The sequence below is a fragment of the Quercus robur genome, chromosome 2 (genome assembly GCF_932294415.1).
Source record: "Quercus robur chromosome 2, dhQueRobu3.1, whole genome shotgun sequence".
NCBI classification, from domain to species: domain Eukaryota; kingdom Viridiplantae; phylum Streptophyta; class Magnoliopsida; order Fagales; family Fagaceae; genus Quercus; species Quercus robur.
The window spans coordinates 32,070,676-32,142,764 of NC_065535.1; the positions used below are offsets into that span (position 1 = coordinate 32,070,676).

Consider the following 72,089-nt stretch of genomic DNA (forward strand, 5'->3'; position numbering starts at 1 on the left):
TACCTCCTCCATTTCTCTTTATGACACTTGTCCCTTTAAACATCTGAAGAAGGTGATAGATGGAGTTTGCTTAGCTATGAATTACACTGTTCAAGTTACTTCCTCATCAATGCAGCTGATAAAACTGTTGCCCACCATTTAATGCGGAGGCAACATGCTACTTCTCTTTGGAAACTTCCCCTATTACTCATGATTATCTTACCTTAGCCAATCCTTCCCACCTGGAACTCTTGAAAGCCTTTTGCCTCTTCATCTCTCCTTCTTGGGTGAACTCCCTCCTCGGGCGTATGATGCCCCATTGCCAACACTACAGCCTAACAATCCCTTTTTCGATCCTCGGGTCCCCACACCTACTGTTAAGGCCACTGAGATAATTGCTAGGTTGACTCAAGTCTACCATTAACGCGGATAAATTAGTGGTAGGGCTGCCTCGATCAACAAATTTTGAGTCTAAGACAAAAATTTAAAGAAGTAGAAAGTAAAGAATTACTAGTTTTTTTCCAATATTCCAACAATGAGCACATTATTACCTGCCTTTGAAGCAAAATATGGGCACGTTATGAAGATTTTTCATATGCCTAGAATATGTTAAATATAAAATAAAAATTTTAAAAATTTGTAAATTTTAAATAGTGTCATTTCTATTAAATACCTCAATTCAGTTTCAAACATATTCATTTCAAACATTACTCAAATTTTCAGACTATGATAATAAGGCCCAATCTAAGGCTACCTCAATACATTTTTGGGATAATGTGACAATTTATAGTGGGCATTCTCTTATTTTTAAATATTAATTTTGATTTTTTTTATTTAAATTTTTTTTCTTGGCTTTTGAGATTTAAGATTACTACTAATTATGTTTTTATATTCAAGTTCCACTAAAATTTTCTTTTCAAGTGGTAATATTGTTAATATGCTTAATCTTTCTTGTGACATAGTCGATCTTAAATAGGATTTGAGCAATTTTAATTTTAATAATTTCTTTTTGCAGACGCAAATGTAGAAAATATTATTAGTTAATATTTTATAAGTAATACATGAATAATCTAGCATTTATATACACACACATAATTTACATTAATTGAACTATTTTCAACTATTTATATAAAATGAATTTTATAACTTTTATTCTAAAAATAAATCTAAACAATCAATATGAAAATAAATATTGTGTTTGAGATGGTTATTATTTCTTTTGACAATGTTGGACTCTAGGTATTGAACAATAGTTTTCAATAATAAATTTGTTTGGAAAACTATTAATTTTAATTTTGATAGAAAGAGAAATGAGTACAAAGTTTAGTTACAAAATTGGTTGTAACCTAAGAATACAATCTTACTCAATAGATTTTTATTGGAGGTGAATTTTGATGAATCCACCATTGGATTACATTTTCTTCTTATATCCTCAATGCTTGCAAAATTTCTAAAAAATTAAAAATCAATAACTATGTCATCAATAAATTCTTTAAATTGCAAGTTTTTGTAGTTTAACATTATGCGTAAAATATAAATTTATTGATCATGTGGTAGATAATTAATATCTGATTGACACAAAATTGACATGTGTGTTAAGGGTTTAAAAAACATGTAATCAAATAATTAGATTTTCAAAATATGTATTTATGTTAATTTTTTTAAAGGAAGTTGTAGTTTTAGAGTACAATCATTTTTGTAACTAAACTTTGTTTAAGAAAAGATCAGTAAAATTTTTGGGCATTGATTAAATTTTTTATACTCTAACACAAATAGACAAGACATTCTATAAGCTACAAGAAGAGGTCTTTTTTTTTTTTTTTTTTTTTTGGCTAAGTGAGAAGCCTTACTTTTTTTGTTATTATTATTATTTGCAATACTTTTCAATTTTTTTTTTCAATACTATAAAACAAAAAAAATATAATATATTCTATTTTAGAGGGTCCTCTTGCAATTAGAGGCCATAGGCCATCATCACCTAATGGTCTAAAGGTTGAGTCGACACTAGGTACTTCCGTACTTGCATTTTAAAACACTAGCCAAAGCTTCAGAGCCACTCTTAATAGTTTTCCAAAATAATTTAGCCATTGAAGCCGAATTCCTAGCTCTCGTGGTATGTAAGCCTAGGTCTCAAAGAGATTTAGGCTTAATCAAATTTTATCATTTAACTCACAGGGTGTATTTTTCTTTTCTCCGGCATAGAACCCCAAAGAAAGTCTCTATCCATTGCATCTAGCTAGTCAATCACAAATTGTCGCAGGAAGGGCCACACATTGCATTACATAAGCTGGGAATGCCTTTGTAACTGATTACTGATTTTTATTTTTTATTTTTTATTTTTGGATAAGAACCTTCGTAACTGATTAAGCACCATACGGACATGCAAGGTTAGCCTTCCAAACAAACAGGCCAACTTGGAGGACACCCTTTAAACCAGAAAATTTATCTTTTGGCAAGTGAGAACAGTAATGCCAATAATTAGTGTTTCAGCATGGGGGAAAATGGGTCTGGAAATCTTGGGCTTCCCCTAGGATTAAATTCTTCATTCGGTTTTGTTTAAATAATAGGGCAAAAATGGCCCATTACCATCAATTTTCAAAATAATTTGCCCAGAAACACTGTTTCCAAACTATATAGCAATATACCACTTTTTTAGGTACTCGAGCTTATCAAGCTCGAGTACCATGTTTTTTTAATCCACTATCGCCCCATATTCAAGGAGACCTATAGTGGCGTTTTTAAGCCCTATAGTGACGTTTTCGGGCCAAAAAACGCCACTATAGGACCCCTTGAACCTGTTATGGGGACTTATAAAAAATTTTGCAGTAAAACGCCGCTATAGGGCCCAAAAACGTCACTATAGGGCTTAAAAACGCCACTATAGGGCCCCTTGAACCTGTTATAGGGACTTATAAAAATTTTTTTGCAAGAAAACGCCGCTATAGGGACCGAAAACGTCACTATAGGGCTTAAAAACGCCACTATAGGGCTCCTTGAATATGGGGCGACAGTGGATTAAAAAAACATGGTACTCGAGCTCACCAAGCTCGAGTACCCAAAAAAGTGGTACATTGCTATATAGTTTGGAAACAGTGTTTCTGGGCAAATTATTTTGAAAATTGATGGTAATGGGCCATTTTTGCCTAAATAATAGCATTGTTTGAGCCCAAAAACCTTTGGAATCCAAGGTTTTTGTAATGCATCTTTTGGTCTTACTTTAGCTGATTGATTGCATAGTATCCGTATTGAGAACATCTTATTTAACTTTTGCTGATTTTTTTTTTTTTTTATTAAAAATGTATTAAAGTATACTTGCACTTTAAAAATATGAAAAAAGTAAGAAAAAAAATTAGATTTTAAAAAACTGTACATAAAAACTAAAAACTAAAACTGTAATTTTATCTATTGTGACATTCCGAAAGCTTTTTTTTTACCTTTTAAACTCTTGTTTTTGTTTGGTATTAGGTCACTTTGGCTCCATAGGAATATGTTGATTTTCAATCCAAACAAGGTTCAAGCAATGGATTCTATGATTCTATCACCAAACTTGTAGATACTTGTTTAAATAGTGCTTGTGAGTTCTATTCTGTTTTGGGATTGTCTTTGTCTTCATGTAATTTAATTCTAACTGTTGTTTAGTGGCATGCCCTGGCTTTAGAGGTGGATGGGTCAAGTTAAACACGGATTTTTTCAGTATTATTGGCACAATAGTTGAAAAACAAAACAAATTTTTACCCAACAATAATATAAGTAAAAAATTAGCAAATATTAAACACTAATATAAATTATTAATTTGTAATTACATCCCAATCTCAAACAAAAAACAAAAGAAAAAAAAAACAATTGTTTCAAACACCATATGCATTAATCTTGCAAAATGATCTTAGTTTTGACTGATACTTAGCAAATACATACAAGTATTGCAGTTTTTTATTTTATTTTTTTGGTTAAGTGCAATTATTTAAGGGTTAACTATAACATGTTATTAGGCATTTCTCCTTATTATAATTTCTTTCTGATAAACTTTATCGTCCATTTATTTATCTCTCTCCCAATCTTGTAGTATAATCTGAACGTTCTTTTGGATTATTAATATTATTAGATGATTTAAATATTACTAATGTTAATAGTAATTGGTAGATATAATCACGGAATATTCACCAACAATTTATAGATTAATATTACTCAATATATGTCAAGCCTTAGAATTAAATATAGTGGCTCCAAGGTTTGAATTTATACTAATAGTGTTTTAGAACATAAGTAATGTTAAATTGTCTCTTTTTAAGCAAAATAAAATAAATAAGTAGATGGGTTTGAATTCATTACATATGTGTGGAATAAATTTGAGATTAAATTACTAAAATTTTAATAAAATTTGGATTTAAAATAGGTACTCTTAGTGCAAACTTGTCTTTTTCTATTTTTAAGTAAGTGCACTGAAATTGACTAAAGTAAATCAAAAGGACCAAAGTGGATTGAAATGGATTGAAGTGGATCAAATAGACCGTAGTGGATTGAAATGGATCAAAGCGACCTAGGTTTAACCATAGTGGACCACAATGGACCGAATAAACTTGCAGTGGATCAAAATGGACTAAAGTGACCCAAAATGGTTCAAAGTGGGTGCCGCATAATAGTTTTGTTAACCCTAGAGTATAATAATATACTTAATGTACTTTAGTGATTATATTGATTATTATTATATGATAAAGACAATAGTTTTTATTTTTTTTTTCCTTTTATGTCTGAAGATGATAAAATATTGGGCATGATGGGCTTACCTTAATGGGCCTGACGGATTGGGTCTCTTGGGCCTGCGTAAGTATGGTCCCAGCTTTGAAGGCCCATCACTACTGACGCAGCAAGGGCCCATGGTCCGGTAATGAGAATCCTTGCTCACCACGTTTGGAAGAATTGGGAATAGAGTCCCACATTGAAAAGATGTGGGAACCAAAAAGGGAAAGTCAACCCCTTATCACTATAAAAGGCGTAATACCCACAGAAATCGAGGTATGCTTTTATGAACCCTCTCTAACGCACTAAGTAAAACAAAGGAATTCTAACTTGACCGTCGGAGAGCCTTCGGCCGGCACCACACCGGTGCTTCTCTGAAGGATTCTTTGGTTTGTTTCGTCGTGCAGGTTCGATTCGAGTCGCGAGTACGGTGTGACCCATTGGTGACGGTTTTCGACGTCATCAGTTGGCGCCGTCTGTGGGAACGACGACCGGGTACGGTAACATTTCCTAGATAAAGGAGTTACATGGTACTCACGCGCTCGATGGCAACCACAAATGACGTCCAAGAAGAAGCTCCTACGACTGCCCTTGAGAGACAGGTCAAGACGCTCGCCGCAGCTGTGGAGCGCCTCACCAAACAAAACCACGACCTGACGGAACAGCTGAATCAAAAGAGTGCAGCCGTGAATAGCCAAGGAGAAGATCAAGAAGGGAACAGTGAGGAAAGGAGAAATAATGACGGACCACAGGAGAGTAACGCCCCGAGCAAACAAGTGCGACGGGACGCTAGCATCCCCTCAGTGACGGACACAGCTCCACAACCCATCATCGCAGAGATGCAGGCGATGAAGGAACAGATGGAAGTCCTGATGAACGCTCTCAAGGGGCGAGTGTCCAGCGATCTTGACGACCTTGTCAACCGGACTGACTCGCCATTTACGGCGTCCGTCAACTCCTTCCCCCTGCCGAGTAAGTTCCGCATGCCGAGCATGGACAGTTATGACGGAGTCAAGGACCCCCTCGATCACCTAGAGACCTTCAAGACCCTGATGCACCTCCAGGGAGTGGCGGACGCAATTATGTGTAGGGCATTCCCTACAACCCTGAAGGGCGCGGCAAGGATTTGGTTCAGCCGGCTGACACCAAACTCCATCGGCACCTTCAGGGAGCTGAGCGCTCAGTTCACTACACACTTCATTGGAGGACATCGGTACAAGAAATCCACGGCTTGTCTGATGAACATCAAGCAGAGAGAGGAGGAGACGTTACGGGCCTACATATCACGCTTCAATAAAGAAGCGCTCACGATCGACGAAGCCGACGACAAGATATTGGTGGCAGCATTCACGAACGGGCTGAAGGGGGGTAAGTTTTTGTTCTCCCTATACAAAAACGACCCAAAGACCATGTCAGAGGTGCTTTACAGGGCCACCAAGTACATGAACGCTGAAGACGCATTGTTAGCCCGAGAAGACAGACCCAAGAAAAGGGACAGACAAGAGGACCCCCGACAGGACCAGGGGCGAAAGAGAGGACGGATGGGAGATCGAAGGGATGAGAGACGCCCAAAACCAATGGGCGGAAGGTTCACAAGTTTCACTCCGTTGACCGCCTCGATAGACCAAGTCCTAATGCAGATTAAGGACGAAGGATCCTTGACGTTTCCGGGAAAGCTGAAGAGTGATCCCAACAAAAGGTCCAGAGACAAATACTGCCGCTTCCACCGTGACCATGGTCACGACACGGCCGACTGCTATGATTTGAAGCAACAAATCGAAACCCTTATCCGACAAGGGAAATTGAAGAAGTTCGTCAGTAAGGAGAGAACGGATCAACCCCCACAAGAACAACACCCCCGCCGAGAGAACGAGCGACCAAGGCCCCCATTGGGGGACATAAGGATGATAATTGGAGGAACAGGTGCGGCCGGATCGTCAAAAAAGGCTCGCAAAACATATCTTCGGATGGTACAGAATGTCCAATTAGCAGGCACAGTGCCAAAGATGGCAAGAAGGGGAGGCCCTATTATCGGGTTCTCGGAAGAGGATGCAAGGCGCCTACACCATCCACACGACGATGCCCTCGTCGTCACCTTGCGGGCAGGCGATTACAACATCCACCGGGTGTTGGTCGACAACGGTAGTTCGGCCGACATCTTGTATTATCCGGCATTCCAACAAATGAGGATTGATAGGGAGATGCTGATACCAACAAACGCCCCGCTCGTTGGTTTCGGAGGGAGTAGAATCTTCCTTTTGGGCGCAGTCACGTTATCGGTGACGGTAGGAGATTACCCACAACAAATCACCAAGAACGTAACATTCTTGGTGGTCGATTGCTCGTCAGCCTACAATGCTATTATCGGGCGACCCACGCTCAACTCGTGGAAGGCAGCAACATCAACATACCACCTGATGATCAAGTTCCCAACAGAGTATGGGGTAGGAGAGCTACGTGGAAGTCAAATTGCCGCACGAGAATGCTACGTAGCTATGATGGAGGTGGAAGACCAGATCCAGGCTTTGAACATAGAAGAGCACCGAACGACGACAGAACCTACAGAGAAGCTAGAGGAGATAACTCTCGACGGTTCCAATCCAGACCGAACCACCAGGATCGGAACGCTTGCAAAACCCGCAATCCGCCAAGAGCTCGTAGCTTTCTTGAGAAGCAATAAGGATGTGTTCGCCTGGAGCCATGACGATATGCCAGGAATCGATCCCTCGGTCATGGTACATAAGTTGAACGTGTTGCCCTCGTTTCCACCCGTCCGACAAAAGAAGAGAGTATTCGCCCCGGAACGAAACCAAGCAATAGCGGAAGAGGTCTGCAAACTCCAAGATGCAAGCTTCATCAGGGAAGTCTACTACCCCGATTGGCTGGCGAATGTGGTAATGGTGAAGAAAACGAGTGGCAAATGGCGGATGTGCGTGGACTTCACCGATCTTAACAAAGCATGCCCCAAAGATAGCTATCCCCTTCCAAGGGTCGACATCCTAGTGGACTCAACGGCTCAACACCAATTGCTAAGCTTCATGGATGCTTTCTCGGGTTATAACCAGATCCGCATGCACGAGGACGACCAGGAGAAGACTTCGTTTGTAACCAGTCAAGGTCTCTTCTGTTACAAAGTAATGCCATTCGGTCTGAAGAATGCAGGGGCAACATACCAGAGACTAATGAACAAGATGTTCGCACAGCAAATCGGGAGGAACGTCCAAGTTTATGTCGACGACATGCTGGTGAAGAGCCGGAAGGAGGAAGACCATTTGGAAGATCTCAAGGAAACATTCGGCACACTCCGATCCTACAACATGAAGCTCAATCCAGGAAAGTGCGCGTTTGGTGTAACGGCAGGAAAATTCCTAGGATTCAGGGTATCTCAAAGGGGGATTGAAGCTAACCCGGACAAAATCCGAGCCATAATGGAGATGGCCCCCCCGAGAAACGTGAAGGAAGTGCAGAGCCTTAACGGCAAGGTAGCGGCATTGAATAGATTCGTGTCGAGAGCGACGGACAAATGTTTACCTTTCTTCCGAACATTGAAAAAGTCATTCGAGTGGACGGACGAGTGTCAACGAGCATTCGAGGAGTTAAAAACCTATCTATCTTCACCACCTCTACTGAGCCCCTCGCAACCAGGTGAAGAGCTCTTCCTCTATTTGGCCGTCTCCACTGTGGCCGTCAGCGCGGCCTTAATCAGAGAGGAGGACAGGGCACAGAAGCCCGTGTACTACGCCAGCCGGGCGCTCCGCGGTGCCGAGGAAAGATACCAACCTATGGAGAAACTCGCTTTTGCGTTGGTCACGGCGGCTCGCAAGCTCAAGCCCTACTTTCAAGCCCATACCGTGAACGTAATGACCGACAAGCCCTTGCGAAGGGCACTAAGTAATCCTGAGGCCGCAGGTCGACTGACGCTGTGGGCAATAGAATTGAGTGAGTTTGACATCAAATACCGTCCACGTGTGGCCATTAAAGGACAAGCTGTAGCCGACTTCATAGCAGAGTTTACGCATGACGCGGACAAGGGGGCAGAAGAACCCCCCCAGTGGAACATCTACACCGACGGATCATCCAATAAGCGAGTTGGAGGAGCCGGCATAATATTGCTGTCACCTGAAGGAGACGAGATTGAATCTATGGTCCGTCTCGACTTCCCCATTACCAACAACGAAGCAGAATACGAAGCGGTAGCAGCAGGACTCGACCTAGTCAAAGCCGCCGGAGCTGAAAGTGTGGTCGTACATTGCGACTCTCAAGTCGTGACCAATCAAGTAAACGGAGATTATGAATGCAAAGGGGAAAGGTTGAAGAGATATCTTGATCAAGTGAGGGCTAGAGTCGACGGGCTGAAAGCAATATTCGTCCAGATCCCCAGGGGAGACAATGAGCCCGCCGATCGGCTAGCCAAAGCCGCTTCAGCAGAACATATGATAACACCGGGTAATGTGCTTTCCTTTGTTCAAATCTTTCCGCTAATAGACCCCGACAACATGCAGGAGATACGCTCCGAAAGAAACTGGACTACGCAGATAACTTCATACCTAAAGGACGGGATATTGCCTGAAGAGAAGGAGGCAGCGAGAAAGTTAAAAGTCCGAGCGGCAAGGTTCGTCTTGATAAAAGACATTCTTTACAAGAGAGGTTTCTCCCGTCCTTACCTAAGATGTCTCGGGGTTGAAGAGGCAGACTACGTGATGAGGGAAGTACACGAAGGAATATGCGGGAATCATTCTGGATCGCGGTCGTTGGTGCACAAACTGCTACGAGCTGGGTATTACTGGCCGACCATGCAAAAGGATGTTGAGTCCTACGTTAAAAGATGCGACAAATGCCAGAGGTTCAGCCATTTTATCGGACAGCCAGCTGTAGAGCTAACCCCCATAACGGCTCCATGGCCGTTCGCTCAGTGGGGACTGGACATCATGGGACCTTTCCCAACGGCGATAAGGCAGTTAAAGTTCTTGGTAGTGGGTATTGACTACTTCACGAAATGGGTAGAAGCAGAAGCCTTGGCCACCATTACAGAAAAGAACATTAGAAGTTTTGTCTGGCGGAACATAGTATGTAGGTTTGGTATTCCTAGAGTCCTTGTCTCAGATAACGGGAGGCAGTTCGATAACGGCCCCTTCCGTGATTTCTGCACACAGCTAGGAATAAAAAACCACTACTCATCACCTGCCCATCCTCAGGCTAACGGTCAGGTTGAGGTCACAAACCGATCCCTGCTAAAGATTATCAAGACTCGGCTCGAGGGGGCAAAGGGCATATGGCCAGAAGAATTGCCAAGCATACTGTGGGCGTATAGGACAACGGCGAGGACTCCGACAGGAGAGACACCGTTTCGACTGACCTACGGGAGCGAGGCAGTCATCCCAGCGGAAGTTGGGCTCACAAGCTACAGGGTTCACAACCACGACGAGGGAAGGAATGACGAATCCATGAGGCTACAACTGGACCTTATAGATGAGGTCAGGTCGGCAGTAGAACAGAGGATCGCTAGATACCAGGATCGCATGTCCAGACATTTCAACTCCCGGGTCCGACAAAGAAGCTTCCAAGTTGGAGACCTCGTACTCAGGAGGGTCATGGGTACAACTAGAGACCCTACACAGAGAAAACTCGGCCCCAACTGGGAAGGACCCTACAGAATTACGTCGTGGAAAAGGAAAGGGACATACCACCTGGAGACAATAGACGGAGAAAAGCTACCACATCCGTGGAATGCCGAGCACTTGAGGAAATACTACCAGTGATAGCGACACGACAACCAGTTTCTCTTTTAAGACTTTTTGGCATTATTAACTTTTATTGGCACTGTTTAACTATTTTTGCTACAATATTGTCGTGCCTTTTTTAAGCCCAAGGGGGCAGGCACTTTTCCTTTACGCATTTTATAATCAGATGCAATTTTGATCTTCTACTCGAATGTCTGTCATTGCAATTGTCTACAAAGATAACGGAAACAATAGAAGTCCACAAGATGGACGGATTATCCTACAGGGACGATCACCCTAAGTCCATAAGGTGGACGGATCATCCTACCGGGATGATAACCTTAAGTCCACAAGATGGATGGATGCAATATGAAATCCACAATGTGGACGGATCATCCCACCAGGATGATAATCTTAAGTCCACAAGATGGACGGATACAATATGAAGTCCACAAAGTGGACGGATCATCCTACAGGGATGATAACCTTAAGTCCACAAGATGGACGGATACAATATGAAGTCCACAAAGTGGACGGATCATCCTACAGGGATGATCACCTTAAGTCCACAAGAGGGACGGATACAATATGAAGTCCACAAAGTGGACGGATCATCCCACCGGGATGATAACCTTAAGTCCACAAGAGGGACGGATACAATATGAAGTCCACAAGATGGACGGATCATCCCACCAGGATGATAATCTTAAGTCCACAAGAGGGACGGATACAATATGAAGTCCACAAAGTGGACGGATCATCCCACCGGGATGATCACCTTAAGTCCACAAGAGGGACGGATACAATATGAAGTCCACAAAGTGGACGGATCATCCCACCGGGATGATAACCTTAAGTCCACAAGAGGGACGGATACAATATGAAGTCCACAAGATGGACGGATCATCCCACCAGGATGATAATCTTAAGTCCACAAGAGGGACGGATACAATATGAAGTCCACAAAGTGGACGGATCATCCCACCGGGATGATAACCTTAAGTCCACAAGAGGGACGGATACAATATGAAGTCCACAAGATGGACGGATCATCCCACCAGGATGATAATCTTAAGTCCACAAGATGGACGGATACAATATGAAGTCCACAAAGTGGACGGATCATCCTACAGGGATGATAATCTTAAGTCCACAAGATGGACGGATACAATATGAAGTCCACAAAGTGGACGGATCATCCTACAGGGATGATAACCTTAAGTCCACAAGATGGACGGATACAATATGAGGTCCACAAGATGGACGGATCATCCCACAGAGGCGATCACCCTAAGTCCACAAGGTGGACGGATCACCCTACACGGATGAATACCTTAAGTCCACAGGATGGACGGACGCAAAATCTGAGCCCACATAGTGGACGGATCACTAAGGTGATTGAAATTGAGTCCACAAGGTGGACGGATCACTAAGGTGATGAAATTAGTGCACAAAGTGGACAGATCACTAAGATGTTGAAAAAATAGACGAGCGTGCTCGCAAAGTGGACGGAAGTTAACTACGTTAAAATTTTTTACAAGTCCATCAAATACGCGATATATTTAAAATTGATGTACAACGCCACAAAGTGGACGGTTCTACTAATAAACCTCTCAAAACAGACGGAGAAGGAAAATTCTAAACGATGTAAATGCTCAATCAACACAAGATAAATAAGTCTACAATGCGGACGGATTGTCACAGAAATATTCTCACAAAAAATCCTTCCTCAAGAAGGGAGACGGAGCTTTAGACAAAATACCAAACAATTGTAAAAAGCATATCTGAACATTAAGCAAAAAGCCCCCAAAGGCAAATGTTTAATACAATTAAAAAGGACGGATTGTCTTAAAAAATGAATAAAAAAGAAGGACGGATTGTTCACAAAATAAAGTACATATGCATCAATCTTTCTTTTCTTCAGTAACCGGGACATCCTTCGACGGGGCGGAATCTCCGTCTCCTTGAGTAGCACCGTCGCCAAAAAGGTCCTCCGTATTTTCTGAGGCGACGGGGAGGGCAGAAGTCTGGGCTTGATCTTCAAGTTTGACCATCGTCAAATCCAGCTCTGGATAAGCCTTCTTGACTTGACGGAGAGAGTCATCAAAGCCTTGAAGGAAGGAGTCCGACAGCTCGCCCAAACAGGTTTCCGAGCATCGATACTCCTCGACGGCTGCCTCTTTCGCCTGACGGATCTCAACTTTGAGTTGTTTGATCTCCGCCTCTTTATTCTCTATGGCCGTCAGCGCAGTGGCCGTCTTCTCCTCCAGCTCCTTCCTCACCTTCTCAGAAAGCTCCAGCTTCCTTTCCATCTTGGACCTCCATTGATGGAGTTGTCCGAGCTCCTCCTCCGTCTGCTCTGCCTTTGCGCGAACCCGGTCCAAGGCACTCTCACGGTTGAGACACCGGTCCAGTAGACCCTTCATCATGACCAAGGACTGCGAGTAGAAAAGAGACCGTCACATAATGTAAATAAAAAAAAAGAGAAAAAAGAAAAGTGTAAAAACTTATTTGACATAGCCAACCTGAGCGACGGCAAAGAGGCCCGTTTCCCCCATGGCCTCCGTCGAATGGTTTCCCAGATCTTCGTAGTCTTCTGCCGTGATGATGGACGACAGCTTCTCCAATGCATACTTGGAGTCGTCGCGGAGAAGGGAAGGAGGTCTCTCTTGCTTACCCTCTGGGGCCGTCATCAGTCCTTTACCCGTCCCCTTCTTAGCTGGAGTGACGGTCTTGATACCCTCAGCCATTAAACCAACCACAGGTTCAAGTGAGACCTTTGGTTGCTTGAATGGACGGTCAGATTTTGATGTTGGTTTCCTCTTAGGTGCTGAAGCCGACACCTTAGGAACCACCTCGCCGGATTCCCTCTTCTTGACGGCTTGGGATTTGATCAGAGCTCTCCTTTTTGAGTCCTCCATCTCTGCAAATAATGACGGATGAAATTAAAACAAAATAAAGCTAAGTAAATGGCAAAGTAAAGTTGACGGGCTTACGTTTATGAACGCGCTCGTCGTATCTTATTGCTTCTTGGGTGGGCTCAGGACCGTCGCAGTACCAGTGTATGGTCCTCGGATTCACCAACTTAGCCCAAGTCCTTTCCTCCGGCGTAGTCTTCTTGCAAACCTTTTCAAGAAAGCTAAACTCCTCGAGGCTGACTTGAGGGCGCCGTCTACCTGCAAAGAAAAAATGATCAAGATATACACATATAACTGGACGGATGTGAAAGGCAGTACAAAATTTAGACGGAGGCATACGTGTCTGATTTATAACTGCCCAAGTTGTGTCGACGGGCATGTAATCCGTCTCCCCTGGATGGTTCATCCATCTGTCACCCTCCAGGAAAAAGTACCGACTCTTCCAGTCTCTATTTGAGTCTGGGGTCTCAAAGATCACCTTCAACAAGGGGCTCCGACTGGCAAAACTGTACATCCCCCTTGATCCCGAGATCTCGTCTGGACGGTAACAGTGAAGAAATTCACGGACCGTCAACTTCCTTTCCCCGTTTGACATTGCACCGTAAAGGATCTCCATGGCTATGAAGACCCTCCAGGCGTTAGGGGATATCTGGGTGACGGACAACCCCAGATACTGCAAGAGTTCCCTATGAAGTGTAGAAAGCGGGAATCGAAGTCCAGCCTTCAATGCCTGCTCGTACACTCCTACACCGTCTACCCCTTCGTAATAACACTTCTCCGACCCATATGGTAGACGGATGGAGACATAGTCTGGGATTTGGAAGTTGGTCCTGAAGGTGCTGAAATGTTTCTCCCTGATGACGGATGTAAACCTATGCACAGTCCACTCTGGCAACATGATGAACTGCCTTAGTCCATCAGCGCCTACGACGGACTCCAGTGGTCGATCCCCGTCATCATCGGAACCCTCTACTTCGACTATCTCCACATCCTCATTTGTTGAGGACGAAGAGGAGGCAGACGGACTCCTATCTTCGCCGGGGCTCTCTTGGTCTTTATGACCGGACGGGTATACATCCTCGTATTCCGTCCCATCACGAACCACCGACTGGTTACTTGACGCACTAGACATTTCCTACAGTTGACAATAAAACCTAAGACCGACGGGTTTGAAAGTGTTGACGGGTATGGAAAGCCTAACAACAATGCATGGACGAAAATGTAACTTGACTATAGTAAAATAGAAGCACTTACCGAACTTGGCAGAGGATAGGTGACGGTTGGTGTAATCAGCAAGTATTCGTCCTCGACGGATTGCACTGATAAGGTTGACGGCTTTGCTCTGACAGGGTTGACGACTTCGCTCTGACAAGTGTTTTCTGAGTGAAAATTGAAAAATGAAAGAGTAAGGCGCCTTATATATATAGGAAGTGCACGGAAGACGAAGCGACGCTTCGATCCTATACAACGACCATTCAGAGAGTGACACGTGGCATGCTTAATAAATGCTGACAACCTGTCAGTACGTACCAACAGATTTGTACCCGCCATGTATCCGTCAACTTGATGATTCTTCCTTTGACGGGTTGATCCAGCTGGGACCGTCGTTCTATTTTGCATGAATCCGTCATAGCCATATGTAAGGACCGTCACCCCACTGATCCTTTGACCTTAAAGGTGACGGATCATTGGGGTGAAGGGGGCAACTGAAGATGATAAAATATTGGGCATGATGGGCTTACCTTAATGGGCCTGACGGATTGGGTCTCTTGGGCCTGCGTAAGTATGGTCCCAGCTTTGAAGGCCCATCACTACTGACGCAGCAAGGGCCCATGGTCCGGTAATGAGAATCCTTGCTCACCACGTTTGGAAGAATTGGGAATAGAGTCCCACATTGAAAAGATGTGGGAACCAAAAAGGGAAAGTCAACCCCTTATCACTATAAAAGGCGTAATACCCACAGAAATCGAGGTATGCTTTTATGAACCCTCTCTAACGCACTAAGTAAAACAAAGGAATTCTAACTTGACCGTCGGAGAGCCTTCGGCCGGCACCACACCGGTGCTTCTCTGAAGGATTCTTTGGTTTGTTTCGTCGTGCAGGTTCGATTCGAGTCGCGAGTACGGTGTGACCCATTGGTGACGGTTTTCGACGTCATCAATGTCTATTTTAAAAAAAAATCTCTTTCCTAATTGCAATTTCTTTCTTAATTAATTTGAATGAAAGTTTTGGAATAATTAGACAGTAATTCAAAAGAATTTTGGCGACAGTAGTTTTGGTCCAATTGTATCTTTTTCTCTCTCCCTCTCAACTGGTTCATATTGTGAAAATATGTTATTTTCAAAGTTAAGGTGAGATGCATATCGATATTCTATTAGTGTTTTAACGAAGACCAAAAAAAGTATTGATTTAGCAATTATGTGAAGTTCAAGAAGTAAATTAACCAAAATAAATATTTAATAACATTTTTTTTCCAATTAAAAATGTCGGAAAATCTAGTCCAAGAAAAAAAAAAAACCCTAAAATACCAATTAAACTAAAGAAAGAAAGAAAAGAGGAGAAAAAGAAACCACGCAATTTCTATATTTAGAAAACAAAAAAGAAACAGTAAAAAATCAGAGCCCAAGTCCTAACTGAAAGTCTGAACTCACAAGCTAACTGGGCAAATTTCAAAAAACCCAGATTACAACTGCGTCACATGCGATCACCGCTCCTCCGTAGAAGACGATGCAGTGGTACTTCGTAGCCGCGCTCCTCACCATTCTCACCAGCTCTCAGGTCCCCCAATTTTTAACCCTAAAACTTAAAAATTCTATTAGATCTCTTTCAATTTCAATAATTATTTCTAATTCAAATTTCCTAGCTATTTTTATTGCTAATTTATTTATTTATTTATTTATTTTTTTTGTAATTAAATGTGACAGGGAATTTTGACAACTCTATCTCAAAGTAATGGACACTATACCTATGACTACGGAACCGTTCCATTTCTAGCAGAATTGTTTAAGGTTTATTTATTTATGTTATTAATAAAACTATATTCATTTTACTTAATTATTTGATTAGCTCTGCTAATACTGCAATTACAATTGTTTAAAATTTGAACTACAGCTAGTGGTTTCTAGTTTACTTCTATGGCGGGAGCGCCGGGTATTACCATCTACAAGGATGACTACAGAATGGAAAAGCGTGCGCTTGTTTGTGATCCCTTCGGTTATATATCTATTTCATAACAATGTTCAATTCGCAACATTGACTTATGTGGACACATCCACATATCAAATCATGGGTAATTTGAAGATTGTCACCACTGGCATATTGTTCAGGTGCCTACATTGTACTTTTTCGATGTCACATTAAACAAAAAAAAAAAAAAAAAGAAGTAGTTCGGAAATTTTTTTATTATGTTGTTGATGTGGCGCCAAATAAATTCAGTGTCATGTTAGTTTGTAAGTCTTTTGTAGTAAGATTCGTAGTAGTTTTAGCATTTTCTGTAATCTAATGTATGGCTTTTATTCCTTCGCCATAAGTTAGTGTGTTGTTAATTGACTGAATTAGTTGGTTTTGGTTTCGTGCTTAGGATATTCCTGAGAAGGAAGCTGTCGAATCTACGGTGGATGGCTATTGTTTTGTTAGCCATTGGAACAACCACAAGCCAGGTGATGAGTTGAAATTATTGTTATGATGTAAATTGGAGCTGGTTACGTACTTGAAAATATGGTGTTTTGTGTGTGTATGAACTATAGGTCTAAATGTTTGATATTTTAGTGGTGTAGTGCTAGTAATTCTGTTGGAGATCAATTCTTTTAGCATGATTATTTTTGTTCTAGTTAAGTTAGCGTACTTGAATTAATGTGAGGCACTTCTTGCCTAGTATTTATATGGCGTACATTATAGGGACTGGAAAACCGATATTTGCTGAATCCATTTATAGGAATGTATTATTTGTATATTTTATAATCAGAAGTATAGCCTTTATTCAAGTTTTGCTACCTTGTCGTTTGAATTGATCTGAAATGGCTACTTGAAGGACAAACATGGGAGATCAGGAATTGGGCTAATTCGAGATAACATGAAAAGATGGTTTCTTTTTTTTGTCCATTTTCTTTTCATCTGTAAGTGGGTCACTACCCTAACATTGATGTGCGTTAGCTGTGGTTTTCCTCGATCTTGGAAACAGGGTCTCCACAATTTGACTGTTGAGTGAGTAATATTGTAGGACCTCTTACCCACAGCTCTCTGGTGATTGAAATGCATCCACTGTGGGCTGAGGACAGTGAAACCTTATAATCAAACAATGAAGCAAACTACCGGTTCACAATGTGATGTGATAGACAGTTAACAAGCTTCTCTTTTGTGTTTCCTCTACCAAATGCAAAAATCATGTGAAGTGCTTATGGAAAATGTTGTAACCATTTTTTTTATAAGGTTGCAACAGCCCATTTCGTTCTTTGTATATCATCTTCTTTATTAAAGACAACAAAAAATGTTGGTGTAAAGCATTATATACGATGGTTCCATTGTTGCAGTAATTTTGTTGTTTATTTTTATTTGAAGTCATTTCTATATGCATTAAGATGGATCAAACTCTATGAAGTCATTTCCATTTTCTTTTTTGGTTGAGAGAAGTCTTCTATTATTGCCTCGCTCAATGGTCTGTGATATGAACATCTATATGAAAAACTCTCTCTTACGTTTGAATTTTTTTTCTTTCTCTCTGAGGTGATGAAAACTTGACTGGATAATTTCTCGAGTAATGGCCTAAATCTGAGCTAAGTATTGATGTAACATGTGTAGTTTAACTATTCCATTTTCAATTATTGTAGATTAAAGGTTGTGGAGAAGCTTCATGTGACTCTCTGTTCTCAGCACCAATCCAAGGATACATGTTAGGAATCCTATCAGCCTGTCTATCAGCATTGGCAGGTGTATACACAGAGTTTCTGATGAAGAAGAACAATGATAGCTTGTATTGGCAGAATGTACAATTATATACGTAGGTATCTTTTCTCCACACAATAACTTGCTTTTTGAAGGGTAACATCAGCTATTTATTATCCTTTTGCATTTTGAGCAGCTGCATTGGAAACCCTCACCCATAAATCTTTCATTGTTGGAATTCTCAAAAGATGTTAGACATTAATCTCCCTCCCAAAAATGGCAATGAGATTTCAAGTGTTCCTCTGTTTTCAGTCCTTTTAAAATCAAATGAAGGAAATATTGAATTTGCTGTGACATAGAATTTCCTTTCCTGTTAGATATGTACTTGAATTATATTTTGATTGTACTTTAGTGTGTCAACTCTCTTGTTTGTTCAGTATATCTACTACACCAGTTCATTTTCAGATATTTTTTCCTGCTCAGGTTTGGTGTGATTTTCAATATGGCACGGCTTCTTGTGGATGATTTCAGAAGTGGATTTGAGAGAGGTCCTTGGTGGAGCCGAATTTTCAATGGATATAGTCTTACAACTTGGATGGTGATATTAAACCTTGGATCCACGGGCTTGCTAGTGTCATGGTTGATGAAGTATGCTGACAACATTGTGAAGGTGATTGCTTTTACCTTTGAACTAACACCCATGGTTTTGTTATCATATTTCTTTTGAAGCTTTCATTCGCAAATATGCACTACATGAAAATGCTTATCAATGAAATATTCTATTGGTTCACTTTTTCCCTCAAATGTTATATGGCCTTTCAGTTGCATTTTGTGACTGATTTACTTGTTTTTTTTTTTGAGAGAGTTTCAACCTATGGCTTCATGGAACACATTAGTGTCATAAGTGTACAAAAATGGCACTTTAAACTAAGTTGTATCATCGAAGGTATGTTTTGCACTGGGCTCCAAGCTTAGCAGGCTGGATCATCAAAGAGAACGCTTTCTCTAATTCAATAAAGGACTATGTTTCCTCACTTATATATGCAAATTAGGCTACTTCATCCTTTTCGTATGAAGTAGTAGTTTATTTTAATAAAACTTTATATATATTATGAAAAAAATGCTTGAAGGGTCCTTGCCTGTCTTTGACTATTCTTAAAGTCAGGGATTTTTGAATTTGACCCCTAGTACTTGTGATTATTGTGTATTCAAACAATTGGTCGAAAGGAAATTTTCATGTTACAATCTCTGTGTGCATGTGTGTTTTGTATAACTTGTATTCATCAAGGTAGATATGCCAATCTCACGTAGCTTACACTTCACTAGAATTATTTTCACTTCAGAACAGGACCTGATCATTTGCAGTGTATGCTTATTTCCTTTTTACTGGGATGTGACAGTCTTGAGGGGAAATGGGTGATGCAATTTGCGGCCTTTCAGAGCAAGAACAGGAGACTTGACTCTTAGGTCATCGGTTAGTTAGCTGTCCTCAGTGGCTGTAAGCCTGTGCTATCCTAGTCATAAATTACTTTGAAACCTGCCACCATAGGCAGCAGTCCTGAGAGCATTTGGGCCTTAAAATTCTCTTCTATTGTGGCATCCATTGGATTAGGTCCACTCTTATATGGTAGATTTTTGCGTTTTAGCTGCCTAGTTTTTGCATACAACCTTATTGCTGGAGCATCATATCATATTTTCTTTATCTATTATTTGTTTTGGTTATGTAACATAAGATGTTTGTGAATCCAATAATAGTACATTTTTTTTTTCTAATATAGTTTGTAAAAATTGTCCAATAAACTGTGAAAACTAAAATGCCATGTCAAGTGCAGAAACTGTACAGACAAGTGGTGAATTCATTTAGGACAAGGTTTCACTTATTTGTACCTAAAAATTGATGCACTTTTTTCCCCCTGTTGAGCGAAAGGTGAGCCCCTTCTCCTAACAAGCATCCTGTTATCTTATCATCTGTGAAATAAAAAATAGTGCCTATTTTCTACCTTTTCCCGGGTAATAATACCTGGGATCCAGAGGAGATCCAAAATTCCAGTTTTGGCTAATGAAAGACCCATGTTATGGGCCTTTTCTCCATGGAGAGTGGAGACACCCTTTTTAGAGCAAGGAATCTTTTTTCATTGAAGTTACACTCAATTTAACCTCTATCCCGATCAGAGTGGTTGTGTGGAAAGATGAGGCTCTCAGAAACTAACAAAAGCGAAATTGTTTACACATTTTATTTAGATACCTCTTTATGGAGTTTCCTAGTCGAATACGTAGAATTGTCAAGTCCAACTTGAGCCCAATATGGGTTCTTCAATTAATGTGTTTTCTTCTTTTTACCTACTGCTAACTTGTGCTTAAATCAGGTGTATTCCACATCAATGGCCATGCTGCTTACAACGGTTATCTCTGTATACCTTTTCAGTTTCAAGCCTACACTGCAGGTAAGCTGCCGTGCACTTTAAAGTCAAAAAGTTCTCAGCTTTCTCTCTCTATATCTTATGCCCATGTATTTTTTACTTGATCAATGATCATGTTTATTACTTTTCTTATCTTGCTGCAGCTGTTCTTGGGTATCATTGTCTGTATGATGTCACTACACATGTATTTTGCCCCTCCAAACATGCTGGTGGATATGCCATCACCCACTAAAGCAGCTCCTGAAAATCTAAAAGAAATTTCTGTTGAACGAAAAACAGATACTTCATGATTGTCTCGTTCAGGGAAACTAATGATTTTATCAGGTGCCTAGTGGAAGTTGCACCTAACTTGATGCAATGCTGCAACTAGAATATAATAGAGAGGGGGATGTCACAATATCCGTGGAGAATCATCTGTAGCTGGAATCAGAACCATCATGTAGTCTCCCTCATCCGGGTTCTTCATTGCTGTCAAAGACAACTATTCCCTCACTAACAGTTACTCTCCCAAAGTTGTGAGAGAACAAATTAAATCCATTGTTTGTATGAATATACTGACATGTAGATTGTTCTCTTAAATTCTTTTAGGAATATGTACTGGATATACTTCATCAAAAACGTGTTCCACCTGTGTTGTTTTTTTAATATTTGACAGAGAATGGCAACAAGAAAGTTTTGAGAATCAGAATCTCTGAATCAAAATATTCTTTGGTTCTGCTTTGTGTTTTGTTTATCCTGGAATTTGCTTAACACTCAAATTTGTATGAGAGGCTGATGATACCTAGTTTGAACCTTATTGTTACGAGCTTGTAACCTTGCTGCACTTGTAGATTTCTCCAGAGGCAGATGTGCCAATCTGTTTAAGGTTAGCAAAAACACATATTTAATTCCTAGATCTGAACAAGTAAGAAACAAGAATAGTCTTACAACAGAGAAGGTGCCTTACTAAGTTCCAGTTGCTTGGATGAGATGGTTACTAACTGAGAGCACTTGCAAAGTTTTTATTTATTTTTACTTTTAAATTCAAATAGCAGGATTTGATTTGTTGGGGTAACACTTGGGTTTATTTAGTAAGAAAAAATCCTCTAAATACGTTATTTCTATTACGCGCTGGAAACCCAGGCATTCTAATGAAAAGTTTTCTTTAGTTGAAATTCAGGCTTGTAGAGGTGCTTTAGTTTCACCTAAACACATCTTGAAATAATATTGACAACATTTTTTCACAACTATTGAGGTGGTGTGTGGTGATTGGTGTTAATAAAGTGGTATGAATGGTAAGACCATATAAAAAATGATGTTTTTAATCACAACTTGCCGCATTAACGTGGTGAAAAGGATTGTAATTTTTTTTTTTTTGGCTCTAGCAAGTAATTAGTATCATCATCTCCTAAACATCTCTCAGTTGGTTAAATAGAAGTTTCAGTTGAACGAAGAACAAATTCCTGATGTTTGTCCAATGCGTGGAAACTATTGCTTTTAACAAGTGCTCATTTGGAATCAGTTCCATCCTTTAGACATTAATTCTTCATAGCCTACAATTGCTGTCAAAAGATAACAATTCGACCTTACATGAAAATTTTGCAGTTAGTTTGGTAACTTAAAAATTCTTTTAGGAATATGTGTTGAATATACTTACTCAAATTCAAATTCTACTTGTGACTTCTTTTAGAAATAAGCGTAAAAGATTGGCTAAAGAAATTGTTGGGGAATGGGATGCTCTTACTTGAAAATCTGGTATGATTGGCAAATGTATCTAAAATTTGTCTGCCTTTTTTAAGAATATTAAGATTTTGATCCTCACAGTTATGAGATTGTAACCTTTTAGGTGGTAATGCTTCAGAGACGGATTAGTCAGTATTTAGGGATGAAGTTGATTTAGACATGAGTAATACTAATACACCAGGATCTGTTTGGCTCTGTGTTAGGCAGAGCCTAAATAAAGTGCTTTTAGTTCTAATAAGTACTTTAAGCAACAAATAGCCGTGTATGGTAAGTTAATGAAAAGAGCTTCTAGCAAAAGCTCAAAATTGAAGTAAATTAAAGAAGGTTTCTGACTCTTCGAAAGAGAGAGTTCTGGTGGTTTGTTTACCGGGTTTTATTGCTTTTGCTTCAATTGTTTCTAGCAGTACTAGTGTTAAAACTTGGACATTAAACCAAGTAAATTCCCCTTGCATGCAAGTATGTTAAGTAATGCATACAAAACAGTTTGTATTGTCGGGAAATTAGCAGAACGTTTCAGGCACAAAGTAAAGTGCGCTGGCCTAAAAATAAAATGTAGGAATAAAGTTTACTGTCCAATTCTTGCATTCGATATTAAATTTTTGAAAATGAATTTTTTATTACAATTACAAATTACCCATTGTCCTGGTTGTCCAAATCTTTCTAGGTTCTACTGTTCTAGCCTCTTGATTTTAGATTGAGTTCATGATTGACTGATCTCTGCCTTTCCCTAATGTAATAAAAAACAAAATTAAATATGGATATGTACATATGTAACATTAAATCCGCAACTGGGATCATTATTTTCTAACTTAAATAGAAAGCTCTAGAAAATGGATGGTCTAACACTGCATCTAGAACTGAATCAAATAATGTATCTTAAACCATTCAATTTGGACTCTGATTTATAGTTTTCAATGTTGTTCAGGTGCATGAAATTGTGACTCTCAACCCTCTGCTTGCTTACAATAATTCTACTAAAAATCTATCATAATGTTCAAAAATCAAAATGCTTCACTTTCGAACATTAAATGCACTCATTCTTGATTTCTCTCTTCTAGCACATACCCTAATATTCTGCTTTCTAGGATGTCTATAAGAGGACTACTTGGCATTGAGTAAATGCTCAACTCAGAGACATAGAAGAAAAGGGTAGGATGAGTGGAATTAGTTTTGCCAATACTGCTATTGCCATGCCTGGGCTAAGGCCAAATGGGCACCAAATGAACAAGAGCAACAACTGCCACCACTTCCAGATGCCTCTGCACTACCCAAGGTACATAAAGAGTGACTATGAGACCATGCCTGAGTGGAAACTGGACTGCCTGTTGAATGAGTATGGATTGCCTGTCACTGGAGATGTCACCCAGAAGAGGAACTTTGCCATGGGATCCTTTCTTTGGCCTTCCCAAGAATGATTTGAAGTCTATAGCAATATATTACACTATGTTCAGAGAACTTAATTATTAGTTTTCACAAAGTACTACCATAGATGATAAGTTTGGATTAGCTACGGGATTGATTTAGATTGTGTAATCTTTAATACTGCAATGTTCATCTTTTGTCTATGTAATGTTTTTATGCAAATATAATGAAGATAGATATTCAACTTAAAAAGTATGTGTATATATCTAATCACAGGTACAGAACTGCAGGCATGGTTGGGGTGGCCATGGCCCTTCAAAACTTATTAAGATTTGAAGTTGCATTCTTAAATTTGAGCATAATTGTACACAAAGTATATATCACCCTCCTAAAAATTTTCATTTTTAAAATATAAATCCGTTTGTTTTGTTTACTTTGACCCCCTTGATCTTAAAATTCTGGCCTCACCTATGTCTATATGTTTTTACTGCATTACATGGCCAGATTAAGCAACTTCAATAGTCAGGTTTTTCACTGGCACTCATGAATCATCATGTTGGGGGTAAGGTGCCTACCAATCATCTTTCCCAAACCTGTAGAGGTAGGAATTGTGTGCACTGGATACGATGACTCCTGTGTGGTCATGTTGTGTCTAAAGACTCTAAAACTAAATAGGCTTAATTGAAAGGCCAGGTTTTCTACAGCCAGTGTGATGCTGTTGATGCAAGAAACAACTGTGTAACCATGAATAGGTTATTTTCTTAGTATTAATGGTGTCATGATTTGATTCCAATAAACTTTACTGTTTGAATCCTATACTATTTTTTCATGATCATAATAAGTTTCACTGTGGTATCTTGGCAAGCAATTTGAAATTCCAACAAAATTATTTTACATGCAATATTTTTGGATTATTGGCACAATTTCAGCACCTAATTGAATATTTAAGTTTGAACAAAAACATTGTTGTTCCTTTTTCTGCTTTCAGAAGCTCTTTGGTTATGTTTAAAAACTTGAGAACCTGTTGCCTTTCCTTCTTAATTCTGCCATTAACTGGTAGGACCCCCTTTTTCAGCTATTAAGATCAATTTGATGGATACATTACCTAGATATGGATGAGATTTTTCAAAGGTTTTTTTCGGATGAGGTGTGCTATGCTATGAAAAAAGGATATCTAATAAGGGATGTATCACAAGCACAAGTGTTGTATGTGTAGTTTGCTTCTTAATATTTCTAATTAAATATGATATGGATATGTACATATGTAACATCAAAGCCGCAACTGGGATCATTATTTTCTAACTTGAATAGAAAGCTCTAGAAAATGGATGGTCTAACACTGCATCTAGAACTGAATCAAATAATTTATCTTAAACCATTCAATTTGGACTCTGATATGTAGTTTTCAATGTTGTTCAGGTGCATTAAATTGTGACTCTCAACCCTCTGCTCGCTTACAATAATTCTACTAAAAATCTATCATAATGTTCAAAAATCAAAATGCTTCACTTTCGAACATTAAATGCGCTCATTCTTGATTTCTCTCTTCTAGCACATACCCTAATATTCTACTTTCTAGGATGTCTATAAAAGGACTACTTGGCATTGAGTAATGCTCAACTCAGAAACATAGTAGAAAAGGGTAGAATGAGTGGAATTAGTTTTGCCAATACTGCTATTGCCATGCCTGGGCTAAGGCCAAATGGGCACCAAATGAACAAGAGCAACAACTGCCACCACTTCCAGATGCCTCTGCACTACCCAAGATACAGAAAGAGTGACTATGAGACCATGCCTGAGTGGAAACTGGACTGCCTGTTGAATGAGTATGGATTGCCTGTCACTGGAGATGTCACCCAGAAGAGGAACTTTGCCATGGGAGCCTTTCTTTGGCCTTCCCAAGAATGATTTGAAGTCTATAGCAATATATTACACTATGTTCAGGGAAATTAATTATTAGTTTTCACTAAGTACTATCATAGATGATAAGCTTGGATTAGCTATGGGATTGATTTAGATTATGTAATCTTTAATACTGTAATGTTCATCTTTTGTCTATGTAATGTTTCTATGCAAATATAATGAAGATAGATATTCAACTTAAAAGTAGGTGTATATATCTAATCACAGGTACAGAACTGCAGGCATGGTTGGGGTGGCCATGGCCCTCCAAAACTTATTAAGATTTGAAGTTGCATTCTTAAATTTGAGTATAATTGTACACAAAGTATTTATCACCCTCCTAAAAATTCTCATTTTTAAAATATAAATCCGTGTGTTTTGTTTACTTTGACCCCCTTGATCTAAAAATTCTGGTCTCACCTATGTCTATATGTTTTACTGCATTACCTGGCCAGAATAAGCAGCTTCAATAGTCAGGTTTTTCACTGGCATTCATGAGTCATCATGTTGGGGGTAAGGTGCCTACCAATCATCTCTCCCAAACCTGTAGAAGTGGGAATTGTGTGCACTGGATACAACGACTCCTGAGTGGTCATGTTATGTCTAAAGACTCTAAAACTAAATAGGCTTAATTGAAAGGCCAGGTTTTCGACAGCCAGTGTGATTCTGTCGATGCAAGAAACAACTGTGTAACCATGAATAGGTTATTGTCTTAGTATTAATAGAGTGTCATGATTTGATTCCAATAAACTTTTACTGTTTGAATGCTACACTATTTTTTCATGATCATAATAAGTTTCACCGTGGTATCTCGGCAAGCAACTTGAAATGTTCAAAAAAATTATTTTACATGCAATTTTTTTGGATTATTGGCACAATTTCGGCACCTAATTGAATATTTAAGTTTGAACAAAAACATTGTTGTTCCTTTTTCTGCTTTCAGAAGCTCTTTGGTTTTGTATAAAAACTTAAGAACCTGTTGCCTTTCCTTCTTAATTCTGCCATTAAGTAGTAGGACCCCTTTTTTCAGCTATTAAGATCAATTTGATGGATACATTACCTAGACATGGATGAGATTTTTCAAATGTTTTTTTCGGATAAGATGTGCTATGCTATGAAAAAGAAGGATATCTAATAAGGGATGTATCACAAGTACAAGTGTTGTATGTGTAGTTTGCTTCTTAATATTTCTAAATAAATATGATAGCTACGCTTGACCTTCAACCCACGGCATAGAATGCCAAAATGTGAATCACATATATCATATATGAATGGTATCTTCTACGTACAGCACAGCTTTCTTAGGAATTGTACATAGTCTCACACTGTATCATAGCTGTTTAAAGGTTCTTGTTGCTTGAGCAGTGTGGACTTCATTTTTTAGTTGTCTAATCAATACAAGTATAGAGAGCCTTCAAGGGAATTATGCAGGTCTTATAATTCAACAAACATCTTGATTTTTTCTGTAAGAAACCTACTGTATAGAGTGGTCCAATGCCAGAACACAATTTTATGTTTTCCTATGACAATAAATCAATAATAGATGATTCTTATGCCAGAGCGGCCTTCTGCAAGTCAAGTTGCTAGGAGATAGACAGAAAAGGTAGAATTACCAAGATGATTATTGTAAAGGCATAGGAAAAAAAAATTTCGAACTTTGATTATCTGAGGTCTAATTTGCCTCTGGTAAGGCAAAATTATAGTATGATGAAAATTGCCTCAAATTCCTAATTAGATTCATTTTGGTTTTCTTTCATGTGGAACGAAAGGTTTTTCCTTGGCGTGGAAGACAATAATTTTCTTTGGTTTGCAAGACAAAGATTCTCCTTTATATGGAAGGAAAAAAGTTTTCTTGTTGAAGAAGTAATTGATGCCTTATTGCAAAGGTATTATTGCAAAGGTTTGGTGGCCTTGGTCCAAGAGTCCTTATGTATGAGAAGAAGAAAATACTCTTAGAAGAAGAGAAAACTTTTAGATGAAGAGTTCTCTTGATAGAGGAGAAGATAGCTCTTAGAAGAAGAGTAATTTAATAGTTCTTTTTAGGGTTGAGAGTTATGTAAGAGAGGTTGAGTGTTATAATTCTTATTGAATAGAATGAATTTTGTCTCTCTCTTTCTCTTTGTGGAGGTAGGCAGTTTGCCGAACTACGTAAATTCTTGTGTGTTCTCTATGTGTGTGTGTATTTTTTTTCTTTTTTCTTTTGCTATTATTGATTTGAATCCCGGGGTGCATCATAGAATGCCAACATTATTCAACAAGACGTGTTACAAAATAATGTTATATGTTGAAATTCAAATTTTTAGAGGCGACACAAATTCTGTATTAAAAAATCTCAAAATATTTTAATAGTTATAACTTAAAGACCACGACATTGGATTCAATTATCTATCTGATAGACAATTTTCAAGTGATGTGAGATTGTCTACAAATTTTTATTGCATAAGTTTTAGAAAATGACGTGTCAACTCTTAAATACAAAACAAAAAATAAATAAGAAATTTTTAATAATTCACTCATTAGTTTGTAAGGTAAACTTAGTAAACTTTATAATATCATTAGCATTGTTCATTTATTAAGTTGTTTATGTGATATTAATCAAATTCATTATCATGTGAATTTCCTTTTGTAGTAAGATGGGTAGTGGTTTTAGGCTTTTGCATTTTTTTCCAAACATTTTTTTTATTCATATAAAATTTGGATAACTGTGATGGCAGACTATTGAAGGTAGATTGATTATTTATACATCATTTTGAAAGGCCCATTTATCAATGTTATAACTCTCTTACATGTTAAGAGAATAACTAAATATTAATTGTGCTAAAAAGCAAAGCCCTATATGCATACTATAACAATGTATAAGTTTAGCATATTTAATATTGCCTGTAATCTTACAATTTAAGTCAATTTTTTTTCTTTCTTCTCAACCAAAAAGGAAAAAAAGAAAAAAAAAAAGGAGAAGTTAATTTTGTTCATATATATAATTCCTTTATTTTTTGGTACAAAATATCATGGTTACGACCCTACATCTCATTTGATAAGGTTCATAATGCTTGATTATGTGATTGTTGCAAATCCCATCATCAAGTCTGACAATAATGAGATGGTAGACAAAAAAATTTGCAGCAACTTGCAACCATGCATGCATTGGATTTTATTAATTAGTTGATAAGGACAAGTGATTACAGATAATGATGAATCATTGCCGTGTGGTTTTAATGGAGATTAATCTAGCTAGTGATGCATGAATACTTCGGCATTCTTATCAGCTTTGTGCATTAGACAAAGAGGTTTTTGCCAATTGAGCCTAAAGTGTCCATTTTAATGAAAAGATTGAAAAGATTACAATTTGCTTTGAAACATTCCTATGTGCTATGCTATCCATTACACAGTTCCTTTTTTACCCTTAACGCTTTACAATCATGCTAGTTGAGCTTAGATTTTGAGAAAGCCAATTTTATGTCTGTAAATGATATATCACATATTATTTTGCATTTTGCATTTTCGAATGCACTCCTTGTTATTAAAAAAATAAAAAAATAAAAAAAATAAAAAGAAAAGAACAGAAGAAGAGCAACATGCAATTTCTCAGATCTGTGGCACGAATCTCAAACTGGAAGTAATCTAAGCTTCAATGCCACATAGATTAATAGATATATTATCACCAACTATTCTCTTCCTTTGATAAAATTATCTTGTCAAATTTCTCTAAATTTCTAACCTGTTTAAGCACTTCAAATTTATAAGACTTGCTTCACCTTCTTATGTGCATTGCTAAGTTTTGTTTTGCAGTTGTATAAAACATATTGTCTTTGCAATTTGTTTTTCAAGAGATTGGCCACTTGTTTTAGGGTCCGTTTGGTTGGAGTGAAATATGCAAGATAGAAAAAATATGAGAGATAGAAGTGAAGAGAAAATTGATTTTATGGGTGTTTAGTTGGAGAAAATAGGAGGATGAAAAATTGGTAGGGCCAGGTGTTTTCTTCCCTGGCCACCCAAATTCTATCTTCCCAATTTAGGGAGAAAAAATAGAGGAGAGATGAATAGTTGCAGTTAATGACTAAACTACTCTCTCCTCCTTTTAGGTGAACCTGCTAGTTACTTTTTCACTTTTATTTCTTTTTTCATTCCTCAACTTTCTTACTTTTAACCAAATATAAATGAGAGAAACTAAAATATTTTCTAATCTCCACTTTTTCATTCTTCCAACCAAATGGACCTTTAGCCTATTAGATCAATTTGATAGCTCCCTTAGCTAAAACAAGTAATTTTTAGGTATTTTCGGAACACAGAAAATGGTGCTCTCTCCTCTTACATTCATGATGGGGTCCACCATAAATATGAAAGGAGAGAGAACTATTTCTTCATACTCCAGAAGTACCTAAAAATTTTCCAGCTAAAACTGGATAACTTTTCTTGAATGTCTATTATGTAACCATGTGGCGTGTGCTATTATGAAAGATAACCATCATCAATTGTACAATGATTTGAATGTGTAGCTAGCTTCTTAATTAAATTTGACAATTGCCTGTAACCTCTCATCCACGGCATGAACATATATTATGGAATGCAAAACTGTCTTTCAAGAAAGAAAGTCAGCTTTCTTGAAAATGTTTAGTGTCACAGTATTTAATGATGTTCTTACTATGTCATTGGCATTTCGTGGACTCTATCCTTTCCTTGTCTTGTATAATGATATGACTATATGAGTAGTAGAGCATCCAAGGAATTATGCAAGTCTTATAATTCATCAGCTTCTTAACCTGTCCTTCATAAAGCCACTTGTATTTGCAGCGAGTAAAATAAAATAACCTTTTTTTAATAGATAATTTTATAGTTACAAAAAGACTAAATTGCGAACGACATCTTTAAAGTGTAGAGATATTTGAATTTTATAACTTGAAAGTTTAGAATTTGGATTTTATCTTCTGAAGTTCTATTCTGTTTGCATCCGCAGCCATTCCTTCCATATTTTCCTTTAAATATCACATAAACTTGTCGCATGTCTTTAGTTTATTCAATAAAATAATGACACATCATTTTTGAAGTGTGCAATAACATGTTTAGGAAATTTATAGAATACTATCAAAGTATTTTATAATTGCCAAAAATAGTTCCGCCTAGTGCTTTACCATTCATGGAAACATGTAAAGCCAAACAATTTTTCTGTATGATTCAAATTTTGGAACGAATTTGAAGGAGATAAAAGGAAGGATGACAGAAAGAAACGGGGATCCACACAGAACAAGATTGATTAGAATTTGTACGTGTTATCTTTAGTATAGTTTAATCTTAGCACTACGAGTAGCTTAGCGGTTAAATTGACTATTGTATTGAAAATTTGAAATATCCAGTGAGATTTCTAGTTGAATTTGTATTTGTTCGAATTGAATTAATGATAGGTAGTCTTTATTCCCTCGAGTGTGAATCTCATTGATTACTTGTTACTTTACTGAATTTTTATGTCTTAAAGACCTTTTAATTGAAACAACAACACCTTGCCCATAACACATTAACACCTTGCTCGGTTTGATCCATTGAATTTTTATGAGTCTGAAAGTCCTCTTTATATAATTTTTTTTTTTTTTTTTTGTGCGTTTGGAATTGCCTTGTTATTTTACAGAATTTATGTGTTTTAAAGTCCTCTTAATTGAGGTAATTCCAAATTCACAAAATTTGGTATACATTTTCCTCAGGTATTGAGCGGTGAGCTGATGTGGTTTTTCTCTTAAAAAATGGTAATTTGGTTGACTAAGTAGTAATTACTAAGTACAGCCCAATTTGTTTCCTTAAAGAGATTGTCTCCTTCTGAACTTGTTAAATTCGAAGGATAATTTGGCCTTCATCTCTTAAAGGAGGCTTTTGTGTTTCATTTTGCTTTTGCATAGCAGGTATCAGGTAATATGAATTCCCTTTGGGTGTTTGGGCTTTACACTCACCAAGAGCTCATGGGTGTCAAATATTCCTATTTTGTGCTGGGCTTGGTCCACACAGTGAAAGGAAAAAAATGGAACTTGGATCCAGGCCCAGCCGAGGACACTTAGCTGGGTTGGACTTTGTAGGCCCAGGCTGATCAATTTGGTGGGGCTTGCTCTGCCAATTTATGGCCCAAAGTCATACGCTTTGGCCATACAGTGCCATACAGTGCACCGGTCCTTTGCTCGACTCTTTATTGTATTATTATTTAAGGGGCTTCTTCTGTTTGGATTCCTCATTTTTTAGTTTAAAAATGCCCCTATATCCCTATGTTTAAGTAGAGATAAATTACAGGACAATTTGGTAAAAATGCAACTCTAACTCCCACTAAAACATTGCTTAAAAAATATGATTACTTTCCTGTTAATTTTTAAATTACTTTATCTACTTATAAATTAGATTTTCAAAATAAAAATTATATATATATATATATATATATAGAATAAAAAAAAAATCTACAAAATAGGATCACTAACCAACAAAAAAAAGTCTCATCGCACACGCAAAGCGCGTGTGATGAGGCTAGTATTTTTTTTATTTATGTATATAACATTAACAATAACCATGAACACAACAGCAACCATGAACACTATCTGCTGACACAACAAGATAGTAATAGTGCATTCCACCCATACAAGACAAGCAATTGTATCCCTTTCGAAGCATTCCACCAAGGCAATATTGCATTATCTTCGCAACAGCATTCTATTATTGAATCCCACTACCAGTAAATTTAGAGGATCTAAGGCACCTCCTGCAATATAAATACCACACTATATCTTGAACACAAATATAAATACCAATAAATATATGTGTGTGTGTTAAATTGTTATTGAACAGGGAAATATGTTAAATCAGAGAAAATGCCATTTAAAATCATAGAATGATGATATATCTAATGTGGGGTTTTGGGCATGAGAAGAGTCACTGACTTGAGTGTAAGCAATGACAAATTCTGGGTCAAGTTGATGAATTAAAAATATTTGAAGAATTCTTCATCTCCCAAGGGTGCTTATTATCTTATGCCAAGTAATGCATTCAAATGTAAGTTTATTTGATGAGCCAATCTCGAATCAAATTAAAAAATGAACCATCTCAAATTCTAGTTGTAAGTTGATTACCAAATATGCTATCACATATAAATTAGGTAGAAGTAAAGGCAGTAATAGACTAATATTAATAGCATTACTTACTGTCTCTTTAGCTGCTCACAAAGGCCTTAATTATTTAACTTTTGAAGGTGTCATAAATCTAATCTCTACCACTCTCAACTCTGCTGCAGAATTTGATTGGTAGCCTGTAAATATTGAATTGGATATAAAAACTTACCTCTCTTTTGTTCTTTTGTGGGGTAGGATTTTTGTTTTGTACCAGGATAGGCTAATTTTTTAGCCCATATAGCATGGCAGCTTGGGCTGCTTCTTGCATTAGCTTTGGGGCCCATTTCTTCCATCACCCTTAGTCATGCTCTAATTGCTTCTTGTTTCTTGCTTAGTTGATTTCCTTTATCCCTTTTTCTTTGGCTGAATAATTTCCTCTATACATTAAAAAGAAAACAAAACAACATCTTGCACTGGCACATTTTAAAATAATACTAATTGAAGGCGGTTTTCCTCTGTACGCATGGGTTCGTATGTATTTGTGTCTTGAACATTGAACTTGGTGGAATTTACAACTACAACACTGCTATTGATACTATTTTGCACAATAAATTCCACAGAAGTGGTTGGCTGGTGGAAAAAAAAAAAAAAAAAAGTAATGGATACGAATTGTGCCCATTACTCATAGTCTACTATTTCAATGATTATGAAATTTGTTGTGAAAGAAAGTTATGTTTGTGGTATTCTTGGTACCTAGAGCTCTTCAAACACTTGACTATTCTCCAAATGTGTGTAGTACCCCGTCGTATACATACAATGTAATTACAATAAATAATCTTTTTGGGATGACCCTAAGGTACTAGTTAAGTGTTTTAAACTTAAAATTTCATGAATCTCATGAGACTTTTAGAATCACTAGATCAATAATTGAGATTTTGAGACACATGAATGTGTAACTCAACCAATTTCCTTGCATCCACATCTTGTCCAGTCTTTCTTTTTTTTCCTTTTTGGTTCTAGAAATGAAGAAGAGAAAGAAATATCTTCTTTCTTCCGCTCGAATCAGTATAAGATCCAATTTGTGAAAGGCCTTTATTAATTGAACAGGATGTTTGTTGGCATAAATGTTCGTGGTTGTTAAATGTTCCAACTTGTAGAATGAGACGAATATTTGTCGGTCTTTGTTGGCAATGGCAACCAAGAGCAGGTTCAAAAGTATAGCAGCCAGAGAAACGTTACTAATTCCACCTTGGCAACCAATTCGTTGTTCTAGCCACTTGTGCATTAGTATTATTTTATAGAATCACAAAACTGCTGTCATTGCATTCCAGAATCCAAATCCTCATAAAAATAAAGAAATAAATAAAGTCGTATGCCAGTCTCATACGCATTTTATACGGTCCACATCTCTCTATTGAGGGGGAAAAAAACAGAATTTTGGGGATAATAATGTCTTGAACGATCATTACCCAAGTTTGGTGCCTACAAGCAAGGAGAGAAAAAACGACAATGAGTTTGCTTTGTGTGTTTGGATGATGGAAGGGGAAGAAGAAAATGAATTGTAATTCTTTGATTTAGGTTTCAAAGGAAAAAAAAAAAAAAAAAAAAGGAATGGAAATTATAATAAATGACTTTACCTTTTACCCATTGGAAATAATGTCTAAATACACATATAAAAAATAATACAATAATGTCTACATACTCCATTTGATTATATATGACAAGAAGACAAAGTGAGATCGGATCATGGGTGTTCCGTTCTCGTTTTAGGGAAGGAAAATCCCGTACAAAATATGATGGCATGAAACAGGTGCTATTGCTAAATGAAGTGATCATGACAGGTTAAATGTTAAATTATTAACTTGAGGTTAAAACATAATTGAATAAATAAAATTCCATCTTGTATTATCTTTACAACTAATAAGGAGAATACCAAAAAAATGCAAAAAAATTAATAATTCCAAATAAATGTTCTCCCACCACATAAAGAGTAAATAAGAAATACGAAAATACGAAATAGCCAAAATAAAATTTAAGAGAGATGAATGGAAGTAAAAAACTAATAACTACTAAAATGTTCAAATTGTCAAGGATTATAAAGTTAAGCGTTTAAACTGAAAAAAATAAAAAGTAAGGATTTAATTTGTCAAAAGATAACAATTTTGAGGGGTTTTTTGTTTTTGCAATTTCTCCCCTAAATTTTTTTTTCTTACTTCCATTGTTTTTCCATTCTCTACATCCCTTTCAACCAGGAAAAAATATAAATATCAAATTAGGAGAAATAAATAGCAAAAAAGGCTCAAGTAACTCATATAACATGTCTTCCTTTCAAAATAAAAGATGTAGATGCTCGCCATTTCCCTTCATGATAGAAATTTTACCTTTTATTTTTTATTTTTTATGAGGTTAAACATGTTCACAATGCCATATCATTTAAAAATTTATTTGACCAAATAAGAAATGTTAACTAATTGTGGGTTTTAGTTAGTTTAATTGGTAAAGTCTCTTATCGTCAAATAAAATATTTGAGATTCAATCATTGTCTATAACAAAAATTAATTGGTATCTTAGCCTAATGATAAAAAATAATTATCATGAAATAGATGTCATAGATTTAAAATACTATATGTGGGTACCTAAGGCATGCTTAGGCATGCTTACAACGTCCTAGGCATGCTTGCAAAGTCCTTGGCATGCTTTGCAACGTTCTCGACATGCTTAGCAACGTTCTCGGCCGACCTCGGCATGCTTACAACGTCCTAGGTGTCCCACATCGAAAAATGGAGCTAGTGGTACACTACTTCTTCGCTTCAAAGCTTATAAGATAAAAAGTGGGGGGATTTCTCTTCGGTGTGGGACGCCTAGGACGTTGTAAGCAAGCCGAGGACGTTGCTAAGCATGCCGAGGACGTTGCAAAGCATGCCGAGGACGGCCAAGGACTTTGCAAGCATGCTTAGGACATTGTAAGCATGTCTAAGTATGCCTTAGGTACCCACACTATTATATCTATAATAATAATAAATAAATAAAAAGGAATGCTAACTAATTTTAACTGTGATGAGAATTGTTTATTTCAAGCGTTTTTGGGTGAAAGAATGGAGAAGATTAAATTATTGAAAAAAAATATAAGCTGATGATCATAGTGGCTACCATACCCTAAAAATAAAAATACGAAGATACCTTAACCCCACCCCACCCCCCCCCCCCCCCCCCAAAAAAAAAGAAACCTTAAAATTGTCTAATATTATTCAATGAATTAGGAAAATGTATATATTTTTTCTATACTAAAGAGATGAGGGGCTAGATAATAAGTTCAGAAGATTTTTTGCATTTGAATGTATTGATTTCAAAAGTTTTGAATAAATATTACAAATCTAAAAATGTATTTAATAATATATTAATATGTCATTTAAAGTTGTAAATAATATAATATATAACACCATGTATATTGTTGGATACAGGATCCTTCGGATACTGTTCCTATTATACTTGAGTAATTTATGATTAGAAAAGAAAATTAATTTTTTAAAGAGTTTACTAAAAATATTATAAATTTTTATAAATTAATATAAGAAGTTCAACGGTTATATCTGCAATATTTTTATAATAAATCTTAAGAAGTAAGTTATTATTAATTATAATTCGAACCCACAAATAAAATCCACGGAATACAATAAATAATTATTGTAATTAAAATATTTATTTATTATTTGGTTGAAATTAAAATCCACGAAATACAATAAAAAGTAATTAAAATATTTATTTATTATTTGGTTGAAATGAAATCCACCGAATACAATAAATTGACAAGTTTGTTTTGAGGCTCCATGTGTGGCGTGACTGTGTACCTGTACCAGTAAGTATATTTAACATTTTTAGACGCAAAGCCAAAGCCAAACCAAAACGAAAAGAAAGGAGGGGAGGAAAGGGAATAAAATGGTAAAAAATGGAGAAAGAAGAAAAGGAGAGAGAAGAATGGGCATCATATGGTAATGGTAATGGGGCCAACTAAGGGAAGTTACAGACTGTCAGACCAAAAGCAAAAGGGAGAAGCCTGTCCTCTGCTCATGTCAGCTCACAACTCACATGCTCTCGCTCCGAAACATGCGCCCTCCTCCTCTGGACCCCCCCCACTTCTCCTTTTTCCCGTTTACCGGTTTTCTCTCTCCTCACCTTTCTTTCTTGAAAAGTTTTTAATAAAATTAACATATCCCATAACTTTGAGCTAATACTTTTCAAAATTAACGAATTTGGTACCACTAACTTTTTTTTTTATTTTAAAGATAGATAGAATTTTACTTTAATAATATTTTTTAAGATAGATAAAATTTTACTTTAATATTGTATGGAGCTCACTTCTGTAGACTTAAACTTTTAATTTTTATTTCTACATTTTATAAGTACTTATATTTGTAGAGTGATCATTACGTCAATGGTGCGTAATGATAGTCCCTAATTAAATATTAAATTAGTTTTGAAGATCAAATTAGTTAGTTCTGAAAAATTTTGAACTTAATTGATATTAATCAAAATCTTAGAATATATAAGTAAAATTTATCCTAAAATAAAGGTTGAAATACATATATCACCGTAAATTTAGGTTAATATGTTAACTAGATCAAAGATTTTTTAAAACCAATGATCACGGCGATAAAAACGAGAAAAATGAGTAATAGATAAAAAAATTAAATTAGTCAATTTTAAGAAGTCTTAAATTTACCTGTTTAGCTGGCACTAAGCCAAGATGTTAACTATATTTTACCAAAAAAATAAAAACACAAACAAACGAACACAAAGTTACAACTTACAAACACACCTGTATCTGTATGCACTATAATTAAAACAGAAAAAGAAAAAGAAAAACGCTTTTGATTCATAACCCTCCTATCACATTCTCATATTCTAAGTACAGTCACAGCAACCACCTCTAAAAAAAAAAAAAAACACTCGCTGCATTTGTAATTTGAGTGACCATTCTCTCTCTCTCTCTGGCTCTCTCTCTCTGCGTATCGCTTTGAGGGGCGTCGCAGAGAGAGATCGGTGCTTAGACTTTAGTTTTTGGTTTGTATTGTATTTGTAGTTGCACTCTTTAGTTGAAAATTCAAAGCAAGGAAAAGGAAATGGCGTTTACAAGGATTTCATTGGGAGTTGTTGCTTTTTTGGTTCTCCTTTTCGCTATTTTCTTGCCTTCCGTTCACCCTCAAAACCTCGCTCCAGCTCCTGCCCCTACCAGTGACGGTTACATCTCTCTCTCTCTCTCTCTCTCTCTCTTTCTATATATATATATATATATATATTTTGCAGATCTGATATGTAATGGTTTGGTTTATTGCAATGTGAATCTGGGTTTTTTAAGGTTTTATATCTTTTGGGTATTGGGTAAAACTCAAATCTAGAAAACGAGCTTTGGATACTATGTTGTAGGATGTTGAGTAACAAAACAAAAGGAAAGAAACTATGTTAGAAGATAAGGGAAAATTGAACTTTTTGAAGATTACCCTTTGATTTGAACTTGCAATCTTATCCTTCACCTTGAGGAGAGAGAAGTGTCATGAATATTTTAAGCTTGTTTAGTTAAAGGGTTTTAAGGTTTTTCCATTCCAGAAGAAAATGTGAGGCTTTCTTTCACAATTTTTTTGTGAAATTATTTGATACTCCAAAAGCAATGTTCCTTATTCTTGCTCGTATGAATAATGGGTCACATGATAAATTTTAGTTAGCAAGACTCACAATTATGCTAGAGAAATGAATATTGCTCCCTAAGAATTGAATAATTTCTCGTTAGAACTTTGATTACTTATATTTTTAGAACTTTGATTGTGGTCTCTGCTGTGAAATGGAGCTGATGAGGTTGGCATTGTTAATGTGTGTTAGCAGGGACATCAATTGACCAAGGTATTGCGTATGTGTTGATGGCGGTGGCTTTGGTGCTCACATACCTTATCCACTCTGCGGACATGTCCTAAAGCTTTTAAATTTCACATGGAATTGCCAGGCTGAGAATGGGTTTTTGAGGGATGAGTTTGAAAATGCAATGGCAAATGTAATGTTGGGGGAATTTAGGTATTGAGAAAGGCGTTTCTAGGTGGGGCTGGTGTTTGTGTTCGTGTTTGTGTGTGTGTGTCTGTGTGAGAGAAACTGTTGTTGGATGGGTCTGGCTGTGTATGTAGTTTTCTGACATTCAACATATTGTTGTTGGGGATAGTGGCTGCTGTTAATGTTATTATTCAATTTGGTGGCAGTCTAATTCACCTTGCTCTTCTCTGAAACAAATCTTTTTTCTCATTTATCTGCTTCTTTTGTTGTCTTAATTACTCTCTGTATAAGGGAAATAGCACTACTTTCATTGGTCTCGTTTTGCTTTCTCATAATTTTAAGGGTGATCATTATTGTTAAAATGAAACATGAACACATGAGCATTTAAACCAAGTCAAACATACAAGAGAGGAGAAATTTTGAGCCCCAAATTTGATAGTATTAATTGAAACCAATGTTTGGTGGTTTATCTTTGCCTTTTCTTCACCAAACAAACCGTTTTTGAATTTACTCAATTTTGAATTAGTTTCAGTCATGGACCTTATGGTTGAACTACACAATATATGTTTCATAACGCGCATTTAATAAGGAGACCGTTACTCATTAAGCGCATTTTATAGGGAGACCAATAATCGGTTGTGCTTTGCACGTTACTACGTTAATGGGCATTAAATGCGTACAATAAAATTGGGAGGCAAAAAAGCAAAATGCAATTTCCTGACATTTTCAAGTAATTAAAGCCTGCATGATATATAAACTTTAACACATGTTTTCAGTTTTTAAACAATATTATAAGTATTTTCACACAATTTTTCAACCATACGTATTTTCAAAAAAACTAAAAACTGTTGTTTAAATACACGTACCAAACGAGCCCTAAAAATCCAACATGCTTCGCGGAGGTGGGATCATATAGAGCACTTGCAACCTAACCGTTGGAGATTTTGGATGAACTATAGACCAAAACATCTTAGGTTTGATTCCCATTAGGAATTCTCTTGATTTTACCTGAACTGGCAGATGGGATCATTTATATTCATGGTTTACATCTTTAAGGGTGGGTTCAAAAGATCCTAACTTGGTGAAATTCCACGTCATAAATTATTTAGAAGAAGAAGAGCTATCACAACCATATACTTATATCCAACATTTTTAGACGGTTTCACAACGGTTCTACAACCCTTTGTTCGCTATAATGTATAGCCATGTTTCCCACATACTACCATCACAGAACCACAACCTACATTGTACAATAAGTTATTGGATGTGTTAAAAAGTACCAAAAATATAATGCTGCTTGACTTTGACCTCCATAAGCATAATTGCATCTACCAACAAGACAGACTGACGACACAATTTCACATTGTAACATTTGGGGACAAAAAAATGGATTCCTTTCGAAATGTCTGAATTATTGGTAAATATCTAGCATCAGTAAGAATGGCAAAACTGTAAGTATTATATTATTACTAGTAGTTGCAACAGCGAAACTAGTATAGTAGGTTTGACATGTTTTTAGTATTATTTTCCATTGGAGAAGATAAAATCAAGCATTCAATGCTTGAAAAACATATGCCACTCTTCTGATCCTCCAAAAGAAATTCCCACAACAAAGTGAATAATACTTTTGTTAATATCAAAATGTTTTCAAAGCAGCATTCTTTATGGATTGGGTCGAAGTGAAAACAATTTTGTGCTAGCTATCAAGTTTGTCATCAGTGATACAAAACAGACTTCAGACAAAATTCAATCAAGCTTTCTTGCCCGTTGTGTTTGCTTCTTGCTTTTCTTGATCAGTTAGTGAGAACTTCTTGACTTTCTGTTTGAGGGAAAAAAAACATAAGAAAAGAATAGCAAAAGACAGTAAACGCATTGTATGTTGTACAAAATGAAACATAGAAATACAAGGCCATTGACCTCACATGATCTAAATGAGAAATTTGTTCTTAAATTGCATTTCAGAGGTCTACTCCATTCAAAATATGCACCCTCACTTGAAGCCAAATTGTTTGTACCATGTTTAATGTCATATCAAGAGTAGGTTGTCATAACTGTAGTGTCTGCTCTATGATGCCAAATAATCTATTGATCTTACAGCCAACAATGTCTTCTTCATTTTGTGTGTGTTTTTTGGGATAAGTCTTACTGCCAAGAATGTCATAACTGAAAGGCAAGTTCAATTAGGATCATTATTTTAAACCTAAGACCAACATGTTTCACATTTCCCAGGTGGGGAAAATTTGTAAAATCGAAAGGACTCTACTCTAGGGTGCTTGTGAAGGAGAGAAATAAGAAGCTATATAACCCAATAAAGAAAGGGAATCAAATGAGAAGTCATTTTGGTTTGGTTCTTGGTATGGATTAGACAGAATAAACCCCCCCCACAAAAACCAACCCATGGACTAAACAAGGGCATTATCATCTTTCTGTTACTGTTGAGAACAAAGTACAAATGCTAAGAAGGTAACTTCATGCTTGGAAACCGGTAAGTACATGATAGGGATTACAGTTGAAACAAAAGAGCTAAGCAACCTGGTCCAAATTTGTTAAATGGTCACTTGATGACAAAAGCTTTGACATAATTTAGGTGGCACCTTCATTATCTCTAATATTTGTTTAGGAAGCAAGTAATGCTTATTATCATCAAAGGGATGTAAAGGCACTGGTATGGAAGAGGCAATCACATCAGACTGATCTGAACTAGAACCTTAATGCAAGTAGTGACACAACTTCCCCATCCTTGCTTTAGCTGGTCCAGTTATAACATTGTTTTCTTTCTTTAGGCAAAAAACAAATTTCCATGCTTGGATATCTTCACAGACCTCTCAACAGAAGGCTCATTCAAGATTAAATGGAAAACCACACAAAAAGCCGGGTATCATGTAAAGGCCATATTAAGATCCACCAGGTGCATGTGTTACTAATCAAAATATAAGTTAGAAATCATAATCTAGTGTCACTATAACATTCCAACATCGACATAAGTTCATTTTCAACTTCCAGAGCACCCAAAAAAAAAAAAAAAATTAGTGCCGAAAGTTGCAAATTCTACTCTAATTTAATATCAACGTGCAGACAACTAGTGGGTCAAAAAACACACTAGTTTTCCTCACAAACATGGCATTGTTCCTAACCCATATCCTCAATACCTAACAGTCTTCTCAGGAAATCTAGTATACCCCAATACACATAATCTAAAGTGACTACAAAAACCCAACATCACATAAGTTCATTTTTAAACTTCAAGAACACCAGACATACTAATTATTGACGAAAGATAAAAATCCATTCTAATATTTAATATCACCGAGCAGACTACTACTGGGTCAAAAACACAATACTCGTCCACACAAACAAACTTGGCATTGTTTGTCCCAAACCCAAATGCGCAAAATCTAACAGTCCTTTCAGGAATTTTAGAAAAACCCCAATACGCATAATAACTCCATTGACTATTTCATAGTGTGAAACAAAATTCCAAAAAGGCAACAAATCCCAACTCTTTATTAAAAAAAAAAAAAAAAAAAAACCCATTTACATAAGTCTATAACTTGAATTGTACTCGGTTCTAAACAAGCAACAAAGGTCATAAAACCATCACAAAACAATGAGAGAGAGAGAGAGTGAGAAAGGTACCTTGTTGAGCACGCAGTCTCGCAAGGACTGTATGAGGCGGAGGCATTTGTCTTGATCGTAAGGCGATTGGGTAACGCAGTTGAGTAGATCAAGAGCCTCCTTACCACACACGGGCTCGCTCTGACTTTTGCTTTGAGAAACACCGCTTTGATCCATTCCTTTCTTTTTTTTACTCTGTTGGATGGGTTTTTTTTTCTTGGGTTTTGACTTGAGTTAGGGTTTTAGATATATGGTTGTATTTCTTATTTTTTTAATTTTTTTTTTTTTGTTTTCAAAAATATATATACTACGTCTACGTGGTATTGTTTGGTCCCCAAGAAAGAGTTTGTGGGAAATTTTGGTGTTGGACCGCTGCTCTCTATTTCTTTTGGTTTTGCTAACTAAACTGCGGCTCTGTGCTGTTTTTTCAAGCAAACAACAGGCTGGGATGTGCCAGCGTGGCAACCACTTTGAAAACGCTAGAAACTGCGGGCGTTTAAAAGTTTCTTATTTTATTTTTCCTGAATTTGATATATTAAAATACCCAAAAAAATCTATTGCTATAAACAAACTACAACTTTTATCACAATCCTTTGACTTAACAAAATGTGAATGTTAGAAAAAAAGTGGTGAGTGTATGTAAAATTGACAAACAACCAATCACATAAGAAAGTTATAACAGAAATTGTGAATTTATTTATGATACTAGAAGAACTCTTATGCTCCCTGTGGAGCTAGAACCCTTGAGTCCGTGACTCATGCTCATTGGTGAAAAAGTGTCTCAGTTGGCAAAACATTGTGTAGGAGATTCAAATTGTGGAAAAAGTATTTAGTATTGAATGATATCATGTCAGTGTATTAAAATCCAATAATTAAGAAACATGTGTGCAGAATAACTATATCAGTATTCTACCACTACTCTCAAAGTTGGTGGAAGGTTAGCATCAACAATGCTGTTCCAAATGTCATTTTAACACACAAAAACCTACTTTTTCTATTTTAACACACCACTTTACAGTACATCCTACTTCAAATATTCTATTCTTCCCTTTAACACATTAAAATAATATATACAACACATTAAAATAATTTAAAAAAACTCCTACAATATATATAAAAATAAATAAATAAATGCAAAATTCCCCACCACCCAAAATCAACCACAAAACCACTGTAATCACAATCCAAAATCAATCCAACCATCAACAGCCGCTATAAACAACACACCAAAATCAGCCCACAACCACTGCAACCCACCAATATTAGCCCATTGCAACAACCCTAAAAAAAAAAACACCACAACCAAATGGAGAGAGAGAGAGAGAGAGTTGGAGAGATTGACGGTGGCTTGGGGAGAGGAGGCTGGCAAGATCAGTGGTAGTTGGGTGAGATTAAAGGCTAGAAAATGTTGGTGGCTTGGCAAGAGTCGACTGGCAAGATTGGTAGTGGCGTCTAAGAGTGAGATTGGTGGTGTACAAGGTGGCAAGATAGGAGGCGAATTGGTGACGATATCTGAGGTGAGATCGAAGGTAAGAGCGAGAGAGGAAAAGAGGAGAGTGAATGTGAGGAAGAGAGAATGAGAGAGGAAGAGAGGCTGAGATAGGAGAAAGAAAAGTAGAATAATTTTTTTTTTTTTTTAAAGTTTAGCATTTCTGTCCTTACAATTCTATTATTAGAATTGTATTGTTCACCAATGCTAAAACTTTTAGCATTTGCAACATTTAATGTGGTAGGGTTTGTAGTGTTTGGTGTACCAAATGCCAAATTTTTGCATTTGGCACACCTAATGCTGGTGCTCTTAATTTTTTTTTAAGAATATTAACTATTTTAACACACACACGAGAAGAGGGAAGAAAGTCTTAAAGAAACTAACAGTGGTTATTTTTGCACACATGTTTTTTATTTATTAGAGTTTGATATGACTAACATGGTATTATTTGAGGAAAATTATTAGGTTCTCTTGAGTATGGTGATGTGATGCTTCCTCTTCTCATATAAATGGTGGACTCCACCATGAATTTAATTAGTGGGATCTACCATGAATATAAAATAAGGGAGTATCACATTACCGTACTCCGGGAATACCTAATAATAACTCATCATTTGATACCAAAAACCTTCTCTAAATCAAGGATTCAAATCCCCAACACTAACTATCAAATTATCAAAAAAATATATAAATAAATAAAACCTCACGTAACATCTATCTCATATTGTATATAAGATATATACGATGTGAAAGAGATGCTACATATAATTGATACATAATATACCACCATGTTTATCATACTCTATTAAGGAGTGTACATGGATCAAGATGGAGGGTCTTTCCAGCCTAACCTTTTAAGATTGAGAAATTCCTAACCAACCTATCACGTGTAAAATCCAATCTATTCCGACCTAGGTTGTGCTCACATCTCTCGTAGTTTGTGAAAAAATAATGACTTTTATCAACTTTTTAAGTACTTTTTTTTTTCTATAAACCATTAGTGTCATAGAATATTCTTAAACTATATTCTAAATTTCCAAATTCATTAAATTAATTCTCAAAAGATCAAAATTAATCAAAATTAAATATTAAAGTAAGGTTAATTAAATAAACTTATATATATGGTGAGTCTAGTTGGGTTAGTTTCGTTTGGACGGATGAACCCCCTACTTAGAATTCTTTGGACATCTTGTAATGAAAAATTTAAGAGAAATTGTTGAATTTTATATGTGTATAGATTTCTTGGCAATCAAATGAACACAAACTTGTCTTGATATAGCTCATAGAGTCTATAAGATTGATTAGACAATGCTCAAGATGTTGGTATTTAGTGTGCAAGAATAGGAAAGAAGCTGATTCAAGAATCTGGATTTTTCACAGTTTCGATCGATTGAAATTGAATTGCGATTGATTGAGAGTTGTGGATCAGTAAAAATCAGCAAACATGAAAAAACTCATAACTTGTTCGTTTCAAGCCCAAATCGTGTTTTGTTTGTTGTAGTACTTTAAAAGATATTATAAGCAAACCCTAGAGAGCTTTTTAATAGAGAAAGAAGAGTGCCTTTTATGCCTCTTATTCTAGATCTAGGGTTTCTGTACTAAAAGCTCTCTCAAATCTTCTATTGATATTATTCTTTGAAGAAACTAAAGATTCGGTGTTGTAGAAGTTGCTGCCATCATTCTAGTCATCAAAGGTGCTAGAGATCTAAATCTTTAAGTGTGGTCTTGAAGTCATAGATTGGAGGTTTACGTTGATTCAAAGCTTTAATGGGATTTTGAAGTGTGTGGATTGGAGGTTCACGTTTGGAATAGATCTATGTTTGATAAATTTGTGGGATTCAAAGCTAAATTTGTTAACACTAGTTAGGTTTACTAGGAATTGATATTTTGACTGTAAAATCTCTATATGATAGTGGATTGTTCATCTTGGGATTGGTCCCCCCAGGTTTTACTATGAAACTAGTTTGTTTCATTAGTTTTCCTTGGTCATCATATCCTTTGTCATTTACTTTTCCGCTATGAATGATATGCTTGATTGTTTTTTTAACCTAAGGCTTGCATAACTAATCTAATTAACAAATTGGCCTTAAAATTGGTTAAACCTTGTTTGTTCGAGGGTCTAAAAAATAACAAAAATCATCACAGAGCGGATACCAACGGGTGGTAATTCAAAAAGATAATAAATGATTATTCGAATATTGTGATTAGTGACACATCAATTTATAAGGTCTGTGAAGTAAAATTTGTTGTATCTTTAATAGTAGTAGTAGTGTGTGTATGTGTGTGTATGTATGTATGTATACTAATTACTTATTACCCCCCCCCCCTCCCCACAATTAGGGTTTTTCTCTAGTAAGAGATCCTAGGGCCAACCCTGGGAAATAAAAAAAAAAAAAAATGTAAAACCAATTAAATGATACATTGGTTAAGGTGATTAGGTAAGCTTGAACCCTCATTTGACATTTTTCTTTTTGTTGTATTTCTAACGAAAATATCTAAGGTTCAAAAAGATAAAGAAATTATTATTTTTTTAAATCCATGACTTTATGCTTTTCTTTCATAAGCAATGCTTGTTAAATATGCTAGGTTATAAATTATTTAAAAATTGGGATCAAATTTTTAAAAAATTGACTTGCTCGATCCTTGTTAAAATTGCAACTTTTTTTTTCTAGGTATAATCTACTCTTACTCATTTTATTTTTTTAAGAACAACTAGTTGTGAATCCACGCATTGTGTGTGATAATTTTTTACAGTGGTCTTTTTTTTTTTTTTTTGATGCAATTAGGACAAAGGTTTTAAAACAAAAACAAAAAAAAGAAAAAAAATGTAGGTTTTTATTAACTTAAAGGACAATGAAAAATCAATTGACTACTCCATAAATCACACACAATACTATATTTAATATCCTAAACAACTTATAAATTACAACCTAACTCTAGCATACAACTACTCAATCAAATAATGAATTATATCTTGATTTATCTTTTGAATTACTTTTTGAAATTTTCACAATTGTTGGAAGAGCTTAAATTCAAATAAATAAAATTGTGTCATGAAGTGTTCTTATGAGATTTTACGATATGCCTTAAAAAAAGAGAGAGGGATTTTACAATACATAAAAGGAAAAATGGAATACAAAACACATGTAAATCTAGAAACACTAAATTTTAAATTAATGAGGATATCCAACCAAAGATACCATAAACAAACTAATAATTATTAATATACTAACTAAAGGGCGTCAAAATTATATATAAAAAAAAACCTTATAGATATTTAATGCATTAGAGTCATTATTTGGGAAAACAATAAGTTGATGAGAGAGAGAGAGAGAGAGAGAGAGAGAGAGAGAGATTTATGTAAAGAAAAATAGAAAAATACAAAGTAATAAAGAGTATATAAAAAAAAGAAAAAAAAGAAAAAGAAATCAAACGTCAATTAGTAATCCTTAATTGGAAATCATAAAGGTTGTCAGGAGGAGAAATAAATAAAAGAAAGATGACCATATGGAGGATATTAAAAAAATTATAGTGCAATAAAATCAATTTTCACATTCATTTAATTAAATCAATAATCAACAATTAAGTACAATCATACAAAACCAAATTTGATGTGGCAATCAAAAAACATTAACAAAAATATTCATCAACATAGTTTACAAATAGGAATGACAACAGGTCGGGTTTGGGCCGGGTTTTTCCATACCCAGACCCGACTCGGGGGCCAAGACCCGTGGCCCAGACCCTTCCCGTTTACTAAGCGGGTTTTTTTCCCAGGGCCCGGACCCGCCCAATCGAGCCCCGTGGGCCCCGTTAAGCCTTGCTAGATTTGGGCCCATCCGCGGCCCAAATTGTGGCCCAACCAAAAAAAAAGAAAAAAAGAATTGAAGCCCAAATTTATTTTTGCCTACATTCAAGTGTATATATTCTAATTCAAGCTTAGATAACGTGGCCCAAATGCCAAATTAGTCCAAATCATAGGCTACTAATCATAAATAAATAAATCACCTGTTAATTATAAATCAATAAACCATAACTAATATCATAATTCAATAAATCATAACTAAGATTTTAAATCAATAAATCACCTAGCCAAAATAAACATTTAATCATTAATCAACAAAATCATAACTAAAATCACCAGCTAAATATAAAAATAAAATAAATCCAAGAAGTCCAAGAAATAAGTATCACAAGTCCAACGAGTCCAAGAAATTAAAAAGCAACAAAATAAATCCCACAAGTTTAAAATAATTACAAACCAACAAATTAATCCAACAAGTCTAAGAAATTAAAAAGGCTACTAAATTAATACAAAATGTTTAATCCTCCACAATTGTGACACAACTACCATCCTCTTCATTAGGCTCCCCATCATCAAGAATTGATTGAATTATACAATCTCTAGATATAGTTGAATAAATTTCATCAAATTGTAACTAGCAAATATAAAAATACAAATTTGATTTTATAAATAGAAATTAGACAATTGCTAACCATTGATTTCACTCCATAACCAATTCTGAGCACACATCATTACCTCTATAGTCTTGGGATGTAGCCTACTACGGTGTGGACTTAAAAGTCTCCCACTAGTGCTAATGGTAGATTCTGAAGCAACAATTGTGACAGGAATGACTAAAATATCTCTTGCAATCCTTTGTAAAGTAGGATACTTGAGACCATTACTTTTCCACCATGCCAAAATATCAAAGTCTTCACTCCTCTTCAACACTCCCTCATCAATGAAATGATCAAATTCCATTCTAGCACTCCCATGTTTTTTTGAACTACTTAAAGTATTGTTCACAAACAAATCAAAAGATGACATTGCCCCACTCAACCTAAATTTCATTTGTGCCACTTGATTTGAAGTACTTGCAAGCATATGAGAACTTCCTTCATTATCTACAGGAGACTCATCTATAGGGGACTCATAATTTGAAGTACTTGCAGGCAAAAGAAATGATTTTTACATGCTTCCATACCAATAACCAGTAACATTTCTTAATAAACAGTTTTCAAAATTTCCATATTACATTCTTCTACAATTATATACTATCAAATTCTAGAACAATTTCAAGTAAACCCATATACCCATTTCACATATAAATATCCTTTCACCTATGGCTTCCACCATCCCTCCAACAAAAATGAGGAAAATAGCATAAAAATGAAAAAATTTAAGTAGAGAAGAGGAGTATGGTGTATGGTGAAGAGAGAAATTATATGTAAAAATTCTGAACAGAGAAAGAAGAGGAGTTGATCATCAATGTATATAAATAGATGAAGCGACAGCCTTAGTTGATTTTGTAACTAATGGAGTGAGAACATTAGTCAAGAGTTCAAAAATCGGACAGTGGTCACTATAGCCCACAAAATCCACACAGTTAATCAGTTATAGAAAAAGCTTAAGGTGTACTTGAGGAAGAGCATGGCTACAGCAAATGTATGTGTGCTTTTGTGAGGCCGTGAGGGTGAGGAGGTGAGGCGTGACTACGTGAGTGAGGCCGTGTGCGTGAGGCAGTGACTGAGACTGAGTGAGGTCGTGTGCTTTTGTGAGGCAGTAAGGGTGAGGAGGCGAGGCATGACTGCGTGAGCTGAAATGAGGGAGTGAGGGTAAGGAGGGACTGAGGGAGGCGTGAGCTGCTGCTGAAAAAATGAGGGACTTAGGGTTAGTTATAGCTATATATATATATAGGGGTTTTTTGTTATTTCAAGATAACCGGGTTATATCTGGGCCGGGTTTCGGATTTTTTTAATAAAACCTAGACTCGTTTTAGGTTTTTTTTTTTTTTTTTTTTTTTTTTTTTTTTTTTTTTTTTTTTAAACCATTCCCAACCCTATTTCTAATTGGATCTGGTAAAACCCAGCCCATTAGGGTCGGGCCAGGCCGGGAACATGTGGGTCGGGTAAAAATTGCCATCCCTATTTACAAAGACTATTGTTTCTTTAATTTGTGTCTTAATGATTTTTGTGCTTGTATGTTTGTACAGTGGTGTTGTTTTAATATTCAATAAACTTTAATGACTCTAATACAATTTATAAAGACTATTGTTTATATTAGGCACTTAATCAAATAATTGGTATGCACAATGAAATACATATTTAAATAGTGTGAGAAACTTCAAGCCACTTCCAAGACTCAAAATAAACCAAAGTAATGAAAATAGAGAATATGTGAGTGATTTTAATGTGATCGAGACTATACTTTGGTAGCTTGCGATAGAAGAAAAGAACTATTAGTGCAAAAGAAAAGTGTTAAAAATTAATAATAGACCTGAAGAGTAGCAAAATATAGGAAAAATTCAAAGTATTGTAATTATGTTGAATTACATACCAAACTACGATGAGTTTTATTGTAAGAACTACATCTTAATTTTATTGAAAAAAAAAATCCCATAATTTCTTCATGAGTGTCTTTTCTATTTGCTCTTGACCAAGAAGGTTCATGAATAATATGTATAGTATGAGATTAAATTCTATAAATATGTGGTGTAGAACCTAAGTTTTACACCCTTCAATCCAAACATACCGCATCATATTATCACATATTAAATAGTAGACACAAGTCACACAACCATATTCAATCACTTCTAATACCCATTTGAAAATCCAACCCAAGTAAGAGTTTACTAAGATGTTCTTAGGTGTAGTAAAATGTATTAAGTTTTAAGTGAATAATTAATGTGACAATCTCTAATTGGATGTGTAAAACATAGGTTTTACACCACCATCCTTACTAAATTTGAACTCTTAAAGTATATACAAAGGTGATTAGCACAATAACCTAAAAGATGAATATGTAAAATTCAATACGTTCTCATTATTATGGTACGAGACTATTGAATATTTAAATAATTCATTTTTTTTTTATGAGTAATGTTACAATTATAAACTATTTTACAACATTTTTACAAAATATTGACGTGGCCAAACTCTTATTGGTTTTCATCTAGGCCCACCATTAATATCACTTTTTTATTTACCAATAATCACTCACCACATCAGCAGTTTGTAAAATTTTTTGTAAAATAGTTTGTATCTCTAACATTATTCTTTTTTTATTATAAAAAAATAGAGAAATAAATAAATAGTAAAGAACTTTACAATATTGAGTAACTAAATAGTTTACTTTTTTTATTTATTATTAAAACAATTCAGTTATAAATATTTAAATTAAGGTAGATGAATATGTAACAACAAAGTATATTTAAAGTTAAAACCACTGGAGCTGAATATGTGTTGTTCCTAAGAACAATAATTGATAAATAAATAATATTCAAATTATCATTTAAATAATCACATAAATTAGAATTTACTATGAAATTAGATAACAATGGAGAGATATTATCTTGATGATACTTCAAAATTGAACTTACAACATTAGAAGCAAATTATCGTCAATTCATATATGCTTTTAGATGGCAGGGTTGAGGTGTGGACTAAGTTATTGTCTTGAAATAATACATGCGTCTATGGGGTTTCCGATGTAATAGACTAAATGTTGTGCGTGCCGCCCCCGCAATACAACAACCTAGCCACCTTCGTTGATTATTCTTTAAGCCTACCCCACTTATAGGATAAAAAGCTCTCAATAGTACTTTTATTTTACCCATAATATAGTATAGTAGGGATATATATATATAAAAGAAGAGGAAAATATAATGCAAATATTTGTTGCTGCATGTAATGGGGAGAAGATAAAATCAGCCCTATATCCTCTTTTCATATATTCTATATTCTGACCATACATACATACATACATCAAAATATATATATATATATATATTTATTTATTTATTTATATAGAACAAAAAAACCCCACTTAACATTCATGATAGTAGGAATTAATATTATAAATAACTTCTTCACTAGCTAGCTCTGACTGATAAATTCCAAAGAAAATAGTAATCTATATATAATTAACCATTCTCATACAATGTCTTGAAAAAGTTGAATTACATAAATGGAAATTCATAACTTGCTTTTAGTGGTCAAATACCTTTTAAAGACAATCAGGACAAAACGTTTTCATTAGGAAATGACAATGTATTGGGTATGGAAATATTGCCCATATACATTGAGCCACTAAATGTTCATTTAATTGAGAATATTTATAGCCATTCAAATACTAACATATTATATATATATATATATATATATATATATATATATTTATATATACTTTAGGGATAGGCCCAGTAGTATGTATTAGGCTGGGGCCCAGTTTGAGGACGCCTAGTAGTTCGAGAACGGGTAAACGTTGTTATGGAGATCAACATTATTGAATAAAGAAAGGGGTCTGGTCATGAAGGTCCAAGAAGATGGTCCGAGGAGGGATACTACCTCGATTGAGCAAAGCAGAAGTCAGAAAGTGCGGTCTGCCATCCAGAAGTAACGTTCTAGGAGATTCTGTTGATAAGGATATACATCATGAAAGCACAGGACAAAGGAAAGCTATGAAATATCTAAGAGAAAGCTGCTACCATCACATTGAATACTCTGTAGCTAACTCTTTAGCTGTATTAATGAGGAGGTGATACCTGAACAGTAATTTTCAGTCTTACAGCTACTCCTAAAGACTTTAAGAAGGTGCTGATGGGACAAGGATCAACACCAGTAATCCAATCTAAACGTGGAGGGTGGAGATGAAAAAATGAAGATAATATAAAATAGAAAGAAGACTTTGAGAGAAAGGGATCGGAGAATTAAGAGAAAATACTGTAAAAACAAGAACTATGCTTGTAATCAAATTCAAGAGATATATACAAGAACTGATCTCCTTAGATTGTGTCGAGGATGATTTTCTTTAGATAAAACCAGTTCATCCTTACTTTATTGTCATCTGGATTCATTATAATTGTCACCCAACTCATTAAAGCCTAGTTTTCTAACCAACTCTTTACAAATTCATTGTATTGGGCTCTTTGAGCCTAGATCCTTTTATCTTTTGGGCTTAGGAACCAAATTGTGTCCTTACATATACAAAATAACTTACAAATTATTACAAACACAAATGCTTGGATATTGTAGGGTCATTACCTAAGGCAATAGGGAGTAAGAGATCGTTGCTAGTCGGCACAGATTATTTCACCAAGTGGGTTGAAGTTGAACCATTGGCAAATATCAGGAACGTGGATGCCAAGAGACTTTTTTGAAAAAAATATTGTCACCCAGTTTAGGATCTCTCATACCCTCATCTCGAACAATGGCCTTTAGTTTGACAGCAAGGCCTTCAAGAGATACTGTTATGACCTGGCACTACGAATAGGTATTCCTCCACGGCTTATCCATAGGGGAATGGATAGGCTGAGACTGTTAATAAGGTGATAGTAAACGAACTCAAGAAGAGGCTAGATGATACAAAGGGAAAATGAGTAGAAGAGCTACCACACGTCCTTTGGACATATCGGACTACAACTTGTAGGCCAACAGGGGAGACCCCCTTTTCAATGACTTATGGAGCTGAAACTGTGATTCCTCTACAAACCAGATTTCCAACACTGAGGACGAGTTTTTTCACTCCAAGCAACAACGACGAGTTGTTAGAGAAAATTTTAGACATGATAGAAGAATGACGAGAAAATGCCATGATTCAATTGGCATATTATCAACATAAGCTCGAGCAAGGATACGATGCCAACGTGAGGTTAAGGCCATTAGTGCCTGGAGACTTGGTATTGAGAAAGGTTTTGGGTACTGCAAAGAACCCAGTATAGGGAAAGTTAGGACCCAACTGGGAAGGGTCATATCGCATCACCTCGGTGGCTGGAATAGGTGCATATTATCTTGAAAATCTGGATGAAAATCTTGTACCATTCCCCTAGAATGTAAATAACCTGTGAATGTATTATTACTAATGAAAGTCTTTTCTGCCATATTTTCATTTATTACATTATGCGTTATACTTCTCATTTGCTTAAGTGTTAAACAGAACTTTAATTATGCCTAGCTCTTTGGACCACATACTTTGGATAAATTTATACTTCCTATTATTTTTCTAAGTGTTAAACAAAACCTTAGTTATGTCTAACCCCTCGGATCACATACTTTGGGTAAATTAATGCTCCCTGTCATTTTTCTAAGTGTTAAACAGAACCTTGGTTATACCTAGTTCCTCGGACCACATACCTTGGGAAAATTAATACTTCTTATTATCTATTTAAATATCAAACAGAACCTTGGTCATGCCTAGCTCCTCAGACCACATACCTTGGGTAAATTGGTATTTTCAATTACTCTTCCTAAGTTTTAAACAGAACCTTAGTCATGTCTGGCTCCTCGGGCCACATACTTTGGGGGTAAATTAATACTTTCTATTATTCGTTTAAATATCAAATAGAACCAACCGTGCTGAATGGCAGAGACCTTCATGGTAGTGACAGGAGCAAATGGACATTCATGAGCATCACTTAAAGCATTTGTAAGTATATCAAGCATATCTATTATTTGTTTGAGAATTGATTGTCCCTCCCGTCCTTTGGTCTTACTGATAAATGGGGGATTAGATGGAATCAGATATGCATGGATACTCTATCATGGTGTATATTTTTGAGGTTAAGGTTATACTTTGTTGAGATTGTGGACTCAGTGGATTTAACTTGTCCTGTTGCTGAACACGTGAGGTGTATCTCATTGTCATGTGGGTTAAGTGTTAAATGAAACAGAAACTATGTTTGGATCCATATAATTATCACAATTATGAAAGAAAAGTTTACAATTATCATTAAGCTAAGCCTCGGAAAAAGGCAAATAGATTACAAAAGGGTGAATTGATTACAAATCTTGGAAACAGAAACAACAGTTTTTTTAAATAAAAAAAAAAGAATAAAAAAAAGAGACAAGACAACTTTTGGCTTCATTTTTATTACAAGCTTGTCTTTCGGAGTCTTGCCAGGCTAGGTGGAGGCTGCCGTGGAAAATTCTAGACCTTTACCCTTGAGGTCCTCCTTGGTAGGTATAGGGAGAGTTGCCAAAAAAATCTCCATATTGTGGAAGGCCTCTTTTTCCTTGAATGGGTCCTTAGGGGCAGCTGGAGGCTAGATGGCATCATGGGCCACTTCCTTGGTCACCTCAGTTGGCTTCTCAGCAACCTCAAGCAGCTCTGCCTCCTTGGAAGGGCTTTTGACTGAAGGAAGAGATTTGGTTGGGCTCTCCTTGCCAGCATCTGCCTCCTTGGAGGCAGTGTCAACCTTGGAGCCCGAGAAGTCTGAAGCGCGAATGGCTGGAGAATAGTACACACTTTCTGCTCTCCTAAGGGTAGAGGAGGCCTTAACCCTAGCTTGGTTAAGGGTCTCATTCCACACTTGGAGGCAATAGTGCCTACACACCTCCGAGACCTCAGTCCTAAGGGCTTCTTCAGTCTCTGCCACTCCCATTTCATACCCATCTTGCTCCGCTTGATCCTTGGCCTTCTCGGCCTCCTCTAGTTTCTTTGACAAAGTTTTTATTTAATCTCTGGCAGTAGCAAGATCGGCCTTGGCTTGGCGGAGTTACTTGCGCTGGGCTTCGGCCTACTTTTCTGCCCCATCCAAGGCTGCCTTAACAATTTTCCTGTCTCTTTCAGCTTCGGTCAACTTAGTGGTTAACTCTTGAGACTTTTTATCTGCCACCCTAAAGGCCTCCATGGTAGCTATGTGCCTGGCTTCTTCATCCTTCATCATCCTGTGAGAGGTGTTTACTATTTTCTGGGCCCTGTGCGCGGATTGGACATCCTTTCAAAGAAAAAAAGAAATATGAAGGTTAGAGAAAACAAGAATAAGTATGGATATAAAAAAAAAATTAAAAAAAAGGAGGGAGAGAGAGAGAGAGAGAGAGAGCAATTAGGGAACTAACCAGGGCGAGATCCCTCTTCAAGTTGAGGAACACCTCATGCTTCCTCATTGACCTTAGGTCGGTCATGTCGTTTAGCAGTAACAAAGTCTACTTCACAGCGTCGACTACATATCCTACCCTCCCTTACTAAAAATTTCTGATCAAAACATCAGCAGGTAAAGGAGCTCCATCCAGTATTATGGCAGGAGTCCAGGCAAGGATCCCAACTTGGGAATCACCTCTCTTATCCACCAGGATTTGTGTTACCTTGGCCTGTTTGGCTCCCTTCTAGGCCTCGACCTCCTTGGATAAGGAGCCCTTCCCTCCTTCCACCATTTTGTGGCCTTTCTGATCCCTCTTCTTTTTGTGATCAGCGAGGTCAGGTCAGAATGGTTGAGTGGGTGAAAGGGGAAGAAGCTTGGCTTGAGTAGTCTTCTCTAGCGCCTTGCCCCCAGCTTGGGACTCCATGACCTCTAGAAGACCAGTCCTAAGATTGCATTATATCTCCATGGCTTTTGGAATGGAGGGATCTCCTTGCATTTAGCTTACTTAGGTTGAAGGCAAGTGACTGAAGTCACCGGCAGGAACCTCTAGGGATTCAGGTCAGTTGAAGACCCCAAAATCGCCCATGGATTCATCCTCGAAGTCAAGCACTTCAACTACTTTTCCTTTCTCTTCTTCTTCTTTTTCTTCTTCTTCCTCTCTAGTAGCTGGCTGAGAAAAGGTCACTTTGTCCTCAGCCTTGCACTGAAGGATTGGTTCTACTTTCAGCACACCTTGTGGTCTCGGACCTGAGTTGAGAAAGCCAGGCACGGCGACGTTGATCAGCTGCAAGCATGGGTCCTTTGCTTTTATCACACACTTCGATGCTTGAAAGTTGGACGAGAGTGAAGTGTAGCCTAGGATTAGGTGTACCGCTCTTAGCTGACCGTCACTGTGAATGAACACCTCAGCCTTTGGTATCTTGTCTAAGCTCGGCTAGTTGACAAGATTGAAATTTGGAATAGCAACGTTCCTATTTGCAAAACCATTTGGAAAATAAAAAATATCATCAACAAAAAATGGCACAAATCAATGGAAAAAATTCAATTGCAAGCATAAACATGGACAAATGGGTATGGAACATGTCAAAGGAAAAAAAGACGACTTTCAAGTAATAAACCTAGGCCTAAAGCCCCACCTGGTTTCCCCCCTCTCATCAGGAAGGGGAGGCCATCATGCCACTTCCTTGAAACGATCAGGAAATGTTTAGAAATGCCTTTATTGGAGTTAGGGAGGCATGAAATGAGCCTAACCTCGGGGTATCTAGTTTTTAGGTAGTATCCTTGCCCTTTTAGGTGGTGAAGGTTATAGACCCAATTGACATCGTGGTGGGTAAGGTTTAGACCCATTTGACATCGTGGTGGGTAAGGTTTAGACCCATTTTCTCATTTAGGGCATCTACGCTACCTAAAATCCTAAACATGTTTGGGGAACATTGGGTAAGGGCTAATCTGTGAACCCTAAGGTAATCTCTGTTGACTGTGCCCATGGGAATTCTTATCCCTCACTCTATAAAGGCAATCATCAGAATTACTACTTCTCCCTCCTGCCTATCAGTGTGCCAGTCCCCTTCCTTACAGTACCTAATGGAGACTCCTGACGGGATTCTATATTGAGCTTTGAAGCTCTCTATATTCTCCGCGGAGTTTACCAAATAAGCAAATCTACCCATGTTCGAAAAAGGGTTTAAGGTCTTAAGATGGTAAAGGAAAACTAGGAGGGTCGAAGAGAAAAGGGGCTCTGTGTAAAGAAAAGTAGAAGGAGAAATATATGAAAAAGTTTAAAAAGACTTACGCGAAGATAGGAACTCTCCTCAGATTGGCTCTTGATATTTGTAAAGGCACAAGTGAAGTGAGTAAGTGCACAAGTGAAGTGAATGAGTGCAAAAGTGGAGTGAATGAAGTGTTCCAACAATATTTGTATCAGAAAGAAGGTAAGCGGGAAAATTCCCGCCCGATTTCCAATAAAATCCCTAGCCATTAGATTCGCATCGCACCATAGAACATGAGGAACATGGAGTTGTAGAAATTTAATGAAGGCACGTCTCAAATGCCAAAGTGTCAGGAGCATGCGTTGGGCAGTTAAAAAGGAACCTGCGCAGACAATGATGATGTATGATAAGAGAGAGGGTACTTGTGCTAATATCGAAATCCCTTTTTTTTCCCGAGGAGCAAAAGAGGAGAATTTCGATGGGCTATTGTAGGGATGATAGGCCTAGTAGTATGTATTGGGTCGGGGGCTCGGTCCGAGGACGCCTAGTAATCTGAGTACGCCTAGTAATCCGAGTACAGGTAAACATTATTATAGAGGTTGACATTATTGAATAAAGAAAGAGGTCTGGTCATGATGGTCCAAGAAGGTGGTCTGAGGAGGGATACTACCTCAGTTGAGCGAAGCAAAGGTCAGAAGGTGCGGTCTGCCATCCAAAAGTAACGTTCTAGAAGATTCTGTTGAGAATGATATACATCATAAATATACAGGACAAAGGAAAACTATGAAATATCTAAGAGAAAGTTGCTACCACTACATTGAATGCTTTGTAGCTAACTCTCTGGCTGTATTAATGAGGAAGTAATACCTGAACAGTAATTTTCAGCTTTTCAGCTACTCCCAAAGACTTCAGGAAGGTGTTCATGGGACAAGAATCAACATTAACAATCCAATCTACACGTGGAAGGTAGAGATGAAAGAAGGAAGATAGTATAAAATAGAAAGAAGACCCTAAGGGAAATGGATCAGAGAATTAAGAGAAAAATATTGTAGCAACAAGAATTGTGCTTGTAATCAAGTTCAAGAGATATATAAAAGAACTGATCTCCTCGGATTGTGCCGAGAACGATTTTCTTTAGATAAAACCAGTTCATCTTTATTTTATTGTCATCTGGATCCATTATAATTGTCACCCAACTCATTAGAGCCTAATTTTCTAACTCAACTTCTACAAATTCATTGTATTGAGCTCTTTAGGTCTAGATCTTTTTACCTTTTGGGCTTAGGAACCAAATTGTGTCCTTACATATACAAAATAACTTACAAATTATTACAAACATAATGGCTTTTGAAATTGGTGAAACGAAAACTGATTTCGTCAATTCACTTAAATAATAAATTTTAATAATTTATATAAAAATATTCCTACAATAGGTAAAGTGAATCTCATTATTATGGTGTGAGGCTTTTACTGTCTATTAAATATTCAAATAATTCAAATATTTTATATTGTTAAAAAAATAATAAATAAAAAATAAATAGTAAAGCACTTTGCTATATTAAGTAACCGAATAGTTTAATGATTTTTTAAGATGATTTTTAAAATTTTTAATTATAAACATTTAAATTAAAGTAGATTAATTTGTAATGAAAAAATATATGTAAAGTTGAAACCGTCTTAAGATGAATATGTAAAATTATTTTATTTTCATTATCATGATGTAAGACTTTTACTACTTATTGAATATTTAATGTATTTTATATTGTCAAAAAATGGAAGAAAAAGTAAATAGTAAAGAAGAATGACGACATGATTGATGATGTGGCTCAACAGAAGTGTAATAATAATAAATATTATGGTCCAACTTTTAAATATATATAAATATAGATACAAAAAATATAAGTTTATCCATCTAGCTAAAAATTACCCCCCTTTCCCGAAAACTGATTAAGCTAGCTTGAGCCAAGGTAGAGTGTTAGACAATTATTTGTTAATGGAATAATGCTAGAGATATAAACTCTTTTACAAAATTTTTAATAAACTGCTAATGTAGTGAGTGATTATTAGTTGATGAAAAAATGATATTAATGATAGGCCTAGATAAAAACTAATAAGAAATTGACCACATCAACATTTTGTAAAAATTTTATAAAATAGTTTGTGGATATAGCATTACTCTTGTTAATAATAACAAGTTTATCGAAACAACATCAATATTTTCATAACTATCATAACCTGTTGTGATTAGAGCATGATAAAAATGGTTTGTTAGGAGTGAATCTAGGTAAAAGTGGTGATATTTTGGTTTCTCTAATTTTACTCATTAGTTAATGGCTTTGCTCTGCATCCAGGAAATCTTTTTACGTTGTTTTGTCCAATTTGGACCAATGAAAGTTGTTCCAAATTCAGTATATTTCCCAGAATAGCTTTGCATAGAGGGCTATGCTCTCCACCCAAAGAAATCATCATGGTTAATGTCGTTGCGGAAAACACTCTTCTCCTCTAAACCTACATAAGGAATAAAACGCTCAACTCAAATATTCAACTGAAATTTCCCATTATAAGCATTTGCTGACTTTGTCAAGCCCTTACAAAGCCACTAACAATCCCATGCTCAAGCACAAAAGCCGACCCCTTGCCAAACTAAAAACAGGTTCCTTTCTAAGTTATTATTTCCCCATTCGGTAGTGAAGGAACCACGCAAATATCATCCCTCCTTCTACGTTAAGGTCATCCAAAAAAAAAAAAAAAAAAAAATTTGGGAAGAGCAATAGAAGGAAGGGAGAAAATGACAAAAATGAAAATTACTTTGTTCATGTTGGCAGCAATTGCTGGGTGCCTTATGATGGGTTCAGTTAGTGCAATGACTCACATTGTTGGAGGAGGCCATGGCTGGCGTTTGCCTGACAACCAAACCTTCTTTGAAGAATGGGCTAAACCAAGAACCTTTGGTGTTGGTGACAGACTTGGTAAGTTTAATGCCTTGGCCTATATGGAACTTCAGGTATTCAACTTTGAAAACAAATTAAGTAACATGTCTAACCAAATAATTTTTCTTTTTCAAATAGCTTGAATGTTTTGTTTTGATTTCTGCTTTATACATCTAGCTTATCTTTATGCTTGTAAGAGTATTACATCATAGCTTGTGTCCCATTTGGTTGCTCTGTCAAAAAAAAATGACCAGGTATAGTATATATAGGGGGGTTATCTCAGTATCTCAAAATAGTGGTCTTACCAATTTATTTCAACGTACTAGAAAAAACCTTTTTTGTAACACAGGTGATCTAACTAGCTAGACCATAATTAGTGAATATGTGCGTTTGGATTAGCTTTTACTGATTTGAGAAAAAATTTAGAGCAACATACAATGGGACAATTTCTAAGTAGCCAAAGTTGCAGTTTTCCCATACAGGCCGGGTTCCGAAACCGTGGTATTAGTAAAGAAGGAAGACTACAAGGAATGCAGAGAAAAAGAGGCCATTGACACGTACTACAATGGACCAACAATTCTGGACCTCACAAAGACTGGGCACTATTACTTTATTTGTGACATTGGAAAGCATTGTGAGGCAGGCCAAAAGTTCCACATAACTGTGGTCAAGAGAAAGGGCTCGTCTGGAAATCCTTTCCCTTTTCAAGTCAACAATCCTGCACTCGCAGCACCTATTACCTCTTAAACAAATATTGAAGCTAGAAACTCCTTGCTTCGATGTGTGGCTTAACTTAACTATATCTTTATGCTTGTATTGTGCTCCCTTTGCTTGTTAATGCAGAGGAAAAGTACACAAATTCTTTATTACTACTAACTATTGTATGTTGGAATGGTTTTTACCACTTTATAAAAACGTGTTCTGTATATAATTTATATACATGGATCATTTCATTATTTGTCTAAAATTTTGCTGCTTTAAGTGTTCAAAAAATTGAACAAATGAGCATGCTATTCAGCAAATATACATGGACAATTACTAAGAAGCCAAAATTGCAGTTTTCCCATACAGGCCCGGTTCCAACAACGTGGTACAGATTGACAAGAAAGACTTCGAAGATTGCACTCAAAAAAATGTCATTGACATGTACTACTTGGGACCAACCATTCTGGATCTCAATGACACTGGGGACTTTTACTATTATTGTGGCATTGGGAAGCATTGCGAGGTCGGCCAAAAGCTCCACATCAAGGTTGTCAAGGGAGAGGGCTCGTCTGGAAGTCCCTTTGCTTTTCAAATTGCTCCCATACATTCAGGTTCTGATATACCTGCTCCTGCCCCTATTAGTATTACATCCTCAGCCAGCTCCATTCAAAATTTTGGCATGGTTTTCGGTTTACTAGCATTCTTGCTTTCTCTATTCACTTAAGGAGGGCAATGTTATGATTGTGACAACGTCTTTTAGGGGGTTTATGGGAAAGGATTCTTTCTCATTCGAGTGTCAGTCGTAGAAACTGACAATCAAAGTTAGTTATACATTGTGATTGGCGTGACACGCCTATTATTGTTGCAAAAGTATATATAAGTGACAAGTTCCTCAAAAAAAAGAAAAAGGTATATGTAAGTGACATTATAGTTATATGTTTACTACTTACTAGTAGAAGGAGTATTTGTTGGGCCTGTTATACTTAATCTTCTTGGAATAGAATGTTTTTCTGCTTCATTTAGCAACTCTTGTGCATCCATAGAAACAGTTTATGCTAATTCTTGATTCCAACACTAATTGTATTACAGGTATTTCTAACACTAACAACCTGTTGTTTCCTTTGCTCCTTTGAATCCATACCAACAAGAGAATTAACATATTTCGGAATGGGTTATATTGTATGGCATATTATGAAGCCCAGTTCCAAATCTGAAAGCAACAAAACCCATATTTTTCTTACTTTTTGTGTTCAGAACCAAGACCATATTATAGTCCAGTTAAGTCACATGGGCATCTAAGACAATATGTGGAAATAAAGACAATTGGACATTAATTGAGCCTACAAGTGAGCTGAGACAGGTATGGCCGTACGGGCATGGGCTTGTATATGGATCAGGCTTGGTTGACCCAGTGACCCTACCAAGCATGAAGCAAACAAGGAACCCTTCAAATTCTGAATGGAAGACTGTAATCACAAAAAATAATTCTAGGAAAACAACTTAATCCACACATTTTACCATAATTATTGTATGTGGTAGATTGAGATTACCTGTCTGTCACTTTTACATAAATTCATCACTTTATAATTTTTGAATTACAAAAATGTATTTTTTATCTATTTCTTTTTCCCAATAAACATTTCTACCCCCATTTATTTTTATTTTTTTTGGGTGGGGCACAAAGACTTCATTTAATAGTTACAGCAATAGAACATGGCTACATGGAAGTGAAAGTGCAATCCCATTTCCCACAAGAAGTGTGATGTTCAGTGGGGGCTTTTATTAACATCCCTAGCACAATTCATGTGATATCTATGTCCCTATAATGTACATATCTACCAAAATAGACCCACACTTATAAGGTGCAGCCTGGCTGGTAAGAAATTGACCTCCATTGGCCCTACTTGCCTGATGTTCCACCCAACACTGCATAAGTATCCATCAAACATGTATGGTCCACTTAACTATTGGTACGAATATTGTACGCGTCTGGTTGGTTCATAACTTCATATAATTAAGTTCTGTATTTAAGCAACATAGATTCTACAAAATAAAAAGGACTCCAAAACTCATAGCAATTTAATATATGCTGCGCTACACTAGTGTCAGTTTGTTTTGGTGATAATCCAACCAGAAAAGCCATTTTAATGACCCCAGGTAGGTTTGGTTCTCACAGGCTAAATCTTCCAGAGACTTGAAGGAAACTGGGCCATAGAAGTATGTAAGCAACGAATCCCAGTACCAATTTCCATGCACATTTTTTTCGTGATACCCTCTACCAAACAAAGGTTGTCACAAATGAATGTTCTTGGTCATTAATTAATTAGACTGTCACACTTGCTAGTCGGCTAGGAAAGAATCTCCAACAAGAGAGTTAAAAATTTTCTTCAAATTTTGGTTAAAAAAGTCATTTATTTTAACTACACAATTTTTATAATAGCTTTCTCTATCAAATTTGTTTTCCCTCCACTACATTTAAATAAAGTTTTATATCTTTATTTCCTGCCAAACTTTACCCATTAAAATGTAGAGATTCCTTGAAGGAATCGAATGGGCAAATGCATGTAGAGCAATTTGTGCTAATAAGTCACATTCATATTATGTTGTGTTACACTGTTATTTGTTTCTTTAAAACATTCTCACCTCTCTCCGTGTGTGTATTAAAAATACTTAGTATTCTAAATATATATATATATATATATATATTATGTTGAGTTAGAGGTATTCAATTAGGATCAAACCAAAAACGATTTGTTAAATAATTGCGTTATGCCTAGCATAACTTGTTTATTAAGTGGGTTGACATGAGGCAATCTACTGAAAATGCTTAATAAACTTTTAAAAAAAAGACACACTTAATAGAAATCATATTAGGTTGTCATATATTCAGCCCATTTTTAATCTATTTAATAAATATGTTGTATTGATTTGATACAAGCCCAATTCATTACAATTCCTTTAAAATTGATTAACATATTATAATCAACTAATTTCTATTTCATAATATCATCAATTGAAATATTAATAGAATACAATTCAAAAGTTCTTATTTCAACCCAATTAAGTTCCACCAAAATTCTAAATACACAATTTTCGAAAAATAAAATGAGATGCCCCAAGTAGTGGTTACAAACTTATCTCTCTTTTTTTAAATTTTTTTGAGAAAGCTCTTAACTCTTTAGGTCATTGAAACAATTAAAGTGAACTGATAACATAATTAAAAGCATCCCCATCCGAAAATTGTATCCTATCCTATTTTATGGTGGCAAAATTAGACACGACCCGCAAACCTAACACAACATGACATGAAATTAGCAGGTTATGGGTTGAGGCTTAACGGGTTCGTGATATATTCTGGTTGACACGGTTGACCCATTTAATAAACGGGTTGAATTAGTATTGAACATATAGAACCCGTTTGACTTTTTTAACCTGTTTAATTAAATAACATTTTACCAATATACCCTTCAAACTTTAAGTATATAAACTTATTAGTGATTGATTATGTGTGATATTGTGATATGTTTTAATTTTGAATGATTATTTGTGATGCAATTACTTGTTAGTTCTGAATTTTATATTAAAAAAATTTATTTGTTTGTTTTTTCATAATTTTTTTTTTAATTTTGATAAAATCTGATAAACAGGTCGACACAACTAACCCGTTTAAATGGGTCGTGTTAGAGTTGAAGAATCTTGATCCGTTTAATAAATATGTTGGGTTAGTATTGACCTATATCGTCGAATACTTATGAGTTGACATAACACGAACCCGACACGTGAACACAAATTGCCACTCCTATCTTATTTTACCATTTCAAAAAATTATTTTATCAATTATACCATACCATTTTACAATACTCCCAGAATCCCAACTTTTATTTTACAATACAACACATTAAAATAATATAAATTACACAATAAAATAATATAAAAAATATCTCTCTCTATTCCCTCTTTATCTCTGTTCTCTATCTAATTTGTCTTTCTGTTTTTCTCTCTTTCTCATCCACCCACTACCAACAAAAAACCCAAAACGACCCTTGTTGCAACTTTGAAAAAAGTCTTGATGTCTTGTGCTCTCAAAATGCCAATTAATATTCACAAACAAGCCTTAAAACAATTAGGATTTAACACAATAGATCTATGCATTTAGCCATATGTAGAAAGAAAGAAAGAGTAGAGAAAAATTCGGCCATACCCACTAGTCACCAACCTAGCCACCAGCTAGCAACCCAACCACCACCCACACGCCAACCCATGAACTATGCTAGAAAAATTCAGCCACCATTGCAATAAAATCTCATCAATAAACCCCCAAAAAAAAAAAAAAAAAAAAAAAAAAAAAAAAACTAGCAATAAACCCCAAACAAAAAAAAAAAACTAGCAATCATAAAAATTCAAAGATAAAAAAACCTAGCCACCACAAATTCAGCCACCCATGGGCTTTGCATGGCCAAAACAAAGACCAAAAACTTTGTGGATCTCAAAGTTCTAGCCAAAAAAAATTTAGGATGGTACTGTAACATTATGCTAAAAAAATTTACACTTTTCCATGTTTAGCCTTCCAACTCTTGAGAGTTATGGGGCCGGAATGCTAAATTTTGGTTACATTTGGCATATAGCTGGCACATTGTGAATGCTCTAATGAATCCAAAAATGTTCAAGGTCCACATCAGCAAAGAAGAAGATTAATAGGTGGGACCGCAATCAAAATCATACCCCTCTAGATACAGTAATGGCTGAGCTGGATTGGAGTCATTGGACACGGGAGGAGTTGGGGGACCATGGTCCTGTTCCTATCTATCTCATTCATAGGTCCAAAAGGCCCACTTGCAAAGTAAAGCCTTGCACTGCTCGAGGTGAAGCAAAACCGTTTATCTGACAATTACGTGAACGTCGGTGATTGAGTGTATGTGGCTGGCCGTAGAGTTTGTGTTTGTGTCCGTGTCCGTGTGAGAGAATAACAAAGATCTTCTGGTTCTGGATTTTCTTTTTCTTTATTTTCTTTCCCTCTCAACGTATCTGTTAAAAAGTTTTGGCATTTTTCTTTTTTGCAGAGCCAAAGATCTGTTACCTCTATACTTTTGGTTCTGTGGCCTTTGTTGGACGTGACCTCCTGCCATTGATTCAAACAGCAGCAACACCCCAAGCACCAAAATATATATAGGCAAATGCATAACTCAAATCTTTCATATATATATATATATATATATGTGGAACAATAATACTTTCTAGTACATATTTCCGGCAGATGATGCCATGTTGGTGCTAGTCAATTTGCAATGTTAGGCACGGGACCCTTTTTTTTATTATTTAATTTTAAAATAGATATGATTCATATGAAACTTATGTGTGGTTATTATTTCTTTTGTGTCTTTTTAGGACCCTTAGAAATACCCACTAACCCATTTCACTTTAACAAGGACAAATCATCATTGAATTTCTTTTCATGCGATAAAAAAAAACTTTATTTGTCAGTTAATTTTCAGTCAATTCTCTTGTTTTTATGATGACAACTATATTATGTAGGTATCAAGAATTTTATAACTGAATTAGTTTTTTTTTTTTAAGTATGTGTACCGTTCAAATCATTTATTCTTTATTGTACTATCAAATTTATTAAATTATATTGCATAAGTAAAGTTTTACTTTTATTTTCTTTCTTTTTTTAATATAAGTGTAACTTTTGCATTTAATTATATTTTCACACTTTAAATAATGTAATTATAATTAATACATTGCCTATTAAGCGTTAAATTTGAGCTATCCCACTTTTTCTTTTTCTTTTTTATTCTTTCTTTTGGTGAAAGGACCCAACTCTTAATGGATTTTTTATTGGACAAATTTATATGGATTTGGTAAAAAAAAAGTGAAATCAATGGATTTATTGCACAAGCAATTTATATCAACTACAGTTATATTACCAAATCCCAAAAGAATAAACATGTAACACAAAAATTTCGATGAAAAACCTCTTTGATGAAAAAAAAAAAACACTCTAGGAATTCAATCCCATTAGATAATCCATAGTAAAGGAACAATTACAGTAATGTATACTCAACAATCCTTTGCAATTCTAGACTTTCTATGCAACTTTTGCAAATGACTCACTTGCCTTAAATTTTTTTTTTTTTTTTTTTCTATCTTCAGATTACCAAATTGAAGAATAAGGATTTTTGCGATTCCCTCCAGCTATTTCTTGGGTTGGGGTTAGGAGAACATCCAATTGATTTCCTTCAAGGATCCAAACGCGCTCTTAATTTCTATGTTATTTGTAAAACCTAAACGCCTTGCAATTTTTTCAAAGCGTAAACATGCAAGAAATCGCAAACTAGTTTTAGAACATTTGAAATTCTTCTATAGTGACCTCCTTGTGAACTAGAACCTCTAGCATTCTAAGGAACTCCACAGAGACTTTTAGCAATAGTACGAGTGAACTCACTAGAATCAAACTTTGCGGTTTCGAGAATAGTTTAATGCTCAAGGTGTATTTTAGACACAACGGTTTTGTTTTTTTTGTTTTTTAATTTTTTTTTTAGGCACAAGGATGGTTTTTCGTTTTTAATTGAAGGTTTTAGTTTTGGCATAGCAACCTTTCTTCCTCTAAAATTCGTGCAACAAATAGTTTATATTGGTAAACAAAGTAGGGTTAAAAATTGTTTCTCAAAAAAAAAAAAAAAGTAGGGTTAAAAATTAGCAGAAATCCTTATTTCAACAAAATTTGAATTGCAAATCCTAGCAATTATGGTCAAACAAATTTTTTTCCTCCCTTGAGTGAAATTCTCACAGATATCACAATTATGCCAACTTCAAATGAACATATCTCATTCATTTCAAATTTACTTTGGATGAATTTCATGTTCAGTTTAAAACTCTAGATGTTTATTTTTCAATGAAATAAGTTTCAATCAGAAATTTGTTATAGTGTAAAAGATCATCAACACATTGTTGAGGTCTAAAAGGGATCATAATGAAATAAGCCCAAAAAGAATAAGTCAAGCCCAAAAGGAAAAATCAAGCTAAGCCCAAAGTAGTAGATACAGGAGACCCATGAGGGAATAAAAGAAAGGCCCAGAGGATCTTGAAGCCCAGACAAAGAAGTATCCAAAAAAAAAAAACTACGGCAAGGGATAAGAAGCAAGGATCCTCAGGAACCACCAAGAGGTGCAGATCCCTTCAGGCACAAAGACAAAGGAAGACTAGGTCAGCTTGATAGAAAAAGACAGAAGAAGAAAACAAGAAACAAAAGCAAAAAGAACGCGAGCGACCTTTCATGGCACAGACAAAAAAAAGCCTCGGGGAACCAGGACAGGGAAGAAGAATGATAACAAACGACTTTCAAAAATGGCAGAACAGGATTCCGCCCAGATGGGAAAGAAAAGGGAAAAGTGGAAGACGCCAGAAATGGGGATGCCGAGAAGGGCATACCTCAGCACATCCCAAAGAAGATGGCCAACCAGGAACTTTCAAAAGAATCAGAACTGAAAGAAGGAAAGAATGAGAAAAAACAGAAATGAGACTTACCGAGACGATGGGAACAGGACGTGCTCTGTTTGCAAAAGAGCAAAACAGGGGAACCAACGGTTCCCCGGGAAGACCAAAAAACTCCATTATAAAAGGAGGGGATGGGTTGTGAAGAAAAGGCAGCGAAAAAAGAGAGAAACACAAGAAAGAATAAATTCTCTAGAAAAAACTATCAGAAAATCTGTGGAGAAGAGAAAATACTAAGGGAAAAACAAATATTGCTTCCCGGTATCCTGTAAAAGCCACTATTGCACATACTCGGATTCAACGAGAATCAAACTTTGCAAGTTTTGAAGGCTGAAATAGTCGTTCAAGACTGTAATTTTTGAGCTTGATTGAACCTTGTATCACGTCCTAGTGAGATTTCTGTAATCCAACAGATAATGTATTAATGAAACATGCTTCATATTTCCCAGGATCCCCTCAGCATTAATTTCTTATCGCTTTGCTAAACCTGTTTCTTTCCTTTTGAATTTACCTTGTTAATCTTTGGTACTCTTCGATATCCTTGCTTGTCATTTTTTTTTATATTGTCAGGAGCATTCTCTGCATCCCACTTGATTCTTAAACAGCTCGTTAGCTGTGGTGAGTCAAGACCCGGTTCACCAAATCCTCCTTTTCATTTAAGCCCGGGATCCTTGGACCTGAGTGTTACGAAAAAGGCACTCTCACATTTTGGCGACTCCGCTGAGGACTGGGCAAAGAAGAAGGAAGAAGCAATCCCTTCACAGAGAATGCCTCCAAGACAAAGAAACATCAAAGGAACTAATGTGCCACCTACGGCCTCTGAGCCCGTAGGAGAAAACGAGGTAGTTTCCAGGCAAGGAGGTGGGATACCCTTGGTAGAACAGGAGGTTATGTCAGAACAAAGACACGCAAGGCAGGAACCAAACCTCATGGCCAGGATGACAGCAATGTTGAAGGATCTGGAGCAAGAAGTTCGTCTTCTCAAAGAGGGCAGGACACAGGAAATCAGAGACAATGTTCCCCCTACTGGCTACCAAGATGGGACGCAGCCAGAAGGAGGGTCAGCAGTGGGAGGAAGAGCCAACTCTCAGTACTTAACACTGGCAGATGTCAATGCCCTCTTGGAGCAAGAAAGGGAAAAACTCTCAGGGATCCCCAAGCAATTCTCTCGGGATCCCCCGTTCCCTCTAGAACTTCTTGGCAAACCATACCCTAAGGGGTACGAACCCCCAAAGTTCCATCCTTTCGATGGAAGAAATGAAAGTGCCGTGGAACATGTGAGCAGATTTGTCCACACTATGGGCCCCTATGCAGGAGACAGAGAATTATGTCTAAGGGAGTTCGCCAAGTCCTTAGTGGATAGGGCATATACTTGGTACACCACGCTGAGACCCGGGTCCATCAAAACCTGGGATGAGATGATGGAAAAATTATGCGCCAAATATTACCCTGGTGAAGACAAGATCACTTTCCAGAATCTACAAATGGTAAGGCAGAGACCTGGAGAGGATCCCGTCCAATTTATTAAAAGATTTGAAGATGTGTCCCTAGACTGCTACGGGGACCATGAAAAAAAGGAGCTCGTGGAAACCTGTATAGCCAACATGCTTTTTGATTACAGGCTCAACCTTGAAAATTTATGTATCACTCAGTTTGCTGACCTGCTACAGAGAACTAGAAGGACGGCGCAAACCATGAGGACAAAAAGGCTGCCCGCGTCCCAAGCTATGACAGCATTAGTAGGAGAGAAAAGGAAGAGACCAGATGGGAAGGTGTTCGAGGAACCACCAGTAATCCCATGTACAGATGAGGAGTTAAGCCATGTCCTAGACAAATGGATCGGAGATGGGGTTGTTAGGCCATTCACTGTGTCCAGGCCACCAACTGAAGAAGAAAGGAAGAATCCTTTATTTTGCAGAATCCATAATTATGTCAAGCACTCCACCAAGGATTGCTGGACCCTTCGCAGACTCTTCCACAAAAAAGTTGAGAGAAGGAACCCTGGAGCTCACTTAGAAGGAGCCAGAAGTGCAGAGGAACCCCTTGCCTAACCACAAAGGAAAATGGGTGGTAGCAGTAGTAATACATGGGAACCCGGCAGAAGCAAGAGAATCTGAAGGATCCTTCCACTTGAGCACAGTTCGGACCCTCCAGAAGAATCCTAAGTTCAGGTCACTATTCAATCAATTAGGATTCGGACCAAAAGTAAGAAGAGTGGTCACAGAGTCTCTCATAAGCATAGCAGCAGATTTAGGGATGGAATGCTTTACAGCAGAGTCACATACTAGTCGAGCTTTCTTGGAGACAACCAATGTAATAACCTTCACTGATGGAGACATGGAGATTGAGCACCCAGACCACCGTAGACCCCTTTATCTAATAGCCACCATAAACGGCGTTCAAGTCAGAAGAGCACTGGTGGATACGAGGGCATCACTCAATCTCATAGCCATGAGTACCCTGGAAGCTATTGGCTTAGTTGACAAAAGGATCTTGGGGGCTCCCATGGAAATAACAGGATTTGGAGGATCGGTGGAATCAACAGAAGGATACGTGCAGCTAGCCTTAAGGGTAGGGCCAATAGTAGCCCTGACAAGGTTTCATGTAATTAATGCAGAAGTTTCTTATCATGTGTTGTTGGGACGCCCGTGGCTTCATAAACATCACCTTATTCCATCCACGTTCCATCAATGCATTAAAGGGAGACTGAATGGGAGGCCCATAAGGATCCCTACCAACCATAATCCTTTCAGCCAGGGAGAAGTGAACTTTGCAGAAACGATGTTTTATGATGAATTGGAGCCAGATGTTGAGAACCTCACCCCGGGAACCCCAGGGACACCTATCCTAAAAGAAGAAGAAGGAGGGAGGGGCACCCGTGACCTGAGGAACCTTCTGGAAAGAAAAAGACAAAAAAGGGAGTCCAGCTCTTCAGGATCCCGAGAATGTGTGGTGGTGCGGGAACTTGGGGGGAGGCTAATCTATCGTTTGTGAAGGTGCGCGGGACCTGAATGCATTGTGCAGGAAGGTCCTGGACCACCAAGCTGCATGATGGCCCAAGAAGAAATTCCAGAAGAACCAGTTAAGGAGGCTCAAATTCAGCCTGAGGAAGAATTAAAGGAAATAGATTTGGGAACAGAACCGGGATCCCAAAAGCCTGTCTTCATTAGCAGTCAATTGGTGGCACAAGAAAGGGAACAACTGGTAACCTTGCTTCAAAAATACAGAGATGTGTTCGCATGGACCTATGATGAGATGCCTGGTTTAGACCCAGGATTGGTAGTCCATTCTCTTAATATGGACCTAGGGATGAGGCCGGTAGTTCAACCGGCTAGGGTCTTCCACACTGAGGTAGAAGCTCAAATAGTTCAAGAGGTCAAAAAATTGCTAACAGCTAGTTTTACCAAACCCATCCAACACCCAAAATAGCTTTCCAACATTGTACCTGTGAAGAGAAAAATGATCAGATCCGTTGCTGTGTAGACTTTCGCAACTTGAACAAGGCATGTCCTAAAGATGAATTCCCCTTGCCCAAT

General features: G+C 36.6%; 3 protein-coding genes and 1 long non-coding RNA gene across 4 annotated transcripts; all 4 read left to right on the forward strand.

The window, feature by feature from the left end:
* Positions 1-15,945: 15,945 nt before the first annotated feature.
* LOC126713362 (CMP-sialic acid transporter 1) lies at positions 15,946-21,378 on the forward strand. Its single transcript, XM_050413108.1, has 8 exons — positions 15,946-16,132; positions 16,279-16,362; positions 16,466-16,680; positions 16,935-17,013; positions 18,181-18,350; positions 18,719-18,905; positions 20,602-20,679; positions 20,799-21,378. Exons 1-8 carry the CDS (start codon positions 16,082-16,084, stop codon positions 20,943-20,945), a joined length of 1,011 nt encoding a protein of 336 aa, XP_050269065.1. The 5' UTR covers positions 15,946-16,081; the 3' UTR covers positions 20,946-21,378.
* A 1,948-nt stretch (positions 21,379-23,326) lies between these two features.
* Positions 23,327-25,845, forward strand: LOC126713363 (uncharacterized). The gene is made up of 2 exons (XR_007651325.1): positions 23,327-23,650; positions 25,506-25,845. It is a non-coding gene; the product is annotated as an uncharacterized LOC126713363 (long non-coding RNA).
* Positions 25,846-37,567: 11,722 nt separating this feature from the next.
* On the forward strand, positions 37,568-38,961 carry LOC126713364 (arabinogalactan protein 41-like). Its single transcript, XM_050413109.1, has 2 exons — positions 37,568-37,952; positions 38,592-38,961. Exons 1-2 carry the CDS (start codon positions 37,835-37,837, stop codon positions 38,678-38,680), a joined length of 207 nt encoding a protein of 68 aa, XP_050269066.1. The 5' UTR covers positions 37,568-37,834; the 3' UTR covers positions 38,681-38,961.
* A 21,109-nt stretch (positions 38,962-60,070) lies between these two features.
* Positions 60,071-61,850, forward strand: LOC126706364 (umecyanin-like). Its single transcript, XM_050405787.1, has 2 exons — positions 60,071-60,393; positions 61,413-61,850. Exons 1-2 carry the CDS (start codon positions 60,213-60,215, stop codon positions 61,781-61,783), a joined length of 552 nt encoding a protein of 183 aa, XP_050261744.1. The 5' UTR covers positions 60,071-60,212; the 3' UTR covers positions 61,784-61,850.
* The last annotated feature ends 10,239 nt before the right edge of the window (positions 61,851-72,089 follow it).

Bases quoted from the DNA above. Each gene is read 5' to 3' on its own strand.
- LOC126713364 (XM_050413109.1), top strand. From the start codon at position 37,835: ATGGCGTTTACAAGGATTTCATTGGGAGTTGTTGCTTTTTTGGTTCTC. The intron at 37,953-38,591 runs GTTACATCTCTC...GTGTGTTAGCAG, and splicing joins TCCTGCCCCTACCAGTGACG to GGACATCAATTGACCAAGGT.
- LOC126713362 (XM_050413108.1), top strand. From the start codon at position 16,082: ATGCAGTGGTACTTCGTAGCCGCGCTCCTCACCATTCTCACCAGCTCT. The intron at 16,681-16,934 runs GTGCCTACATTG...TTTCGTGCTTAG, and splicing joins ACCACTGGCATATTGTTCAG to GATATTCCTGAGAAGGAAGC. The intron at 18,351-18,718 runs GTAGGTATCTTT...TTTCCTGCTCAG, and splicing joins CAGAATGTACAATTATATAC to GTTTGGTGTGATTTTCAATA.
- LOC126706364 (XM_050405787.1), top strand. From the start codon at position 60,213: ATGACAAAAATGAAAATTACTTTGTTCATGTTGGCAGCAATTGCTGGG. The intron at 60,394-61,412 runs GTAAGTTTAATG...CCAAAATTGCAG, and splicing joins TGGTGTTGGTGACAGACTTG to TTTTCCCATACAGGCCCGGT.